Raw genomic sequence first — 71,667 nt, 5'->3', positions numbered from 1 at the left:
CTTTCTCAGACCCTCCACTTCTCCCAGCATGCTGTCCTTTTCCAAGGACTGATCCTTCCCAACAACATGTCCAAAGAATGTGAGATGAAGTTTCCCCAGCCTTGTCTCTAAGAAGCTCTGTGCTCGCACTTCCTCCAAGAGAGCCCTGATCTTTGCTCACTCACCCGAGTGGACACGTGGGCTGTGTTCTGTCTCATTCACCTCCTCTCCTTCATTGACAGACAAGCTTCAGAGCTTAACACCCCTTAGCCGTTGAGTGATTCTGAGACCTGTGACTGTTGTTATTGTTGTTGGTAGGTGTTGCAAGGTGTCATCAGGTCACCTCCCACTCATAGCAGTGCTGTGTACAGTCGCCCGGTCCTGAACCAGCTGCCTAATCTGTGTTGTACTTGGGTCCATTATCGCAATGACTGTCACTGCATCTCCTCGAGGGTCTTCCTCTTCTCAGTGACCCTCTACTTGACCCCGCAGGGGGCTTCCTCACGGGACTGGTCCCTTCTGATAACATGCCCGAAGCTTCTCATAGTCTCTGATCCTAAGAACTAGATGCACTTCTGCCAGCATACACACATCAGTCCTTCTACATCTGTCTGTCCTTCCACATGTGTCTGTCATGGTATGTTCCGTATTCGTCCTGATACCACAATTCGAAGGCATGGATTCTTCCGTTTTCCTTGTTCTTTGTAAGAAGGAGTTACCAATGACTAGCGTAATATCTCTAATCTTCACGTACTTCTGGTCTAAAAATCAAATACTTATTTCAAATGATGCCATATGAAGATGTTAAAGTGAAATCCTTTAACACAGCACCTGATCCACAATATGAACTTTCCTCGTCTTGGGTAGAAGGCTTGAAAATGCCAAGCTTGTCATCTTACAACTGTGTAACTTCTGGCAAGAACGTGAACCTCTCAGAATCTCGATTCTATCATCTGTGAAATGGGGAAACTGGCTTATTTAACAGAGTTGCTGTGAGTCATAACATACTAAGTAGCACATCCAGTGTGTGGACCTTCCTTTCTCTCCCCCTTTCCCTTCTCCAGTGTCATCTGCACTTCCTCCTCGACTCAGCAGATGGAGCAATTGACTCACACCTGAATCGTTCCCACCAAGAGACACTTCCCCTGGGCTGCTTCTGTCCAAGTGTGTGTCCCTTCTCACTCCAGTTAAAGAAAAGCAGCAGGAGCGTAGAAAGGGAAGGGTGGTAATAGCTGTGTCACTGAGGTGTCACTTAAACATTGACAGCCTCAGGAAGGGCTAGTGCTTGGGAAAAAGACTGAGAATAGTAGAGGGTCGGAGAACGAGAGGATGATCCTCAACCAAATGTATTGACATATTGATTGTAACGATGGTCACTAACCTGATAGAGACTATGAGAATGGCGTAGGGCCGGGGAAGCTGATGTTGTCCACAGGGCTGCTATGAGTCCTAGTCAACTGGATGATATTTGAAAGCTACAACTATTGGTGTGTCCTCGCTCCAGCTGCCGCTATGCTTGTATCAATAGCATAATCTTCTCTTGCTTCTAATAGATTAGCATCACCATTTATACTTTTTTAATTAATTTTAATGAACATTTACAGAGATTTTGGATTTCCATTCATTCATTGTTGCCTTTTTCTTCCTGCCCGCCCCTCCCCCACAGTTCACTCTTCTCTTTGAAAAGTAAAAGAAAAATTCTTTCTTTGGTATAGAATACCCCTCTTACCCCCAATACACTCTACTATGCAACCTTCATTCTGGACTCTTGTCATAACCATAATACCCAATCATATATCGCTTTTAAACAGTTCTCTCCCTCATCTGATTCAATGTAGTGTACATAATTTACCCAATCTTTCTCAGTCCCACCCCAACCCTGATGTCAGTCCCATTCTACAACAGTGGCACTATGCAGTATTTGTCCTTTTGTGACTGAGATACTTCACTCAGCATAATGTCCTCCAGGGTCACTCATTTTGAATAATATTGCATGAGTTCCTTGTTTTTCACGGCAGTATAATATTCCATTGTGTGAATATACTAGAGCTTCTCTATCCATTCCTTTGTTGATGGGCATTTAGGTTGTTTCCAACTCTTTGCTATTGTGAACAAAGCCACAATAAACATGGGTGTGCATCATTTATACATTTAAAAAAAATTAGACGGCCTATTATTCTCATTCAAGGCAGATAAGCCCCATACGTGCTGGTCTCCGCAGACTCTCAGGCACGTGTCAGAATCACTTCTTCAAGGGTCGTGTTCTTGTCAGAGTGATAATAATGTTCCGTCAGTAAGAACTTGCATAATTAATTACCTGGGTTACATTAGGATTTTACGGTTTGAGAATGAAAATTTCTTGGCATTCTCTCTCTCCCTCTTTGGAAAGCTGATGTTCTAGTTTTAATTTCACTGTCATTAAGCCACTCTGACTTTGTAAACGCTGTTAGGACATTGTAAAACTGCCCACCATGTTCCCTCACAAGGGGTTCCAACCACTGTCCCTGTGTTACCAGGATTCTGTAGCCTCTGCTCCACCACAGTTCTCTCTAGATTGGATCTAAGTCTGGGTCATGTTTCCTACCAATCCTCAGAGTTAGACGAGCTTTTATCCAGAATTTTCTAGAATCAATTCTCAAAAAAGCGTGACCTGGTCAGCCCTCGCTCGTCCAGGGCAGTGGAATTGTGAGGACTGCCCCATAAGGAGTTGTGCTACTAACTCAAAAGCGATTTGGTTTGCATCACCAGAGGCTCTGAGGAGGGAAACAGGAGGAATCTCCTCCTGTGAACTTGACAGCATCTGAACGCCTCCTGGTGGGTCAACTCAGTGGCAAAGAGAGGGAGAGCGGGAAGGCAGGGGGAGAGAGGAAGAAGGAGAGGAGGAGAGAGAGGAGAGGAGGAGAAAAGGAGGGGGAGAAGGAGGGAGGTGAGGGAGAAAGGGAGGAAGGAGGGAGAGAGGGAGGGAAGGGGAGGAGGAGAGGAGGAGAAGGAGGGAGAGGGAGAGGAGAGGGAAAGAGGGGTAGGGGAGAAAGGGTGGGGAGGGAGAAAGGGAGGAAGGAAAGAGGAAAGGAAGGGGAGGAGGAAAGGGGGAGAAGAAGGCAGAGGGGGAGGGAGGAGAAGAAGGAGGGGAAGGGAGAGGAGAGGGAAGGAGGAGAGGGGAGGGGAGGGGAGAAGGAGGGAGAGAAGGAGGGGAGGGAAGGGAGGGAGGGAAGGGGAAGAGGAGAGGAGAAGAAGGAAGGGAAGGAGAAAGGGGAAAAGGGAGAGGGAGAGGGAATATAAGTATAATCTTTCCCAATTCACATGTAATTACTGTATAATAAAACCATAAACAATAGTTTCTTTGAGTCCAACTTCTCCATCCTTGTGATTCCTCCGCTCCCTGCCACGCGTTTCCTAAACAACCTCTAGGAGGCAGTGTTGTCACAGTTGAGATCACTAGGGCACAAGACCAGGAATGGGGTGAAGCTTGGAGGGTGCAGGAGCTGTTTCCCAGAATTTGTTAAGCATCTGTCTCTCCAAGTGAAGACCTAACACTTTTTCCAACTGAGTTCCGAGACCTTTTCACGCGTTGTCCCAGATTTGATAACAACAGAGTAGATAGAGTGGCCCCAGTTTCCTGGATCAAGATGGAACCACACTGCAGTCTCCCGATTCATCCTGGGAAGCAGTGCAAAGAACAGCAGGAGGATTCCTGGAATTACCATCCACTGTTTCCCCCAAGTACCCAACCAAGGTAAGCCTGGGAGCAAGCTGATGCCCAGACCGCCAGGAGGTGAGTTCTACACCAGCCTCTCAGTTTATCTGGGAATTTGGGTGTCAGGCATCTAATTGAATATCTAGTTATATGATAGTTGGTTCACAATTCTTTTGGTTTTGATCCTCATTGTAAAACATCTCTAAAATGTGTTAAGTTCCATTTTCACCACAATAACAATAGTTTAGTTAGCTGACAAGATTGTTCTTACTCCTTCTCTTCTTTCTCCTTTCTTTCCTTTATTTTCTAATTTTCTATGGCAGTATTGTGATATTTTTTAAATCATAGAAAAATCTATTTTGAGGCAAGCCCTGGTGGCCTAGTGGCAAGAAGCTGTACTCCTGTACCAGTCAGATGTGATCTGACAGTAAACACACACACACACACACACACACAAATAATAAATAAAAAAAGAATAATCTATTTTGCAAACACAAGACATCTTCAACAGTCTTGGTACTTCTCCATTTCAGGCCAACCATCTTTCTCCATAAGAGATCATGGGTTTCATGGGGCCATCTGCTCTCTTGCCCAGCTTCCAGCTTTTCAAAGTATACAAGTTGTGGGCAGGAGGAAGGGGGGATCCTGCTGAGAGGGAGACCCCGTGTTCACTTTGTTGGGTGCTGTCTGACCTCTCCAGTGTCTGTTGTGTGGTTTCAAGGAAGGTCCTTACATTTGGCATTTGCAGAATGCTCCATTAGAGGCAAGGAAAGGAAGTTATTGGAAGGGATTGGAAAAGCATTCTAATCATTAGATTAATACCATACATGCCATAAACAGATAAAAAGAAAATCCAAGTACAGTTGTTGTTAGGTGCTATGGCAACGCTCTGTAACACAGAATGAAATGTCCCCAACGCTGCACCATCTTCACATCATTGCTGTGTTTGAGCCCATTGTTACAACCACTGTGTTGATCCGTCTCATTAACAAAGAACTATACAGAACACTTTATTCTAGGGCACAATTCAACATTACAGGCTGTTAACGTTTCTCTGTTCTCAACAGCCATTGTCTTCATCCAGTAAAATTACAACTCCAGACTCTAAACAGCCAAGCTTCTAGTTAAATAAACCCATGATTTCACTTAGGTTTCAGAAGAAATTGACCAGCAGTGAATTGTAGATTCAGGATGAGTTTCGAGTTTCATATTAAAAACAAACAAACAAACAAACATAAAAAACCAAACACAAATACAGAAATCTGGAGACTGATATCCATTTACAAAGAGAGACACTTGCAAGTCAATTATTATTTACAGTCCCCCCTCCCAATTTTCAGTGAGTCTTCAAGTATTAGGAAGTCAGCTGTTGTACTGTCCTGTCCTGTTCTATTCTGTCTTAGTCCCACATAAGTCCCTACAGTTAAAAAAAAATTGAACACTCAGCTACTAACTGAAATGTTGGCTGTTCAAATCCCCCCACAGGCACCTTCAAGAAAAGTTCTGGCAGCCTACATCCTAAAGGTATCAGCCACTGAAAATCCTACAGGTCATAATCAAACTCGTCAGTTTGACAGCAACTAGTTGTGGTAGCCCTGGTAACACAGTGAGGAACATGTCAGTCTGCTAACTAGAAAGTCAGCAGTTCAAATCCATAAGCTGCACTACAGAAGAAAGAGAGCAGTCTCTTCCTATACAAATTTACGGCCTCAAGAAATGAAAAAAGAGGTCACTATGAGTTGGAATCAACTCAAAGGCAGTGGGTTTGTCTGGGTTTTGTTTTGGGGTGTGGTTGTTTTGTCATCTCCAAAGAAAAGGAAAAGGTGACAGGGAATGCTTAGCTTCTTGCCCAGTCACTAGGTTTAAAAAAACAAAAACAGGGGGAGCTCTGGTGGCCTACTGGCAAGAAGCTGCACTGCAATCCCAGAGGTGCACTGTTTGAAACCACCAGATGCTCTGCCGAGGAAGGAGGAACAATCTCCTCCTGTACCAGTCAGATCTGATTTGGTGGTACACACACACAAAATAATAAAATTTTTTAAAAAACTGGATGGAGATTGGGATGCCTTGGTAGCATCAGATTAAAGCAAGGGGATGCTATCTCCACGTGAGAAAGATGTGACAAACTGTTTCTTTAGAGATTTACTGCCTTGAAAAAACTATGAGACAGAACTCAAAGGCAGGGTTTAGTTGGAAGCTGGCTGAAACCCCAGAGGAATTGGAGGGAGATGTGACCCTGTGGACGGATACCTGATGACCAGATGGGGTGATAGGCAAAACCCCAAAGATATGTTACCCTGAGTTGGGTTGGGGAAAGCTTTTTCTATGATAGAATATCTGGCTACTTTTGCGTGAAATTTGAATTCCCACTTGGAATCAGAACACAACTGTTTGCACACACAGCTTTCTGCACTAGAATAACAAGCCCTCCTCTGGGCAGCCTCCTACCTCCACTTTATGGAACAGAAAAACAGCCCTCTGTGGTCTTGTGGCCCTGCCCCCCCCTTGAGAAACTCCTTTCTCTCTGTCCCTGTTTTCCCTCCTTTATGTACATTTCGTTCCCACAGGCTTTCTTTATCAATATTTCAATTGGTCGCCGCTGACCTACACTTGAATCCAAATATTTGCGCTATTCAGTGTGAATTGTTCATTCAGCCAAGTGCTCGATTATGTCTGTGGTCCTTTGAGCAAACTGAATGGGCTACTTGACTAGGTAATGCCGATAGCGCCCGGTCATTAGTAGTGTTTGTTGGAACTGACCAGATACAGAAGGGGAGGAAGGAGAGAGAAAAGGCGTCTGTGTTCCATTTTTCTTTCCAGCACAGCCTTGGTGAAGAACGTGAAATCGTGTGCTTTCCACCACGTAATTAGAAGCTGGACCCCCTGGCTTAGTGGGAAGCAGAGGGGTCAGGAACGAAAGAGGATGGGTGTCCTTTGAGGACCCGTAGCTATCTTCTTGCCCAGCAAACTCTCTTGGCAGATTCTCATGGTGGTTTTTATCGTGCCTGGCCTCCTTTGCCCCATTGCTTAGATCAAGACATGAGAAATCCCATGGGATTCTGCACTTCGCTTACCCTCGATTAACAGGATTCCCTGCCCTGGAGTGCTACTGTCCATTTTCAAGCTGACCTTTCACTCACAGCATCCAGGGTCCCGTGACAGCACTGACAATAGAATGTGCGAAACCAGAATCCATTCATGATGATTATTCCTTGATGGCTACAAGGTTGTGCTCAAGAGAAACCCTGCATGGGGAAGAAGAGCCAAAATTCTTCACTCAACCGACAAAACCAGTATTGACTCCAAGGGTTTTGCTAGACATAAGTCAGAGCAGCTTTGAAGTAGAGATTAATTTGGCCAACATTCAAGGGCAGGAATTGAAGGGGGAGGGAGGAGAGAGGATAAAAGAAGGGAAGAGAAGAGAGAAAAAGGGGGAGGAGGGAGGGGGAGAGAGTCTCAGAGAGGTAGAACATATGAGAGAAGGCTGACCTGTACACTGTGGGAAAGGTAGAGATGAAAACATTCTGGTGGCATCATGTATAGCGTGTTATGTTGTTAACCAAAAGATTGGCAGTTCAAATCCACCAGCCTCATCTCAGAGAAAAGATGTGCAGTCTTCTGCCTTAAAGATTTTGAAATCCTGTGAAGCGTCACATTGGATCAGAATTGATTTCATGGCAGTGGGCTTAGTTCTCAACCTTCATGGAAGCATCTTGCTCCCTCAGAGCTGAGTCCAAACTGCTGATCTTTCAGTTTGATGTTGTTGTTATTGTTGTTGTTGTTAGGTGTCGCCAAGGCAAGCACAGCTCATAGTGACCCCGTGAACAAAAGATCTGAGCTCTGTTCTATCCTGCACCATTCTCACACTTCCTGATATGCAAGAGCCCATTGCAGCAGTCACCATATTAACCCGCCTGGTTGGGGGTCTTCCTTTCCTTCATCAACTCTCCACCCTCCCCAGCATCATGTCCCTCTCCAAGAAATAGCCCCTCCTAGCAACATGTCCAAAGTATGTAAGGCAAAGCCTCCTCATTCTTGCTTCCGAAGAGCACTCTGGCTGCACCCTCTCCAAGACATTATCTATTTGTTCTCTTGGTTGTCCATGGGTTTTTCAATGCCCTTTTCCAACACCGCAGCTCAAAGGCATCAATCCTTTTTCTGCCATCCTTATTCATTGTCCAGGTCTCGGATGCATAGCCAATAATCAGAAAGACTAGGTGCTAAATTAGATGTACCTTAGTCTTCAAACTGACATCACTACTCCTCAATAATTTGGAAAGGTTCTTAACTTCAATTTGATAATCATTTCTCAAGAGTCTAGCCTGGTATGGTGGGGAAGGTGACATTATTGATACTCTTGTGTTGGGTTGATATGTTTAGAACACAGTAAACATAGGTGCTGCACGCACAAGGCTCGTTAGATGCCGACGAGTTGAGTACAACCCATAGTGACCCTGTGAACAACAGTTCTGAGCCCTGTCCCACCCTGTGCCTCCGTCACCATCTCTAACACACGCAAGCCATTGCTGAAGTCACTGTGTCACTCCGCCTGGTTGAGAGTCTTCCTCTTTTTCACTCTCCCTCCACCTTTCCAACCACGAGAACCTCTAGCAAATAACCTCTCTAGTAGTAGCATAAAGTATGTGAGACGAAGCTTTATCATCCTTGCCTCTACAGAGCGCTCTACCTACTCCTCCTCTAAGACCTACCTGGTAATTTTTTTGGCTAGTTTGTATTCTCCTACACCACCACAGTTTAAAGATATCAAGCCTTCTTCAGCCATCCTTATTTGTTGTCCAGCTCTCAGATGCATAGCAAGTGATTGAAAAGACCATGGCCTGAATAAGTTGCACCTTAGTCCTCAAAGTGACAAGATTGCTCCTCAAAAATTTGGAGGAGTCCCTGGCTACAGAATTCCCCAGTGTAGTATGTCTTCAGATCCCCTCTGGTATCAAGGGTGTTGACTGTGGATCCAAGTAAAATGAAATCACTAACCGTCTCAATCTTTTTCTCCATTTATCTTGATGTTGTCTGTGGGTCCAGTGGTGAGGATTTTTGTTCTTTGGATGTTGCAGTGCAATCCAGATTGAATGCTGCAAGAGATTTGCAGCACAACTCCTTACCACTAGGTCACCAGAGCTCTTTGCCCAAGGTAGAGGTGGGATCTTTAAGCAGATCTTCATGATCCCCAAGTCTTGCTGAAACCAGGCTGAGGTTTAAAAATAAATCACATTTTGTCAGTCTTTTATATATGTTTCTATTTATGTTTCACTGATGAAAAAATTTTAGGAAAAAGTTAAATATTTGCAAATTATATGGTGGCATTCCATGAACTTGAGACATCAATATATGCCATTTAGCAATAGATTTATGTAAGGATAGGTGATAGGTAGATAAGTAGGTAGATGATAGATAGATAGATAGATAGATAGATAGATAGATAGATGATAGACAGATAGATAGATAGATAGATAGATAGATAGATAGATAGATATAAAAAATATTCTCTCTTCATTTTACACTCTTATTTCTTTCCTCTTCCTTTTTCCTCCTCTTTCTTACAGAAAGAATCCTGCTGTTGTAGTGTGTAATTTACCAGGCTGTTAATAAAAAAGCTAGTTATTCAAATTCATTAGTCATTTCTCCAGAGAAAGATGGACAGTCTCCCCCCATGCAATTTGCAGCTCTGGAGCACTGTGCAGGGTTGCTGGGAATCAGAATCTATTCCACAGCAATGGAGTTTCTCCTTTATCACCGGAGCTCAATGACTGAATATTATTTTGCAGCTCTGAGCACCTTTTCCGTCCACGCGTGGCTCACTGACACTTTATGAACCACATAAATGCATACATGTACATGAGTCTTTATTTCTGTCACCCATCTGTCAGTTTGCTATGCTGTGGTAGCTTATGCGTTTCTTTGGTACTGGAAGCTGTGCCTCTGATATTTAAAACACCAACAGGATCATCCATGGTGGAAAGGTTTCAGCCGAATTATCAGACTAAGCTAACTAGGAAGGGAAGCCCGGTGACCTTGCAAAACCTCATTCATTTCTCATTCTCATTGTCAGAACTGACTCATGGCTGACGCTCGAGTAGGTCTGCAATGCTGTGAATCACAAGGGAGGAGAAGGCCCCAAGCCGGTGGTAGAGAGTCACTGCCCTCAAGTTAACAGCAACATTCCCATCGATGGACATCTAATAGATCACAACAGAACATCCTACATAGTGCCGGAAGATGTCAACATCCCAGAGACTGTGAAGGTGCTGACACAGGACCAGGTAACATTGTATTCTGTTGACATAAGGTCGTTATCAACTGGAGCCTGTTGGATAGCAATTGTTGTTGTTGTTTATCATCAAGTTGGAACCAACTCATAGCAGCCCCTCCAGCTGGTTTTCAGAGGCAGTGAATGGCATAGGAGGAGATTGCCCATCTTACAAGAAGCATCTGATGGATTGGAACCATGTACCTTTGAGTTGATAGTGCAATTCCTTACATACACACACACACACACACACACATTCCAACTGAGATAGTGGACAGTTCTGTCTAGTAGTCTAGACTGCCTTCCTGAGTTGAAATGAGATTGTACCAAACACGCCTGACCCTCCAGACAAGAACGAAAGGGCAGAATCCATGAACATGAGTAGATTCTCACCCCGAGAGAGATCACAGAAGTACCTGCTCTGGAGGATTTTCTCGGCTGTCATTTACGGGTGGAGATCTGGGGGCCTGGTGTGTAGGGAGTTGCAGTGTTAACCCATATGTGACAGCCACCTCTCTGGCAGTTCAAATCCACTAGCAACACCAAGGGAGAAAGACAGGCCATTGCCTCTCGTGGGATTTCCAGCCTCAGATAACCCCCTGAAGGGTCAGCTTGGTTCTGACTCCCTGGCAGTGAGTTTGATATTTCTCATCTTTAAGGAGAAGAATGCCAGGCCTTTTATTTTCTGTGCCACCTGGGTAGGTTGGAACCACCAGGAGTCAGTAGTCCAGTGCAAGTGGCCTGCACTCTCTAGGGATCCTCTTGGTCTCCCAGGGGCTACAGTAAAAGCAGGCCTACCCTCAAAAGTAAAAAAATTGTTCTTGCTTGCTTTATAAAATTTTTTATTAATTTGCATATAATCAGTCATATATATCATGTTTTGTGCATACTTTTTTGCATAAAATCGTTTATATATATTTTATATAATTAATTACCATTTTGCTTTATGTCTATTATCACCCCATCTTTTCAAGCCCTCATTGAACCTTTCCCACTACTTCACCGTCTAACTAACCTCTGCCATCCAGCGACTTGACTTTCCCTCCTTCTCCTTTTTCTGTTTTCCTTCTCTCCTTTCCCTTTTGAACTTTTATTTAATTATCTTCCTATTTTAATAGTTTCCTTTCCCCCCAAAAAAAGGACAGCCCCAGACCCTATGGCTTTACAGGTGAGTTCTACCAAACATTCAGAACTGAACTATCACCTCATGCTGTGTGACTACCACACCACAGCACTTCTGATAGGTCAAGTCCAGAGGTATACTTTTATTTTTCAACTTGTGCTGCAGTGGCTTCCAGTCCTGCCTTGGCTGTGTGAGATCCCCTTGGCCCCTCTGCTCCTGGGAACACTTGGACTGACGTCTGACTTTCTAGACAGGTTCTATCAAAGGAGAAAAAGTGGTCTAGTCTACACTTAGCCCCTCCAAGTCCTGTAACCTTAAAAACTATCATTAACCATTTATCAGCTCCCCCAGAGTAACGGGGTGCAGTGTGTGGTCAGCTCCCCACATATCGGCCTGCGGACTCAATATTTCACCTTTCCTTCCAAACGTTCCGGGCAACCCAGGCGAGTCTCTTAGAAAGCGTGCATCAGGAATTATCAGGGAACAAAGACAGAGCTCCTTGCAAAGCGATCACTCTGTGGGTAAATACAGCTCCGTTGTGTGTTAAACAAAAATTAATCCCCATTTTCTTTTTTATCGTTAAGTTGCCATCAATTCAAACAGACCAAACGAGGCGCTGGACACAGTTAATAGTCGGCGGACCGGCTCGCCTCGCCTTTGAAAACATTTAAGCTGCCCTCAAAAGCTGCTTGTGCCCAATTATAACTCACTATTAGTCATCTTCATAATTTAAATCTGTCCGCCCCCAAGGGGGGCCCCAATTTTTGCTAATCAAAGCCATGAATGTACCTTTTTTTCCTTTTGACAGCATTAAATTAAAGCTAAATGGCTGAGTTTGAATGAGTTACTGTGAAGAATAAAGGCATTAATGAGGAAATTTCATTATGGAGAGTCATCCAGGCCCATGTGAAAACCAGGGAGTAAGTGAAGGAGAAAGCAGCTGAGGAAATTAGGGTTCCTTCCACCCTAATTAATGTTTGCGGGCATTTCGTACAGGCACCAAATTAACTGCTCCAGAGAACTCTCATTGAAGGGGGGGGAAAATACATTGTGGCCTAGCCTTGTAATTAGAAGACAGAGCGAGGATAACCCTCTGTAAGTGAAAAGCTAACTTCTCGCTGCCGAGAAACGTCATTAGGGCGACTGGGGTTTTAGGACAATATGGGATTGTTTAGGTCCTTGGGCTCTGCTTGCATAAACAGGTAGCCTCTGAATGAGGAATTATGAGACTCCCCCGCAGCCTGTCTTCCCAGCAAAACAGTCTTAAATGCATCTAAAAGAAAGAAAGGAAGGTGAATAGGCCGGGCTCTGTGAGCCGAGAACAGTCAATGCATGTCTTAAGTGATTACATGATGTTGGGTTTGCCCCCTCATTGAGTTATCTTTACCCTGCCTTTGTCTCCCCTAATTGGACTTGATGAGGTGCTAATTGGAGGTCTTTTTAAAAAGCACACTACTTTAATCATTGGGAAAGCCAGGGAGGCTGAAGGAGTGGAGTTAATGAGGGGAGGGAGGGCCCAGACAGGGAGAGGGAAACGCATCAAGTGTTTGGCAAGAAGAAAGCTTATCCGAATCCGTTAGCGGTGGGTTCCGATTCTGGCCGACCCCTGCACAACACCGCAAACCACTGCCTGAGCCTGTGTCATCTGTGCTCGAGGATGTGGCTGTGGCCACCATGTTTTGAGGGCCTTCCAACATCAGGGTCTTCCGGCACTCTGCTGGGTAATGCTGTTGTGAAGTAGCAACAAGTTGGAACCAACTATGGCTGACACTGCAGTGAGTTATCAGAAGCCGTGAGTCCGCCTGAGCCAGGAGTGGATTCAAACCTTGTGCCTTCCTGTTAGCAATGCAGCTCCTTCCACTGAGGAGCCTTCACTGAACCCATACATTTCCACCGGCTGATTTCAGTAGGAAGATGCCAGGCCTTTCTCCTTTGTCCACTCTAATTTGAATGTGCTGCTGACCCCTGTCCACCATGAGCAATCTGATGCCATACCCTCCAGGATCACAGCAGCACTCAAGACACCACAGAAAAAAACCCAAACAAACAAAAAACCCAAACCAACAGACAGGAAGGTGGTGGCGTGTATCTATCCCTCAGGGGCTGAAAGAAACGTGTTGAAGGGAGTGATGGAGATGGCTTCTATAAAAGCTTTTCAGAGAATTGTCACAAGTTGATTTGCAGCTTGCTGTGAGGTGCCAGCAAGTTGGTCCCAACTCCCCATGACCCTGAGACAACAGAATAGAACCTTGTCCAGTTCTGCAACCATCCTCACAACTGTCTGTGTTCGAGCCCCGGAGTGGCAGCCGCTGTGTCACCACGTGAACAGGCTTCCTCTTCTCCAATAAACCTTTACTCTACCAAGCACCATATCCTCCACAGACTCTCAAGACAACACGTCAAAAGTACATTTGGGGCGAGCTCTGGTGACCTAGTGGCAAGAAGCTGCACTGCAATCCCAAAAGTACACGGTTTGAATCCACCAGATGCTCTGCTGGAGAAGGAGGAACAATCTCCTCCTGTCCCAGTCAGATCCGGTTTGACGGTACACACAACACACACAATTTTTTTTTAAAAAAAGTACATTTGGTGATGTCTCGCCATTGTCACTTCTAAAGACATTCTGACAGCACTTCTTTCAAGACAGAGTTGTTTGTCGTTCTGGCAGTCTGTATTATTGTCAATGTTTTTCATCAACTCCAACACAACACATCTATTCCTCTCCTGTCTTCCTCATCCACTGTCCAGCTCTCCTATGCACTTGAGGTGATTGAAAAATGCCATAGCTTTGTCTGGCCATGCCTTAGTCCTCAAGGTGGCATCCTTGCTCAGTACCACTTTAAAGTGTTCCCTGGAAGCAGATTTGCCCCGTGCAATACGACCTTGGATTTCCTGACTGCCACGTCTGTGGACATGGATTGTGGATCCAAGTGAAATGAAATCCTTGACGATGCCAGTCTTTTCTCTATCATGTTGGTGCTTATTGATCTGGCTGTGAGGATTTTCATTTTGAATTCTCGGGCGAGGGCAGCAGGCTCTGCCCTGAAGCTTCTGTCATGGGTCTGGCTTCAGACTGAGAGGCCTTGGGTGTTCAGGCCTCTGGCTGCTCCTTAAGAAGCACGTGGCTCTGGCCCTCGCTCATGTCATTCTTCTGGAGCCCAAGGAGCATGGTTCTGTGTCTTCCATTCCTCTTGGCAGTACAAATGGTCTCCCATCTCCCTCTCCCTCTCTCTCACAGCTCTGATCTGCGACAATGACTCCGTCTGCAATGGGAGATGAGCTGGGCAAAGAACACAGAGCTGGCTTTCCAGAGCACTCACAGCCTCAAAGAGTTGGATTTATTTCTAATTTTGTTTGATCGTTTGTTTCTTCTTTATACTCGCTTAGAATGCTCTTTAAAATAAAAAGATAGTGAGACTTCATCTTAAATACCTTGGGCTTTCTTTCAGGAGGGGCCAGTTCCTTGAGGAAGACATCATGGTTGGTAAAATAGGGGGTTAGGGAAGGAGAGGAAGCCCCACAGGAAAGTGGTTGGCACAGGGCTTCCACAGTGGATTTGCACACAGCAGAGATTGTGAGGATGGCACAAGATCAGGCAGGTTTGGTTCTTCTGAGCGCAGGGACACTGTGACTTGATGGTACCAACAAAAGCAGGAGGCTGGACTTTATGAAGAAGAATGTGGCATTAGGATTGGAGGGAGACTCATCAACAACCTGCGTTACGGAGATGACACTATCTTACTTGCTGAAACTGAGGACCTAAAGTTTTTGCTGAAAAAGGTCAAGGACTATAGTCTTCAATATGGATTAAAGCTCAACATCAGGAAAACAAAGATTCTCACCAGTGGGCCAATTGGCATCATCATGATAGATGGAGAAAAGATTGAGATTAGTAACAATTCCAGCTTGCTCAGTTCCACAATCAAGACTCGTGGCGTCAGCAGTCAGGAAATTAAGATTTGTTGCATAGGGAAAGTCTGCTGTCAGGGACCTCTCCAAAGTGCTAAAGTGTAATGATGTCAGTCTAGGGACTAAGGTGCACCTGATCCAGGCCATGGTCTTCACAAATACTTGTTATGCATCACACAGCTGGACAATGACTAAGGATGACAAAAGAATTGATGCATTTGAGTTGTGGTACTGGAGTATTGAACACCATGCACTGCCAAGAGAACTAACAGGTCTATCCTAGAGAGGGTGAAGCCAGGTTGCTCTGTGGAGGCAAAGATTTTGAAGCTCCATCTTACATACTTTGGGTATGTTGTAAGGAGGACCCAGTCCTTGGAGAGGGACATCATGCTTGGGAGGGTGGAGGGACAGCGCAGGAGAGAAAGACCCTGGATAAGATAGATTGACTCAGTGACGGTGGTAATGGGGCAGGTGTGTTGAAGACAATGATACTGGCTCAGGATAGGGCAGGCTGTAGATCTACTGTTCATAAGGATGCTATGGGTTGTGGTCAACCCAACGGCACATAACAACAAAACCAACTGCAACACTTTTCAAAGCTTATAATAATGAATGTACATCACTTGTCTCAGCAGAAGGACACGTTGCCTGTGTTTTCATATGATTTAAAATATTGTGATAGACTTTCTGTTGCTTAGAGCAGTTTTAGGTTTACAGAAAAAATTGTGCAGAAGGTCTAGAGGATTCTCATCTACTTCATCCTCCCACCCCGGAGCCCTTGCACTATCATCCTGCGTTAGCGTGCTATGTTTGCTACTGCTGATAAACCACTACTGACACTGTGTCGTTCACTAAGGCCCATATCCACCAGGATCCTTCAATGAGTCTGAAAAACGCAGAATGGTGAGCGCCCATCATCACGCTGTCACAATTTCTGTCCTCTTACAGCGCCCTCTGTTTGGCAGTTTAATGGTTTGTTTTGGGTTTTTTTTTAAGTAGCATAGAAATCAGAATTGATCCAATATGAGTGAGTGGTTGGGAAGAGAAAGGACATGTGGACCCTGTGGCTTCCAGAGACCATCCTTTACGGACACTGTATGGACACTGTATCCACTTTCCAGCTCTCACTGTGTGTGTAATGGGCCTCCGGTGGAGGGTGAAAGGGCAGGAAAGAACCCCTGGCAGGGAAAATGCCTTAACTGGTAACACCAAGCCAACAGTTTACATGGGCTTCTCCCGGGCGCTCCCTTCCCCCGCAAGCTCCCTCCCCTGTGCCCCTCTCCCCTGCGCAACCCCTTCCCCACTCCCTCCCTCACCTGAGCACTTGCAGGCTGAGCAGGGCGACATAGGACTTAGCATTATATGTGTCACTCTCCTGAACACCTCTTGGAGGTTAACCTGCAGCCATGCACTGAGATGGGTGAGGACAACGGCCCTGCAGTTTCCAGTCCCTTCCATATGCATCCCAGTGCTCTGAAGTGCCAGTCAGGGATCCACTGCTCATCAAAGGAACATGTAACTGATATGACCCAGGTAGGTCTGGAAACACTAGCACTTAACGTGTGTGAAACCTTGTGGGATTGGCTTGGAACAGTGCCCAACACATGATGTTGCTGTTATTGTTGTTAGGTGCCATCAAGTTGTGTATGACTCACAGCAATCCAATAAACAACAGATCTAAACCCTATCCCATCCTGTGGGTTCTCCTTGTCCGTCAGTCTATTGCTGCAGTCGCTGTGTCAATCCATCTTGTTGAGGGTCTTCGTTTCTTTTTCTGACCTTTCCAGGCATGATGTCCCTCTCCAAGGAATAGCCTCCCCCTGTTTACCAAACACCAAACCCACCGAGGTCAAGTTCATTCTGATTCACAGCAACCCTGCTTCTTCAAGGAAAGAAACTACAGGACAACAGGCGACTTTAAGCCATTGGATTTTCTTTTAGTAGTTATGAACTTTATCCACTGTGCCACCAGGGCTTACTAATTATCTCGCCTGCCTCAGTTTGTCTCTTCTGACTGTTTAAAAGCAATCCTGGTATTCACCCATCCATAAACATTCAAGGAGTCCTGGCATGTTGCGTCAGCAACAAGGATCAGCAGTTCAAATCCACCAGCTGCTCCTCTGGAGAGAGCCGGGCAGTCTTCTTTTGTTAAAATATACACCCTCAGAAACCCAATGGAGGGTCGCTATGAATCTGGACTGACACAACTGCAGTGGGGTTGTTTGACCCACAGTTACTTATGTGGCTCCTAACCCAAAGGTTGATAGTTCAATGCTGCCAGTTGCTCTGCAGCAATTCTATATGGCAGTCTATTTTTATAAGGCTTCACAGCTTTAGAAATCCTGGGGACAATTTTATTCTGTAATGTCACTATGCCCTGGAATCAGTTCCACGGTAGTAGGGTCTGGGGTTTTTTTAATGAGTTAATGAGCAGCCTGAGGGTGGCAGGTGCGGGTAAGCAGTTTCGGGGAGGGGAGGGCAGGGCAGCCTCTGCAGATGCCCAGCAGGAGGCTGAGGGCACCTTTGCAGGCCACTGCAGCTTCTGAAAGAGCCGGCAGAGGGGGTCAAGCAAGGAGGCAACTATCAGTTAGTTCAGTGATCATATTTCTTAATGAAAGAACCAGAACACACAATCTCTCTTCTGTGGTTGCTGCTTCACGAATTAATTTGATCAAATAGTTTGCATACATACAAGAATTAAATTGAACTTAGTTGCTCAATTTTTCAATTGGCTTTCCTGGTGAAATTTCATTTTATGAGGTCTGGAGCACATAAGCCAAAAACTAACCCATTGCTGTTAGTCCACTCTGGCTCATGGTGTCCCTGCCAGAGAGCGTCACACCACCCCATCGGGGTCCCAAGGCTGTGGTCACTGTGGACGTAGGTGGTCACATCTTTCTCTTTGCAAATCTTTTAGTGGGCTCGAATCCCTGACCTTAAGTAACCAAGAGCTTTATCAACTTTGACTCCAAGGCTCCATCTGGGAGCATACAAAAGCTAGAAATGAAGAACCCAGCATGTTCTCTCGAAGGAAGAACTTGAATATTGCAGAGTCCATCCCTAACTTAATAAACAAGACACTTAGATCTAGAAAAGCAAAACAAACTTACAGCTTTGAATCAGTTCTGATGCACAGCAACCCTCCATAAGGTTTCTGAGGCTGTAAATCACCCAGAGAAGACGGCCCGCCTTCCTGTGGGCGGATCGGGATGCACAGCACTAGCAGCACAACATGCTGTGGATGAGATTGTAAAGCAAAAGTTAACAGTAAGCGCTTTAGTTGTTCCGCTGACCTCACATCGCTGGAAAGGCCTGTGTAACCTGTGCCTCTGTCTCTTCCTGCAAGTTCTCCACAATGAGCAAGCCCCAGCTTCTCCTCTCATTCAGTTTACTGCCTCTGAAAACCCACTAGAGGGTCAGCTATGAGTTGGTTCAGACTCGATGCCACATAACAAGCTTTCTTGCTTCTGAAAAATCCAAGTGAACTGAAAATCCGGTGTGTGCCCCTCTGGCTTTCCATTGCTTAGAGCCGATACAACCTTGTTTGCTTACCTGGCTGTTTGAGTGTTTGGTGAGCTTCCTGCTAACAGGGATGTTTTATTCCTCTGTGTAGCTTGAACACCTAGGACACAGCTGATTCTCAGTAAATGCCTCTTGCTGTGGGGTGCCATGGAGTGGAGATCCAGCTCCTGGTACACCATAGAACTGCCCCCGCGCCCCCCCCTGCCCTGCATCTCCCCGGCCGTAAATCTTTACAGAAGCAGATTGCCTCCTCTTGCTCCCGCTGAGCACCTGGTGGATTTGAACTGCCAACCTTTTGGTCAGTGCCAAAACTGAACCACAGGGCCACCAGAGCTCCTTAAAAAACTCACTGCCCCCATCAACAAGTGAATGGATAGAGCAGCTCTGGTATATTCACACAATAGAATGCTATGGGACCTACAGCGTCCCTTTACAGCAGGAAGTAGCTAAGAGAATACGCCATCCCCTTTTCCCTATGAATCAGGGTGAAGTCTCTCTCAAGGAGGGGTGATAGGGAATGGCAAAGGACACACTGACAAAGGAGATTAATCAGAACTGGCTTTGACAAGCACTGTGGCAATTGGACAATTAAAACAGACTTTCAAGGGGGGGGAAAGAAGAACGAACTGGGGAGGAGGGTAGAGAAAATAGTGCAATAATGAAGGAATGAAAACCAACTTTTCTACAAACTTGTGTTAAAATCACAGCTTTAAAAAAAAGAAAACCAAGGAACTCATGACTTTTTATGCAAAATAGATGACCCTGGAGGACATTATGCTGAGTGCAATATCTCAGTCACAAAAAGACAAATATTGCATAGGGCCTCTGTTGTAAAATGGGACTGACATCAGGGTTGAGGAAAGACAGAAGAGATGGGGAGGAATGATGTATATTGCATTGAAACAGATAAGGGAGAGAACTGTTTAAAAGGGACAGATTGGGTATTCTTGTCATTACAGAAGTCCAGAGTGAAGGCTGCATAGTGGAGTGGACTTGGGAGCAGGGACTGCATAACAATGAAAGAGTCTTTCTTTTTCTTTTTAATGAGAAGAGTGAATCGAGCAGAGTGGGTGGGTTGAGAGAAAAGTGCAACAGTGAATCACTGGAAACCCTAAGTCTTTGTAGACTTTTATTAAAATTCATTTTTTAAAAAAACGCTCATTGCCATGGAGTTGACTCCAAGTCGTAGTAACAGAGCAGAACTGCTCCCAGGCTTTCCACGCTGCCCATCGTCACAGAAGCAGCCAGCCCCATTGCTCTCCCAGCAGATGGCTGAAATTTGAAACTGACGACTCTCCAGTTAACAGCCACACTCTTGATCACTAGACCATCGTTGCTCCTCAGAGCCACCACCGCCACCGCCAACTGATTCTGATTCATGGCAATCCTCTGCTGGCTTCCCAAGGCTGTAAATCTTTATGCAGCTCTTTCTTCCAGGCAGCAACTAATGGATTCGAACTGCTGACCTCCCAATTAGGAGCACCACATATTACACACTTTGCCACCACAATATGAAGTACTGAATGAAAACAGCAGAATCTCTAACTGCGAGTCAAGAGAGGTAAACCGAGGCATGTTGTTGTTATGCCCATTGAGTCAGAACTGATTCACAGCTGGCCCTCTAGTGGGTTCTCAGAAGCAGTTAATCCCATGAGAGGAAATTGCCCATCTTTCTCCCACAGCACAGCTGGTGGATTTGAACTGTGTGCCTTTAGGTTGGCAGTGCAGTTCCTTGCCGAAGGAGCTCTCTAAACCAAAGCATGGCATGGAAAAGACTATTCACGGGCCTGAGAGAAGTCCAACAATTAAGTGTCAAATATGGTTCAGTGTTCCAAGCAGGACAGTGGCCAAGAGTTCCTACTGCTGAAGAAAACTTCATGGAGGATATGAGATCTGGACTTGGTAACTAAAGAAAGAGGAAGCATCGGGAAGACATGTGGGCACTTGAATTTTTCAGGATTTTTCAGGGTTCCTGCGGCGCTGCCTCGGCTTCTCACAGCAGCTGCCTCCTCAGATCATCCTTGATTCCACCTTTACCTGCCCACCTTACAACCCTCTCCTGCACTTATCTGCTTTCCAGCGCAACTTGTAGTATCAGAGGTCCTGAAGACAGTCCCACCTCAGTGTCCTCTCCCTTCCTTTTGGCCACTCTCCTGGCATGTGAGGTTACCGAAGCTGCTGCTCAGGAAAAACCAGGCTGTGTGGTAATTAGGTCATAGGAAGGCCTGAAATCGGAGATTCCACTGGAGATGAGGCTAAAATTCACAAGGAGGGACTGGGCTTTGCTCAAGAGCAGCTGCGGGGGACACTGGGGAGGTTGAACCCCCGCAGAACAGCGCTGGCACGGCCTTTTTTAAAATGTTTTGCCTCCACTGGGTTTTTGAAGCATTTGTTTTCTATCCTCGAATCCTTCAATAGCTGTCTAATTGTTGCTTCCATTTCCCGGGTTCTAAGGGGTTTCCAGCCAGTTCTTCCCAGCTCATTAACTGACTGGCCTTCGCATTAACAGCCCCTCCATTGGGGGTTGCCTTGGAGACAAAGCTTCCTGTAGGTAATCCAAGATTATCTAGCTCTTTATCCTGCATGTGACCCTTAATTACTTGCTACATTAGAATGGTTTTCTGAAAATCACAAGTGGAGGTTAATATGTTCTTCCAGAGCTGGTCAAGCTGAGATGACACCAAATTCACTGGGAATTCAAGTGACGTGATCCCTGAAGGCGTCTCTTTGAGGAAGAAGACGAACTCTCCCCTGGGAGGCGTACCCCTCCCCACAAAGACCTGTCACTCACTGCCCCTCCTCTGGCTTTTCGAGTTGTGGTTTAATCTTCTGGGGACAATTCACTGTGTCAATATTGAGCAGGTTCATTCTGGTACTGGGTCTGCCTCTCTTAGCGTTGGGTAACCAGTAGTGCTTTCAATTCATGACACACTCACATTATAATTGCCAATGTGTAATGCTTACTCTTTGCATTTACACGATGGTAAGACTTCATGAACCTATTGGGGACACGCAAGGACACTGGAGAGGAAAGATGATCAGGAAACAAATAAATAGTTTTGGGGAAAATATCGGGGCACTAGAGTGGCCTTCTAACATTTTTTTTTTGTGTGTGTGTGTGTACCATTGAGTCAGAACCGACCCACAGCTGAACCTTCAGCGAGTTTTCAGAGGCAGTTAATTGCATGGGAAGAGAATGCCCATCCTTCTCCCATGGAGCAGCTGGTGAATTTGAACCATGTTCCTGCAGGATAGCAGTGCAGCTTCTTGCCAATAGACCACAGGCCTTTAAAGGAGATCAGTAGAAAGGTGAGATACTTAGAATGCACCTAATGAGTTGCTGTTAGGAGCCATCAAGTGAGGATGACTCACAGAGATCCTCTGAACAACAGACCTGGACCTTGGCCTACCTTGTCCCATCCTCATCATCTATGACATTAGACTCCATTGCCTCAGACACTGTATAAATCCACCTCACAGAGGGTCTTATTCCTTTTCAGGGAAGCACCTCCAACAACATGCCTCTCAAATGCTTACTGGAAGTAATGCCTAAAAAGATGCAGGCATTAACTGAGAAGTATCTTGAAAGTGTGTATTTACCATCACTTTTATGTGGCCTTGAGCTTGTCCCAACTCAAAGGGGAACAATCTGCTCCAGCAAAGGTCACAGTCTAGGAGGCAGTCCAACTCTGTCCTGTTTGCTGTGAGTCACACTTTGCATTACAAGGTGTTTCTTCCTCTAGAGTAGAGCAAAGCAACCAAGTGAAGCTTCAGAAGTTAAAAAAAAACAACAACAACACACACACAACCTCAAAAAACTAGAGCTACCTTAAAATTTTCAGTTTTGTAAATTGTTCTTCAGTATGGATTGAGGCTCAATGTGAAGAAGACACAGATTCTCACCACTGGACCAATTGGCAGCATCAGGATGGAGGGTGAAGAGATTGAGATTGTTCACAGCTTTAATTTGCTTGGCTCCACAGTCAACACTCTTGGCACCAGCCAGGAAATAAAAAAAAAAACATATTGAGATGGGAAAGTCTGCTGTTAGGGACCTCTCCAAAGTGCTGAAGAGCAATGGTGTCTCTCTGGAGACTAAGGTGCGTCTGATACAGGCCATGGTCTTTGCAATCACTTGTTATGCATCAGAGAGTTGGACAATGACTAGGAAGGACAGAAGGAGAATTGATGCTTTTGAGCTGTGGTGCTGGAGAAGAGTATTGAATGTACCATGGACTGCCAAGAAAACAGATTCATCCTGGAGAGGGTTAAACCAGGCTGCTCCTTGGAGGCAAGGATTCTGAAGCACCATCTGACATACTTTGGACATGTTGCAAGGAGAGACCAGTCCTTGGAGAGGGACGTCATGCTTGGGAAGGTGGAGGGACACTGCAGGAGAGGAAGATCTTCAGTGATTTGGATTGATTCAATTACTGGGGTAATGGTGGTAGGTGTGTCAGAGACAATAAGATTGGCACAGGAGAGAGAAGGGTTTAGGGCTGTTGTACATAGGGTTGCTATGAGTCACAGGTGACTGACTCGAAGGCACATAACAACAACAACAACAACAATAACATTTATATTGTGGTATAATCTGCCAAATTTACACATGAGTATGGAGCTAGTATTTTCTCTGCCCATTTCTGTGCCTTTTGTCTGACTCTAATATACCCACTTGTACCTTAAAGTTGGCTGTTATTGATAATGTACGGTTGGGTATGCAATGGTCTAACAGTTGTGCAGCTCTCTGTGTCTTCCTTTTCTTTAGTAACATGACGCTCATCACCCCTTATTTTATGTAGCCTTTCCCATCACTCAAGTTTGCCTCTATTATCTAATTACTGATTTGACTTTCCTTCCTGTTCTCCACTCCCACCCTTAACAACCATCAAAGAATGTTTCATTCTGTTTGTATACTTTTCCTTGCTGTTACTACAAAGATTCTCACCACTGGACCAGTTGGCAGCATCAGGATGGATGGTGAAGAGATTGAGATTGTTCACAGCTTTAGTCTGCATAGCTCCACAGTCAACACTCTTGGCACCAGTAGCCAGGAAATTAAAAGGTGTATTGCAATGGGAAAGTCTGCTGTTAGGGACCTCTCCAAAGTGCTGAAGAGCAGTGGTGTCTCTCTGGAGACTAAGGTGCGTCTGATACAGGCCATGGTCTTTGCTATCACTTGTTATGCATCAGAGATTTGGACAATGGCTAAGGAGGATAGAAGGAGAATTGATGCCTTTGAGCTGTGGTGCTGGAGAGGAGTATTGAGGGTACCATGGACTGCTAGGAAAACAAACAGATTCATCCTGGAAAAGGTTAAACCAGGTGTCTCCTTGGAGGCAAGGATTCTGAGGCTCCGTCTAACATACTTTGGACATGTTGTAAGGAAAGACCGGTCCTTGGAGAAGGACATCATGCTTGGGAGGGTGGAGGGATAGCGCAGGAAGGGAAGGCCCTCTATGAGGTGGATTGATTCAGTGACTGGGGTAATTAGGATGGGAATGTTAGAGACAGTGCAATTGGCACAGGACAGAGCAGAGTTTAGGGCTGTTGCACATAGGGTCGCTATGAGTTGCAAGCGATTCGACGGCACATAACAACAACAACAATATCAGGATTGGAAGAAGACTGCTCTATGCAGATGACACAACTTTGCTTGCTGAAAGTGAAGAGAACTTGAAGGGTTTGCTGCAGAAGTTTAAGGATTACAGTCTTTATAATGGATTATATCTCAACATCAAGAACCCAAAAATGCACACCACTAGGTTAATAGGCAACATCGTAATAGATGGAGAGAAGACAGAAGTTGTCATCTAATTCATGTTGCTTATATCCATAAAAACACCCTTGGCACCAGCAGTCAAGAAATCAAAAGAGGTATTCTTGTTGTTATATGCCATCAAGCCACCTGCAACTTATAGCAACCACTATGTACAATATAGCTGTAAGCCCTGTCCTATCCTAAGCCAATCTCATTGTCTCTGACACACCTACCCCAATTACTTCAGTTACTGTGTCAGTCCATCTCATCTGGGGTTTTCCTTTCCTGTGCTGTCCCTCCACCCTTCCAAGCATGATATCCTGCTTCAAGGACTGGTCCCTCCTGGCAACATGCCCCAAAGTAGGTGAGACAGAGTTTCAAACTCCTTGCCCCCAGGGAGTAGCATGGTTTCACCCTCTCCGGAACAGACCTGTTTGTTTTCTTGGCAGTCCATGGTATGTTCAATCCTGTTTTTGAGCTCCATAACTCAAAGGCATTAATTCATCTTCTGTGATCCTTAGTCATTGTCCAGCTCTCTGCTGCATAGCAAGTAATTGCAAAGACCATGACCTGGATCCGAATGGTTGGAACCCACTAAAGCCTCCAAAGGAGAAAACAGGCAGCCTCCTCCCCATGTGATGTCCATCCTTGGAAACCCACCAGAGAGGGTCAGCTATGAGTTGATTTAGACCTGATTGGGCGCCGGTGGGGTGGAGGGGAGGGGAGAGAAGAGAGGGAAGAGAGAGAGAGATGGAGAGAGAGAAATTTCTGTTTCCAACTTTTTCAGGCGGTGCTATTTTTCCACAGTGGTTGCACCATTTTACAGTCCCCCCAGCAGTGTGTGCCACCCTTACCTTCTCTGAAACACTCAAGCCCATTGCTGAATTCACTGCGTCAACTCATCTCATTTGGGTCTCCCTCTTCTCCACTGACTACCCCCTGATATTTCCAAGAATGTGTCCCTTTCCAATGTAGCCTCACCTAGCTACATGTCCAAAGTATGAAAGATGAAGCTTTGCCATCTTTGTCTCCAAGGAGAACTCTGGTTGCATCCTCCCCAAGACATATTTATTTGTTCTGTTGGCAATCCATGGACTATTCAGTCCTCTTCTCCAGCACCACAACTCAGAGGCATCTCTGCTTCTTCTTCTTCTGTCATCCTTACTCATTGTACAGCTCTCCTATTGGTAGCAGGTGACTGAGAAGACCATGACCTGAATTAGGTGCATCTTAGTCTTCAAACTGATATCATTGCTCTTCAGTACTCTGGCTCATGGAGAACCATAAATCCATTTTCAACTTGAAGAATGGTCTGGACCCTGAAAAGACATTTAGCAGGACAGGCAGGAAGCTGGGAAATCAATGCAAAATAAGAGAAAATTATGTAGGCATGCACCCCCAAGGGAAGTGCTTACTCAGAGCCCAAGTCACAGAATGAAATGAAGAACAAAGTCTAAAACGAATTCGAGTCATAGTGCTTAATATTTTCAGATTAAAAAAAACACATTTGTGGAGATCATGAAGACTTTACATGTATTATATATTAATACATATTTAATCTTTTTCTAAGTGAGGGGAAAAGTGCCTCTTTAAAAAGGAAAATCAGTATGCAGTAATCATTACATTCCAGACTGATCCTAGGAACGCCTAAGGCCTACTGGTCTCTGTTCAGAGCACATAAAGCTTTCAACCAAAACTAAACAGAAAACAGGCCTACTTCCAGGAACTATTGCCAGGAGTTCAAAACTTCTATTAGAAAATTCCTGGCATTGTTGTTTGAGGGAGGTGAAGGTTGGTTGACAAATCCGTAGTCATTTCTAATCTACAACAGTCTCGAATGTTCAAAATCCCTAGCTCTAAAAAAGATGCAAATCGAAACAACTATGAGATATCATCTCACCGAGTAAGAATAGCAAAATTTAACAGAACAGCAAACATCAAATGCTGGTGAGGTTGTGGAGAAACTGGAACCCTTATTAACTGTTGGTGGGAGTGTAAAATGGTGCAACCACTATGGAAGGCTGTACGGTGCTTTCTCGAAAAGTTACAAATAAAATATCATTTAACCCAACAATTCCACTACTAGGAATATACCCTACAGAACCACCCAAGCAGATACATGCACACTCATGTTTATTGTGGCTTTGTTCACAATAGCAAAGAGTTGGAAACAACCCAAGTGCCCATCAACAAACGAATGGATAGAGAAGCTCTGGTACAGTCACACAATGGAATACTATGAATACTATGCTGTACTGAAAAATAAAGAACTCATGAAAGAGTATACAAAATGAGTGACCGTGGAGGACAGGCTGAGTGAAATATCTCAGTCACAAAAGGACAAATATTGAGTAATGCCACTGTTGTAAAACAGGACTGACATCAGGGTTGTGAGAAACTGAGAGGGGATAAACATACACTGCATTGAAACAGATGAGGGAGAGAACTGCTTAAAAGAAATATATGTTTGGGTATTATCTGCATGACAAGAGTCCAGAATAAGAGCTGCATAGTAAAGTGGACAGGTGGTGGATTATAACAGTGAAAGAATTTTTCTTTTACTTTACAAAGAGAAGAGCGAATTGGGGCAGGGTGGGGAGAAGGGGTGGGCAAGGAGAAAAGTGCAATAATGAATGAAAGAAAATCCTAAGTCTGTAAATTTTCATTAAAATTATTTATTTATTAAAAAGGAAGCTAAACAAGATCTAAAAAAAAAAAAAAAAGAGTCATCTGTGACTGGTTGGAATCCCCCTAACACAGACAGGATGGTGGCGCTTGGAGGGCTGAGACCATTACCCGATTGATTACCATACTTTTGTAAAAAGTTAACAATTCAAGTTCAACGTTAACAAGTCACCAAATGAAAACTAGCTACTGAAGGATCTTTGTCACAGTTTTATTTAAAGATAGGCCTTTTGAAACCAAAAGACCAATATTAATAGTTGACCCAATGAAAACTAGCTACTGAATGATCTTTGTCACAGTCATATCTCTTTTTTTAACCCCTCAGCTTCTCAGCGCCAGAAAGGTGGGCAGTCTTCTACCATCATGATTTACAGCCTCAGAAAGCTCAGTGGAGGAAGGGTTGGTATGAGTCTGAATCGACTTGACTACCTTTACTCCAATTAATATCAATTTATTCCTTCCAATTAACACCAGTTCAGCACAGCCAGTTTGAGCAGATGGACGTTCGCCTGCCCCACCTGCACCCGCGTCACGTGGAGAGGATGCTGACGCCCCTTTCCAGGAGGGGAGCCAGGACTCCAGTCCCCGCCCGCGGCCTGTAGCCCCGCCCATAGGCTGCTGGTCCCGCCCACCTCGCGGCCCCGCCCACCGGCGCTCACTCCCCGCGGCGGCGGAATCGCGGAGGCCGGGGGCGGGACTCACCCCACGCCCTCGGGGGTCTCCCGGGCTCGACCAATCAGCGAGCGCCCTGTTGGCCGTCCGCGTCGCCCGCGCCCCTCCCCCTCCCGCCGGCCTGCGCGTGCCACAGTCCAAGATGGCGGTCTGCAGGCGGACAGGCGCCCCGGGCCGCGTTCGTCCGCTGCTCTGCGCTCTGCTGCTGTCCGTCAGCCGCTTCGCCGGCGCGGGAGGGGACGCCGGGGCCGCGGGCACGGCCTCCCCGCTGCCGCATCGCCGCTTCGAGTACAAGTTCAGCTTCAAGGGGCCGCACCTGGTGCAGAGCGACGGGACCGTGCCCTTCTGGGCCCACGCGGGGAGTAAGCCGGGCGCGGGCCGGGGCCCCTCTCCGCCGCCTCCCCGCCGCCGCGCGCCACGTGCCCGGGGGTCCCGCTTCGCACCCCGTCTTCCCGGCCCCCCGATGGCGCCCCACCCGACCCCGGCCTCCCTCTGACCCCGTGGGATCTGGAGGGCTTGTGTCACTTCTCCCCTTCTGTGCTCGCCCACGCCGCCCTGGGCATCATCACCTTTCACCCCGATGCCACGTCCCCAGGGGACCCGGCCGCCACCCCCGCCGCGCGCCTGCAGCCAGCGCGAGCAGCCCCTGGTCCCCGATCCCCCTGCCCTCGGTCTCCCTGCCCCCGGTCCCCGTACCCTCGGCCCCGATCCCCCCTACTCCCTTACCCCCTGCCCCCTGTTCCTCTACCCCCTTACCCCCTGCCCCCGGTCCGCCTGCCCCCCTTGCCCCCTACCCGGCTGCTGGCGCCCTGGGGTGCCCCCTGCCCCTGCTACCAACCATCTTGGGGTGTCCCCTGCCAGCCCCGTCAGTAACATATGTTGGGGGTCATTTTAATATCCCACCTGCTTCCTTCTAACCTTTTGGGACCTGGGCCTAAATCTGCCCTTTGGTGACTTGGTGCACACTTTGATCTCTTACAGTAACTCATCAGGTGACATTATGGTCATGTTCACCCCATTGTCAGGGAGAGGACTGTGTTGGTTTTGAGTTTGTTGTTTCCTGAACACTCAGGCCAAGACTGGCATTGACACCTACACACACACACACACACTCACACTCTTTAAAGAAAGTGACATAAGCTGTGCTCCAGGCTGTTACTCTTCTGCGTGCTGGGCCCATATGTAGTTAAGAGATTTGGGGGAACACGGTAAAGCAAATCCCTGTAGTGTGCAGTGCTGATGTGTTAATGCTGACTAAGGGTTCAGCCACAAACACTTGGCATGTTATAACCTGTGTTCTGTGACCTTTGGGACAAGTGGCAAATGCCTTCAGGTTGTTCCTCATTGCCATTGAATTCATTCCAAGGCATGGCAGACAACTCCCCCCACCCCCCATTCTTTATGGGGACTCTTGTAAGTCCATCTACATTGCACATCGTTGTAGATTGCCCTGTCTGTGAACCAGACTGCTCTCTTTCAAGGAATGGCCCTGTTGGGAAAGGCTGTTTCACTGAAATTAGCATGTAATTAAAAGGTACAAATTCTCTTTGAACTTAATAACCAGGTCATTAAGTATTTGAAGTGGGGTGCAACTGTTTCATAACTGAGCAGACACTAGTGTGTGCCTGCTTGCTGGAAGAATATTTGAAGGCATTTGTTACCAAGTAACAATGCTCCTCATACACAGAAGATGATGTTGATTCTAAATGCAAGTTTGTGGTTTTATTGTTTTCACAGAGGCTGATGAATTTGTTTATGCCTTTTCCCTTCTGCACCTCTCCATTGCCAAGGAAGTCTTAACTCAGCTACTTGAATCAGTTAACCTTGGTTTTCCTGACAGAACCTATAACAAACCAAGCTGGTCTTATGCAGAAACATTAGGACAGCTTGCACTGGTGATACAAAATTTCAAGGCTAGAGAGAATTGTGAACTAAGGGATTAATATGACAGTGGTATTGAGTTGTAAGCTTCTTCCCTCTATCCTGGAGAGACCTGAGTTCAGTTCCTGGCAGTGATGCTGGTTTGTTGCTGTGATGCTAAACAGATTTTAGTGGAACTTCCAGGCTAAGACAAACTGGGAAGAAAGGGCTGGCAGCCTTTCTGAAAATCAGCCAGAAAGATCTTCACTTCAAGTCTGATCTTGTACAGTGTGGAGTTGCTGTGTGTCAGGGGTCAGCTTGATGGCGGCTAGCAAATCATTTTAGCTGAATTCACGTGTCTCCTTTTATTGTCACCATACATTTTTCAGTCTTATGATTATCTTTATTGATCATTTTTCCCTTTTCATTTTGACCTAATACCTACTACTAAAAAAGTTGAGAAATGGAATGATGCTTATCTACTTTAAACATCACACTCTACCCTCTATTTTTGTCTCAAATTAAGACCAAATCTATGATGTTTCTTAGCTCATTTAATGCTCATTAATACATTTGGTATTGTCAGTATAGGTCCTTAGGTCCATAAGGGCAAAAATGATAACAATATATCATCCTTGATAGCTTTCAGAGTTCTTTGACCTTTAATACCTTATTTGCTCTTAACTACGCAAGTCCTGGTGGTTCATCGATCATGAGTTGGGCTACTGCAGAAAGGTCGGTGATTCAAAGTCACCAGCTGTTTTGGTGAAAGATGAGGCCATCCCCTTCCAAAGAGATTTAGAGACTTGGAAAGGACACCCACCTTGTTTCTGTGGAGTTGGGACTGGCTCATAGCTGGCCCCTCCACCGGGTCCTGAGGCTGTAAATTGCAGGAGAGGATTGCTCACTTTGGCCCGGTTGGGGGGGGGGGAACGGGGACACGGACGACTCACACTGGCAGTGAGCATGGCCTTCAGTAGTCAGGTTAGCTGCACACGTCCTTGGGGACTAGGCTACCATGTCCCCTTGGTAAACTTTGAAGCAGTTCTAATCTGTCCTATTGGACCATTGTGATTTCAGATCCACTTGATTGTAGTGAGAAGCAAGTTATCTTTTTTTAGGTTGAAAACTGATGTTCAAAAGGAAAACTTAAGGTTCTTGGAGAAGGTGTGTTGTCAGGTGTCATCTAGTCTGTTCTGACACGTGGGAACCTCTTGACTGAGAATGTGCTGATAGTCGCGTCAGTAGATTAGAACTTGGATCTGGGACGCTCTGTCCTTGACGCACTGCTGTCTCTTTCCATCAGTGAAAATGATCACAGACAGTGGCTAATTTGACTACAGTGTCTCGACTTTTCTTTTTTGGGTCAGTTTTCCTACCTGTAAACAGATACTGTTATTTTTTTTGTTTGGTACCATCAAGTCAGTTCCAACTCAGAGCAACCTTTTGTATAACTTAACAGAACAGTGCGGATCCTCACCAGCTGCCCTGTCCTGTGCTGTCGTCTTGGCTGTTGTTACCCATTGTTAAGCCGCTCTGTCAGTCCATCTCACTGGAGGTTTTCTTTTTGCAAACCCCTCACCAAGCTTGAGGTCCTTTTCCAGGGACGGGCCCTTCCTGGTAATGTACCCTAAATGCATGAGGCTAAGTCTCTTCATCCTCACTTCTGAGGTGCATTCGGGCTGTAATTCTTCCAAGACTAATTTGCTCATCCTTCTGAAAGCCCATAGTGTACTTAATATGCTCTGTCAACACCATAATTCAAAAGTACTCTTCCTTTGCCATTTATTTTGAGGCAATTAGAGTATCTTGGCTTAAATTAGACACACTTTAGTCCTCACAGAGGCATCTTTGCCTTTTAACACTTCAAAGAGGCACATTGCTACAGATCTGCTTAATGCAGTACATCTTTCCTTAACTGCTTTTTCTATGAATGTTGGTAGTAGATCCATGTAAAGTGAGATCTTTGACGTCCACCTTTGTATCATGATCCCGCTTGTTGATCCATCTATGTGAATAGTCATTTTCTTCATGTTGATGTGTAATCGTAGTGAATGAAGGCTGTAGTCTTTGATTTTCATTAGGAAATGTTTCAAGTTTTCTTAGCTTTCAGCAAGAAAAGTTGTATCATCTGCATGTCCCAGGTTATTAGGAGTCTTCCTGCATTCCTTGATAACGCAGTTGTTTATTTCTCAGCCTTGATACTGTTACTGTTGTTTGCTATCAGCAGTTTTCAGAGGTAGTAAATTGCGTGTGAAGAGATTTTTCCATCCTTCTGCAGAACAGTTGGTAGATTCAAAACTTGTGCCTTTGGCATTGCAGTGTAGCTTCTTATCACCAGGCTACGTGAGCTCCCTAGTGTTGATACAAGAGCTGGTTAATATCTGAGAGAACGTGCTAGAACTACTCACATTTTTTAGGAATGATAAATATTTTAATGATGGCATATATAGTGCATTAATAGGAAGAAACATTTATGTGTACTTTTCTTGTCTGGATTCAGATATAACTGTGATTGTGAAGATGATATAGAACTGAGTTATGCTTTATTCTACTTTACGTAGGATCGCTGTAAGTCAGGCCCTATTGGATAATACCTAACAATACAGCGTGTTACTGTTGTGTGCACCATCAGAAAACGCCCCATAGCTGACCCTCCTGGGGTTTTCAGAGGCAGTATATTGCACGGAAGGATCCTCATGCCTTTGAGATTACAGAACACTTCTTACCACTGGGTCACAGAGTTCCCTAACAACAACACAGTGACACTTAAGTGCTTGTGAGCTTGGTAGGAGGCTTAGAGAAATGAACTAGCTGGTCTAACATCACACAGCTAGTAAGTAGTGGAGCTGAGACTGGAGCCTAAACTGGATAGAAAACCTCCCCTTTGGGTGTGTGTGTGTGTGTGTGTGTGTGTGTGTGTGTGTTGGGGGGGGGGGAGGTTATCACTATTTAATAATTTCCGGAATCAGAAGAAATGCTTGAGATTCAGTAGACCCTCCTGTTATTGTTCTTGTTGATGTGCCGTCAAGTTTCTTACAACTCATAACAGCCCCATGATCAGTAGCTCTACACGCCGCCCTATCCTGGGCCTTCTTCACCAGCTCTTGAGCCCGTTGTTACAGACACGGCGCCCTTCCATCTTGTTCAGGGACTTCCTCTCCCACACTGACCTTTCTAAGCATGATGTCCTGCAAGGACTGGCTCCTCCTTAGAACATGCCCAAAGTATGTCAAGTGGAATTTCTCCATCCTTGCTTTCAAGGTACACGCTTTTCATTTTGTCCAGGACAGATGTGTACTCTTGGCTGTCGAGGAGATAGTCATTACTCTTCTGCAACACCACAACTCAAAGGCATCGATTCTTCCTCTTACCATTCTTAGTCATTGTCCAACTTTCAGATGCATAGCAATCAATTGAAAAGACAGTAGCTTGGTTCAGGCACACCTCAGTCTTTAAACTCACATCATTGCTCTTTAGTATTCAGGAGAGGTACTGGACAGCAGATTGTCCAGTGCAACCTGTATTTTACTTTTTTGACTGTTAGTATCAAGGGTGTTAATTGTAGATCCAAGTAAGAGAAAATCATTGACATCTTCAGTCCGTTTTCTCTCTGTCATGATATTTGGCCCAATGGTGAGGACTTTTGGTCATTTTGATGCTGAGATACAATCCATACTGAAAATTGTAGTCCTTGGTCTCCTGGAGCAAACGCTACAAGTCCTGTTCTCTTTCAGTGACCAAGGTTGTGTCATCTGCATAACACAGGTTATTGGTGCATCTTCTTCTGATCCTTCTTGAAAAATGTAGATAGGTGCAAAAATTTAGACACAGTGCTGGTGCTTGTGGAGTGCTGGAACTTAGGACATTGTTTTCATAGGTGAATTATTTGCTCTGAGTCCCATACTTTAACTGAGACTAACAGATTGGGATTGTTAGCTTTCCTTTTAAGTCATAATTCCCTGCAGCTCACCCCTCCACTTTTCCATCCCTTAGCAAAGATACTTTGTTGTTCAAAGAATGAGGTCAATGCAGGAGGAGAGTGAATCTCAAAAACTTAACTGCTGGAGGTGACTCATAGCTGACTTGGCATGGGGTTTGCGAACCTGTAAACTGCACAGGATGGGATTGCCTCTTTTTCTCCCACGGGGGCAACGGTGGATTTGAACTGCCAGAGGCACAGCCTTTGAGTTAGCACAGCTCCCTGTGGACGGTCCCTCCAGAGCCTTTTCCCTAATGCAGTAGTGAGCAGATGACTGGCTTAATGCTCAATATCTGCAGATGTACTTGGCAGTTTGATGACGCTTTGTTAAATTTCACCTTTTAAAGCTTTTTTTCTCTGATGTTTGTTCTAGATGCTATTCCCAGTTCAGATCAGATTCGAGTAGCACCATCTTTAAAAAGCCAAAAAGGATCAGTGTGGACAAAAACAAGAGCGGCCTTTGAGAACTGGGAGGTGGAAGTGACGTTCCGAGTGACCGGGCGAGGTCGAATTGGAGCTGACGGCCTGGTATGCTGACGTCCCTCACTCAGGAGACGGCTGTGATGCCTCCGCTGCGGGTGCTGATTGTTTTTGTTGTGTCTTTACAGGCAATCTGGTACACAGAGAACCAGGGCTTGGAGGGGCCTGTGTTTGGATCAGCCGACATGTGGAATGGTGTTGGAATATTTTTTGATTCATTTGACAATGATGGAAAGGTATTACTGGTTGTTACAATTATTTTTTGTTTTAATCAGTTGAACTCTGAGAAATATAACTTACTTAGCATTGTCAAGTAAAGAAGCCCCCAAACCCAAACTATATTTTTTAAAAGATGCTTAGTGTTTCTATAACCAAGACTTTTCAGTTTAAAGATGTGAGTTCAGAAGTTGTCATACACACACTTGAGGTCACAATGGATGTCGTTATGACCATTATGGAGGTCATAATGCTAACTCTGAGCGCTTTGCAGTGACCCCTCCGCCCGCCTCTCTCTGTGTGCCTAGGGATTTCCACAGTTACATGTGAATCCTTTAGAGAAGGACAAACCAACAGAGTTTGGAAGACTGTTGCAGTTTGCTTTCATGAGAAAATGAATAGCTCACATGTTGTTGTTGTTGTCTGGTGCCATGGAGTTGAGTCTGATTCCTAGTAACCCTATAAACAACAGACGTGAACCCTGTCCTAGCCTGTGCTGTCCTCAGGATTTCTGACATACGTGAGAGCCCGTGGTACAGTCACTGTGTCAGACCATCTGGTTGAGGGTCTTCCTCTCTCTCATCATCTCTCCACCATTCCACGCATGATGTCCCATTCCAAGGACGTCTCTCCTAGCCATATACCCAAAGTATATGAGATGAAGCATTAACCTTCTTTACCTCCAGGGGAGCTCTGGCTGTACCTTCCCCAAGACATATCTATTTGGGTTATTTTGGGCAGTCCATGGTTTATTCAGCACTCATCTCCAGCACCACAGTTCAAAGACACAATTCTTTCTGTTATCCTTATTCATTGTCCAAGTCTCTGATGCATTGCAAGTGATTGAAAAGACCATGGCCTGAATCAGATGTACCTTAGTCCTCACATTAACGTTGTTCCTCAAATACTAGTATCTTTTTGGATCAGGTCAGCCACTTTCCCTGATGCTCTCTCCTCAGACGATTAAGATACAAGGTGTATGTACTACCATATTGGAAACATCCAATGACTTGAGCTTTGGCAGCCCTAAGATTAGTGAGCTTTACATCCTTTCTGCTTCTCAGAGGTGGTTTTTAGTGGTTTAGAGGGGAACTTAATTAGTAACTTCTAGAAAGCCAGGCACTGTGGCCCACCTGTTAGTAAGCTCTGATAAATCCCACAGCTGTCATTGGCTCACGGGCTGCCCTTCACTGTGTACTGTTGTTTATTCAAGAACAAGTTCATTTTGATTGAGATATTGAGTGACTGTTCTCAGATGACTGCTTATGTATTTTATAAATAGAAATCTCTCCTGTTGGTATTCATTATTTTAAAATTTTAAGTCTTAGAATTTTTAGAGAGATAAGAACTTTATAGAACATCCAGAATGATCCAGAATTCTTGACCTAAGGACTTTAAAACAAAACATTCTCTTTATTTTTAGAAAAATAATCCTGCTATAGTAATTATAGGCAACAATGGACAAATCCATTATGATCATCAAAAGTAAGTGTGTGTTTTTACCTTATTCCTGCTTTCACCTTCTCTTTGGAAGCCTTATGCATATATTTCTTAAATCTGAACACTTTCCAAATGAAATAAGAGTCTCCTTTTTCTTCAGATATATTTTATAATTTGGTGAAAAAATTACTGTTATTTGGTTCTGTTTTAAAGTTCTTTCTGTAGGTCTTGTCAGATTTCAAACAAAATGTATTATTCTATTTTAAGTAAAAAACTACAGTAATTTTTTTTTATTTGCTGTAAAAATAACATCTGACAGCGTTGGCTAGTTCACCATTTTTTGGGTGCACCATGTAGTGATCTTCCTTACGTTAGCCATGCTGTGTGAACATTGCCCATAAGTGTTGGCAGATTTTCTGTACCCCCCCCAAAACCATGGCTCCACATGCCTTTAACTCCCACCCTCCTTTGGTAACATCTCGTAAATTTTGTTCTCAATCATTTGCTATTGTTATTTCATATATATGAAATGAAAGTCTGTAATTATTATAAAGTACTTGACTGTAAAAGTCAAGTTGTTACTATAAAGCACTAAAAGTCTGTAATTATCATAAATGTTTATAATGTACTTGACTCTTCAACGTTGCCACAAGTCATATGCTTTTGCATCTTTATCAAAATGGGTTTGTCAAAACTAAAGTTCACAGCTTTGGCCAAACTGAGGAGTTAGCAGTTTATGCTGCCTGTCGTTGTTGTCATTAAATGCCATTGAGTCTGCACCGCCTCCTAGTGACCACAGATGTGGCCCCTGGTCCTGTCCCTTCTTCAGGGTCAGCCTTAGCATTTTTTACTTTGCTTGGTTAATGACTAAGCAAGTGATAAAGCAGTTCAGGTATGAGTGGAGCACTCTTTTTTCTTTTTCTGTTAAGGAGAGAATCAGTGAATTGTAAAAGCTATTCAGGTTCCCCATACTATCTAACAGTATAGTGTTTGTGTGAAACCTTTTGTAAGCAGAAAGGGCTTGAGATAAATCCTTGAGCCCTCCCAGACTACATCCTGATCTCTATCCAAGAGTGCCACCCTCTCTTTGTCCCAGCAGTACATGGGAACCCAAGGCTGCGGGAGGAAGGAAAGGATATTGTGTATCAGCTTCGTGTCTTCTGAGTAACTGTTAGAACTGCTCTAGACTGTTACAGCTTGATACTGTGTGAATGTTCCTGAACAGTAATAGTTGAAGCAGTGAGTTTTAACTCCTGTTAAAATTGCTCCCTGAAGTGTGTCCTTGTCTGTCCCTGTACTGCAGCGATGGTGCTGAACAAGCTCTGGCGAGTTGCCAGAGGGACTTCCGTAATAAACCCTATCCTGTTCGAGTCAAGATTGTATATTACCAGAAAACATTGATGGTAAGTAACGTGTGCTTCCTGATAGCCAGTGGATAATTTTTGTTGTGTTGTCATTGTGTACCACCGAGTCAAAACGGACCCATAGCTGAACCTCCAGCAGCTTTTCAGAGGTTGTTAATCACGTGGAAGAAGATTACCTCACCTTCTCCCATGGAGCAGCTGGTGGATTTGAACTGCATGCCTTCAGGATTCCAGCACAGCTTCTTACCAATGGCTACCAGAGCTCCCTGAGTAGTATTTTAGGGTATTTTTCATTCTTTACAGACATTAAATGCCCTTAAATTTGATTATTGGTCATGTACTTCTCAGCATTAATACAAGAGAACACATGGCCTCAAAGGCTAGTGTGAGTGGTCACCCGGGTCTAAACCTTGTCACCAGGTTTGGATTTAGTCAGTAAATGCTGAAGCACCCGATCGCATGCCAGATCTTACCGACCTGTCCCTGCCAGCAGGGACACAGACATGTACCAGGTGGGCATGGAGTAGGTCAGGAACCATTTCTCAGAGATGGATTGTATTTTGAAGGGGACTAGAGCCTTCCTAGATAAGAGGACCTGTTCTTCTCAGATGAAGCAAGCCCCAAGGCTGGAGAGAAGTCGGAATGTTTGGGAAAGGCATGTAGTTTGGTGTGGCTGGAGAGTTGAAAATCCAAAAGGAGGGAAGAGGAAAGTTGGCAATAATAGGTTTTGAATTGCAGAGTGTAGATTATCTATAAGAAGCCACGTTAAGACTTCCAGTCAGGAACTTGGAATTGTCTGACTGACAGTTTAAGAAGATGGTCTCAGCAGCCGTGTTCTCAGCCTGGTATTTATGAAAAGTGAAGTAACTTAGGTTCCTGAGTATGTGGCATTCCATGGAGTTTCTCCTTTAAACTTCTTTGCAGCCCTGTGAGGCAGGCATCTCCGTTTTAGCCGTGTGGAAGCTGACTCCCACAGTCAGCTCGGATTGTGTCAGCATCTCATTTGAACCAGCCTGTCTTAACTTCAAGGCCTCAGCTGTTGTCTGACCTAAGGTATTAGAGATGGAGAAGTGATCTGGGGTTAGAAACTACAGGATGTAGTACTACGTAGCTGAAGGGTGAATGGAGAGAGGAGGGTGAGGACAATTGAGTCAAGGACAGTTCCTGACTGACTGGCTAGTTGGGTGGCTGGTAGTATTAACTGATTGAAAGGACCCTAGCAAAGAAGCGCGCGCGCGCCTGCGCGTGTGTGTGTGTGTGTGTGTGTGTGTGTGTGTGTGTGTATGGAGCTGCAAAGCAGGGAGTTGATTTAATTATAATCAGGTTGAGTTTAGGATAATATTTAGGTGAATTTATCTGGTTGGCAGTTATAATAAGATCATGCAGTGCATAATTTGTTTTTCAAAGACACCATAAGTCCCTGGTGAGAAAGTGCTAACAGTCTTTTCCCTTAATCATAAGCTTTTTCCCTTACAGATAAAATACATTTTATGAATCTTTCCTCTTAATCAAGTCTTGAACTTTTATGTGTAAAATTCTAAAAAACATCTTGGGAAAAACTTGGCATGTTGCCTCACTCTTAAATCCCAAGCCCATGTCAAGATCCTAGTACCTCCTGCACTGTCGTTAAGGTCCTCATCAGTAAGTCACTCCTAACCTGACATGGCCCGGGCTCCAGGCATGGCCTCCGGATCCACACTTGCACCCACAGGGCAGTCACCAGGCAGTGAGGCTGCCTTCCTGCTGCACCACAGTGAGCCCTGGAGCACGTCTCAGCCTGGATCCTTGCATGCGGCACCATAGAGAGAGGTCCCTACCCAGAGGAGAACGGAACCCTGCACGGGGCACCATAGAGATGGGTCTTTACCCAGAAAAGAGTGGAACCCTGCACGGGGCACCGTAGAGAGAGGTCCCTACTCAGAGGAGAACGGAATCCTGCACGGGGCACCATAGAGATGGGTCTTTACCCAGAAAAGAGTGGAACCCTGCATGGGGCACCGTAGAGAGAGGTCCCTACTCAGAGGAGAACGGAATCCTGCACGGGGCACCACAGAGATGGGTTTTTACCCAGAAAAGACCAGAGCCCTGCACGGGGCACCGTAGAGAGAGGTCCCTACCCAGAGAAGACTGGAATCCTGCATGGGGCACCATAGAGACTAGTGTCCCTGCGCACACAGGTTTATCAGATTTGGGGCGACTTGCTGTAGAGAACCCCTCCTTTAGCCTCGTGTGTTTCTTGACTTATGTGTCCGGGGGATTCTTTTTCTTCCCCCATCTGTGAATGTCCTGGCAGAGCTCATGTTGCAGGCACAGCACACATCGTTTCTCACCTTCGCACACTGGGTCCGCGTTGACTTTTCCTAGGTCACTCTCCACCTGGAAGGGGCCATTCTCTTTCATTTCCTGAACTTCAGTGCGTTAGGGTTTCTTTTCTGTTGTTTATTTGACCGTTATGTTGTCTCAGATCCTAGTTAACTGTATGAGTGTTTTTTCATCAGTATGATTGCAAATTTCTTTACGGGCGGTACACCTTGTCTGTTTCACTTCAAAGCCCATTGCCATGAAATCAGTTGTGATTCAGAGTAACTGAGAACTACTCCATAGGGTTTCCAAGGCTGTGAGTTCAGGAAGCTGACTGCCACATCTTTGTCCCTCAGAGCGGCAGCTGGGTTTGAACCACTCACTTTTCAATTCAGCAGTGGAACTCTTAACCACTAAGCCATTCAGGCTCCTGTATGCCCTGCAGTCCCTAAGATTGCATATGTGTTTGGTCCTCGGAAAATGCTTGTCAAGTAAGCATTAACACCTTGGCTTGTCCTGGTTTCCACATCGGGGAGGAATCGAAGTCCGGATATGGCAACCCAGAGCTTTCCTGTAAACCTGTACCTGTGGCCTGTCTTCCAGGTGATGATCAATAATGGCTTTACACCAGATAAAAACGATTATGAGTTTTGTGCAAAAGTGGAAAACATGATTATCCCTGCACAGGGGTATTTTGGAATATCTGCTGCAACAGGAGGTCTTGCAGGTAAATCTTGTTTTTAGTATTGAAAGTTTGTAAATTGGGTTTAATTGGAAAGAGTGTACTTGGCGGATGCAGAGACTTCTTTTTAATCTTGAGAAACTAGTTGGGCCTTCCCAGGGTCCGAGGTGCCAGTCTCTCCGTCTGTTGAAACTGTCAGTCTTCTTACCTGTTTTGTGGGCGCCCAGCTGGGTGGGCTCCATTCATTTACATAAACTCAGCCTCGGGTGGGCTGTTCTGTGTGGGAGTGGACGCACTTAACATCAAGGCTGTAGAAGTGAATGGCCAAGTGTTTCAGGATACTGAGAATTGTCACATGAAACAAAAATGCACTTGGAAGCCTGAGGAAATATTATTTAGGGACATACTTTCTAAAACTTTATCATTTTTTCATAGGTGATGATAACATTTGATTTTAATACCTCTTGTGTTAATAGGATAGCTTGTAATTTGAATATGTTGTAGAAATAGATTTTCTTGTAGAAAAATCTTTTGAAACAGATATATAGTTTTTAAAGCCCTCAAGGAGAGAAGATAGATGTATTTTTCCTACTCTTGGGTGAGCTTTCATGTCTTGGAAATGGTTTTGTGAAAATCGTTGCAGGAACTTTCTTAACAGTCTAGCTTTCTGACTCCTGGCCCAGAGCTCTGCACACTGCCCTACTCTCCTCAGAGTCGCTGAAGCACAGCGCATTCTCATTGCTCTTTAAGCACCACCCGTCAGACTTCTCCAGAGTAGTGGCCCGGAGCATGCAGATTGCTGCACAGCAGAAACGACTCTCTGGCTGTCACTGGCTGGAACTGGAATTTTAGTTCCGTGATAATGGGCCTTGTTCCACTGGGTCTCTATTTTCAGCCTGAGAAGATTAAAATTGTTCTTTTAATATGAATTTCAAGAAATGATGTGTGATAGAAACAAATAAGAATGATTTATAGTGAAATTAACCACCTCCTCTAACTAACCCAGGGTGCTTTGAACATATGTTGTAAGAGGACAGCAGTGTCTGACTTTGGACGTCCCAGCAAAGCAGGGTGGAGAATTGGCCTCATCACAAGTGTAAAATGGGGCACAAGGGCTAAGGTGTCATAAGAAAGGCTCAGCAGAGATGGGGACGGGGAGGGGGGTGGGGTGGGGGGACACCCCCATTGAGAACGGCTGTGGTCTCATTTACCTCAGATATCATCCATGAAGAAGAGTTTAGAAAATAGAGGAGGGCTTTGGTGTCAGCATTAGGAATGTAGGCTTGTTTAGCTGTTGATGTGTTCCTGTTCTGAAAACACTGGGGCAGAGTTCACATCCATTGTTCATAGGCTTGCTCAGAGCCAGAGTTGACTCAGTGGCTCTTAACAACAACAGTGTGCTAAACAGTTGCTAAATAGGTACAACTCGTAATGACCCTGCGGGCTGTACAACTGTTCCTGGGTCCCCAGGTTGTATATCTTTAGGGCAACAGTGGGTTGTCACAGCTTTTTCCTACAGAGCACCTGGCAGGTTTGAACCACCGACCAAGGATTTCACAAAGTGCATTGTACTTTCTTTTAATGGAAATTGCTAAGCTGAATATTATTAATACCAGTTCATTTTTCTTTTCTTACTTTATAAAGCAGTGGATAACCAGAGTACACTATTACAAAAGTAATCTGTTAGGAAGTTATTACCTTGTGCTTTTTTTCCCTAGACTTTTTCTTTTCACTTTCTTTTTTTTTTTTTTAAATTATTAAATTTTATTAGTATTAATGAACATTTACAGGGATCTTGGGTTTTCATTCCTTCATTGCTGTACCATTCTTTCTACCCTCTTCCCCAGTTTGTTGTTCTTCCCCCGCCCTCTGAATGTCTGTTTTAATTGTCCAATTGCCACAGTGCTTGTCAAAGCCAGTTCTGTTTAATCTCCTTTGTCAGTGTGTCCTTTGCCATTCCCTATCACTCCTCCCTGAGAGAGACTCCACCCTGATTCATAAGGGAAAGGAGATGGTGTATTCTCTTAGCTACTTCCTGCTGAAAAGGGACGCTGTGGGTTTCAGGGTGAAGATCTTCTCTCCCTACTCTAAAGGGCCCCTTTGGCAGTAGGAAACACATCGACTATTATGGAGATTGATTTTGGAATTTAGATGCACTGTTATTAATTGTGCTTAGCCGTACATGTTCATATCCTTGAAGATGTATCATGGGGGTGTTGCAGCCTAGAAGATACAAATTTAACTAACAAGTTATAAGTACATGAGTCAAAAATTATGGAAAAGTAAAAGAAAAGATTCTTTCATTGTTTTACAAACCCTCCCCCAGGTCCCCTCCACCATGTAGCCCTCGCTCTAGACTCCTGTGATGACAGAAATACCTAGTCACAGATCTCTTTTAAACAGTTTTCTCCCTCCTCTGCTTCGGTGCAGTATACATTATTGAACCCATCTTACTCAGTCTCTCCCCAACCCCGAGGTTAGTCCCATTCTACAACAGCAGCATCATGTGCTATTTGTCCTTTTGTGACTGGGATATTTCACTCAGCATAATGTTCTCCAGAGTCAACCATTTTGAATAATATTGCATGAGTTCCTTGTTTTTCAATGCAGCATAGTATTCCATTGTGCGAATATACCACAGCTTCTCTAGCCATTCGTTTGTTGATGGGCACTTAGGTTGTTTCCAACTCCTTGCTATTGTGAACAAAGCTGCAGTAAACATGGGTGTGCATCTTTTCACTTTCTAGATGACCATGATGTTCTTTCTTTTCTGACCTTCCAACTGACTGAGCCTGGAAAAGAACCAGTAAGTACACACACTTTTCCCCCCAGAGTTCCTTTTCTGTTGCATGATATTGCCTGTGTCTGAGGCTCGGGATGTCTGGCTGAGTTTGAATATTATCTCTGCAGTTACTGCTTCAGGGTTTTGTGCAGGTCACTTACACCCTGTAACCTCCAGGAGCAAAGCCAGGGTGTTGGTCTTGGCGGCGGTGGGGCGCTGCAAGGGTTGAAGGAAGCTGCGCTCAGAGCAGGCAGGCTGCTCGGTGGTGGTTATTTGCTGTTAAGGTGTGTTGTAAGAATTGGTTTATAATGAGAAATAACAGTCTTGTTAGTAGAGCAGTTGAAGTGAATTTTTTAAAGAAAATGTTTCATTTTGAGGTACTCATTGATTTCTGTATGATTTTTCTTTTTTTTTGGTAATAATTCTTAAACTCCAAAACAGCCTACACCAGATAAAGAAATTTCAGAAAAAGAGAAAGAAAAATATCAGGAAGAATTTGAGCATTTTCAGCAAGAATTGGATAAGAAAAAGGAGGAGTTCCAGAAGGACCACCCTGACATTCAGGGGCAGCCGGGTGAGTTATGGGGTCTCTGCCGTGGACACTGCAGCGAGGGGAGGCTGAGCGGTGGGCATTGCGTCAGGAGCCTGGCCTGGGGCCTGTGTTCATCCCATCCCAACCCCCCACCCCCCAGCTAGCATATCGCACAGTTTGTGAATAAATCATTGGTTTTTAAAGAGTCTGGAGGTGGACGTTTCATTACGGGTTAGAGTGTGACTGTTGACGTGTGAGAAAAGCAGTAACGTGTGTGGGTGGAAAATGTCAGCCCCGTGAGGACAGGCTTGTGTTCATTGTGTGCACCACCATTGCCCCCAAACTCAAAACTCTCTTCTGGCCTAGTCCCATAGTTGAGCTCAGTAATATCTGCTGGGTGGACCGGTCCAATGTGGGGTCTTTTCTTTCCTGTCTCTGAGAATTATACAATTCCTCCATGTCCTGTGGAGTAGTACTTAGAACTTACCAAAAGGGTTGAGCGGAGAGAGCCTGCAGCTCTCCTCTTATCAGTAGATTTCTGGACTTAATCTGGTAAGGTGGGAATTTTAAATATTCCTCTAAACTGGTATAGTCAAGAATGTAAGTCTGCTGATACAAAAAGTAAAGCATTGTGAATAAAGCCAGCTAGAGTCACGTTTCCCTAACCTCGCTCTTCTGTCTGGGTGGTTCCCCATCAGCATAGACACCAGCCTGTGATGGATATGCACTGTCGTAGAGGGCACTTGGTGGCACGTTCAGCCGAGACCACGATCACGTTAGTCTCAGGAAGTAGAAATGTGTGTGTTGGCGTGGGGCGGTGTGGTAAAGGGGTGTAGATGTGCAGAGGAGGAGGCAGAGGCAGGGGTCGTTACGGCTGGATTGAAGCCGGGGGCCAGGATGAGCTGAGCTGAGAGGTGAGGGTGGTGGGAGTGCTGTGCTGCGCCCGTGGTGGGCAGGGAGAAAACGTCACTTGGTGGTGGGTGAGGGACGAGGACCGGCAGGAAAGAGAGGCCCTTCCTCCTTGCATTTGTTGAAGCTGTCATGTGGGATTTGTGAGTCAGTTCTGTGAATGAAGGCATCACCTCCTTCAGCATGTACAGCTAGAAACAGAAGAGCAGCTGTTCTCTTCAACTCTAAACTCTGTTTCTTAATCTTCTGCATAAGTAAAATGTGCATACTTGAAGAGGCTACTGTAATTTAAAAAGGGTCCAAGCATCAGCGATGTCAGAACCACACGGTAATGGAGTTGACTGGAGGGTAGACCACTGGACAGGGCACCTTCTCGTTTCCCTCGCCGCAGCACTCAGTGGGCCTGTGTCTTTGAGAAGCCCTCTGTGTAGGCTGTTCTGATGGTTTTCATTTGGAATGTCGTTCCCAGCCGAGGAGATCTTTGAGACTGTTGGAGATCGTGAGCTGAGGCAGATCTTTGAAGGACAGAACCGCATTCATCTGGAAATCAAGCAGCTCAACCGCCAGTTAGATATGATCCTTGATGAGCAGAGAAGGTACGTCTCCTCCCTGACGGAGGAGCTCTCCAAACGTGGAGCCACGGTCCCGGGGCAGCCCGGACAGGTGAGCCTTCCCGGGGGCACGAGGGCCCTTGGTGCAGGGGATGTATCAGAGGAAGGTGGTGGGCTGCAGGTGTGGTTCCTGAGCTGCCAACCCGTCTTTCTTCTCTTTTTCTGCCCAGATCTCTCAACAAGAAGTGGACACTGTGGTGAGAACTCAGCATGAGATTCTGAGACAAGTGAACGAAGTGAAGTAAGTGTGTGGTCGGAGTCTTGTCTGCCTTGTGCTGTCTTCATCCTCATTTCCTGCCTCTAGGGAGCTGGGTGGCCTACAAGGTGGAGTTACGCTGCTCTCACAGGTGGCACCTCTCCTCAGTGCCAGGCCCCCAGCAGCTTCTCTGGAGAAGGATGGGCTGTCCCCTCTGTGTGCTTACGCCTGGAGGATCAGCTGTGAGTCACTTCCTTCTTGGTGGCAGTGACCTTGAATTTCTGGGTTTTCATGACTTCTCTAGGAGCCCAGGCCCCTTCAGATTCCTGCCTGAGGACAGTCGCACATGCATTAGTTTAACCATATGGGAAGGGACTGTAAAGACATAGATTCTTGGGAACTGCAAGCACGTCTGAATGTTTAAACTAGTCTTGCCAAAAAAAGTAAAATGAGCCTTCGTCTCTTAAAATAGTAAGTTTGTCCCAACTCTGGACAGTCAGGTATAAAATGTAAAAGGAATGAGGGTAACACTTTAGGACTAGGGCAGTAGGCCTGCGTGTGCAGTAGGACTCAGATACAAGCATGGTTGACGCAGGCACGTCTTTCTAAAGGAAGAGAATGCTTTTGTCTTTTGAGCAAAAAAAAGGTAGATTGGTTGGTTTGTTTTTTTTCCCCAGAACCTTTTTCAGGTAAATACGTCATAATGCAATTGCCTCTTTTTTATTCTTATTTTGTGTTATGGTACAGACTAGAGAAAGATGGCACAGAACAGTGGTAAATGGGTGGTAGTTAAGAAAAAGAATGATCAGTGATGTAGATCATGTGTGGTTTTCAGTGCCTAGGGCAAGGAAAGCCATGTGGCTGTCTCCACAAGCACCGCTTCAGCGATTGTACCCACTGACAAACGAGAATATCAGGTGACTTCTTCCCAGCTGCAGAGTTAAATAGTGTGGTAACTTCTGACCACAGTCCTGTAGAGAACAGCCTGGAGTGCTCCGTGGGCACACGCGTTCCTTAGCTCCACACAGCGTGGGCCAGCAGTGGGGCCTGGTGGTCAGGAGAGCCCGTGTGTTCTGCGTACTTGTTAGTCGTCCTGCCACCATTCCTCAGAAACTCTTCTCTAGAGATCTCTGCAGTCCTGTTTTCACTTAATCAGTCTCCTAATCATCTTCCCACCACAGTTCCAGAGTTCCAACCGAAGATTAATTCCTCAGCTCTGGGTTCCAGCTGGCTAGAGCTGTAGATGTCCTGTCTCATTGCCCTCTTGCCGGACGACATGGGCCAGAGTTTCCAGCATAGTCTATATCCCTAAAAAATGCCAGCCGCCTCCCCAGCCTGCAAAAAAGAGAATAGCAGTCCTTTTGCATAGCGTTGATTCTGCCTTGTTGACCCTGAAGGACAGGGTGGACTCGCCGCACGGTTTCCAAAGCTGTCGCATCTGTGAAAGCTGACTGCAGCTTCTCCCAAAGAGCAGCCAGTGTGGTTGAACCACAGCCTGTCACTTAGTTTTCGAGCACTGTACCCCCAGGGCTCTGTTGTCTCGTTCTGCTGTGCTGTGGAGCCAGTTCTGACTCAGCGAGTCTGCAGCTCAGAACTGTCCTGTGCTACGCCGTTCTCCACCCGCCCCGCTGCCAGTCTCTCCTGTTGCTCATCACTGTTGGTCCATCTCATCGAGGGTCTTCCTCTCCTTTGCTGACCCTCCACCTTTAATAGCAGGATGTCTTATCAAGGACTGGCCCTTCTCGGCAGCATGCCCAAAGTAGTGAGATGGAGTTTCACCATCCTTGTCTTTAAGGAGCACCCTGATTCCACTTTTTCCAAGACAGAGTTCTGTCGGCAGTCCATGAGCTGTTCACCATGAGTCACATTGTCAGCATCAGCTCTGGTGTGGCCAGGCCTCAGCTGCACAGACTCCCTCAGCGGGTGGGAGATTGCAGGGGCTGAGAGCTTATCTCCGAGCTCGTCAGGCCCAGCGCTGAGGACCTTTGGAATGAGCAGGGCTGGGACAGCCCAGAACAGCTGAGTTAACCATTTACTCGGCATTGACCGACTGATGGAGGACAGATTTATTTATTCACTACTTAGAGTGAAAGTTTACAAATCACATTGTTTTTTCATTCAGCCATTCATAGACACTTTGCTTGATGACATTAATTAATAAACAGTTTTTTATGACATTAATTGCAGGTCACTAATATACTTACTACTATGTCTGATCAGCCTCTGTTTTGTATATTGCCGTTCCCATCGCTGAGCTTACATGCTTATTAACTTCTATTCCCTTCTTCTCCCTTGGGGAAGGTTTTCTCACATGGCCACAAAGAGCAGTTCCTGATTATTAGAGCCCTGGTGGCACAGTGCAGTGCTGGGGTGGGGATGAGGTGTGTGTCTGTCCCTGTCTGTTTGGGAGTCTTGGAAACCCTGCAGAGCAGCTCAGTGTCAGTTTTAACACAAGTTAGTGACATTCTCTACATTTGCATGGCTCTTAGTAAAAGATAAAGACTTAATATTTAATTGTTTTTTTGTACATACTCCTTGTTTTGAAGACTTTAAATTTTTTTTTCCTTAAGAGCCACTATATTGATCTTAAGAGTTTATCTAACCATTAGAAAGCTGTAATGAAAAGAAAAGCCTTTATTGTGAGTCCACTGTCTGAGGAAGTTTTCTCTTCCAGGAATTCCATGAGTGAGACCATCAGACTAGTCAGCGGCATACAGCATCCTGGGTCTGCAGGCGGCGTTTACGAGTCCACGCAGCACTTCAACGACATCAAAGAGCATCTGCATGTGGTGAAGAGGGACATAGACAACCTCGTGCAGAGAAACATGGTACCGCCCCTTGCCTCCCTCAGTCACCGAGGTCCCATCAGTGCACTGAAACTGCTGGACCCTTTGACGTGTATTAATGCTCATGTTAATGTTCAGGGTGAAATCGGAGCACATCAGACTTCCACATCCTGTGGAACAGAATTTTTACAAATAAATACATTACTCCCAGTTAGAGCAGCCATCCAGTCCCAGAACCGTTTCTTTTTCTAGAGTTTAACATACAAACCTGTTTTTATAAGTAAGGGGGCTCTTGTTTTATCAGTAATCCCTCTGAACATCTTGGAAAGTGTCTCTTCACCGACTCCTTTTCTTTCATAGACAAACCAGAGCTGAGTGATTGACTTTATTTCTCTCTGCATGGGCTGGTGGGAGGCTCATGTCTAAAACTGGATGGACAAGGCCAGCTTTGCTTAGATAGGTTTCCTTTGTTACTTCTGTCATATTTTTAAAGTTCTTTTGTTTTACTTTACTAGATCTTACATTTTTTTGACCCCCATTTACATTATAAAGACTGTAAACATGTATAGATATTTGCAGAAATCTCTGTATGGTACAAACGGTTAACCCCTCAGCTACTCACCAAAAGGTTGGTGGTTCAGACCCACCCAGAGGCACCTTGGCAGTCAGGCCTGGTGCTCTGCTTCCGAAAGTCAGAGCCCAGAAGACCCTGTGGAGCAGTGCTCTGCCCGTGTATGAGGGTGAGTCAGACGAGACTCCCCAGTGACCGATGACCACGGCTCTCAGTCAGCGAGCGTCCCTGCCAGGGAGTGTGTGTCAGCGTCTGAGGCAGAGAAGATGGGTCATCTCTGCAGTCAACTCCCCTAGACAATCAGCACTGCGTTGCTTCCAACTCGAGGGGAATGAGGGTGTGAAAAGTCAGTGACTGAGTGGAGAGAAAAGGTAGAACCTGCCAGAGTTAAGAAGTAGAAGCTGGTTAGAGACTGAATATGGGAAAACTCAGAAGGAAGTCACAAGTTTTCTGTTTTTTCTCAGTCACTTCTTTTACCAAAATATAGAATTGACTAATACGAAGTTCTTTGCCGTTTAGCCACATGAAAAACAGAAATGCCCAGAACTCCCGCCATTTCCGTCCTGTTTATCGACCATGCACTTCGTCATATTTGTTGTGGTGCAAACAGTGTTATTCATCGGCTACATCATGTATCGGTAAGTCTCTGGAAAATGTCATCGAATTATTTTTCTATCACTGCTTTTTGCGAAACACTCAGTAGAGTCATCTGTGCAAAATTATAGAACCTTTAAGATCGGTAAAATTAGCTGGATGCTGATTTGATGAAGAGTCTGTTCTAGGCCGTAGCCGTTGACACGGGCATCCGTGCGTAGACCCTGGGCTTCCTCGATGCATCTTCTCATTTAGAAAGGCACTCGGCTCTCTGTCTTGAGCAGCCTTCGTCTTTCTCAGCGTGATGTACCTGGGACTCGTTTCATTATCTCTCTCTGTCTTCCCTCCCCTTCTCACGTTAGGACTCAGCAAGAAGCAGCAGCCAAGAAGTTCTTTTGACCATCGTGTTGATGATGTATGTGTGTCACGTATGTACGGACAAAAGCTTGTCTTTTTGAGGGAATTTAAGTATTTAAATTGCTTCATAGTCTAAATTATTAAATTTTGTATAAAATAACTGTTGAAACATCAATTTGCAGTAAGAATAAACCTTAAAACAAAGATGACTACATGTAAAGTTGTGCGTGGGACAAAAGTCTGTGTAAATGGCAGTGCATTTCAGGTCAGTCAAATGCAGCTGAGCAGAAAGGTGGGGGGGGGGTCAGCGACAGGAAGCAGGGGCAACCAGGACACAGCAGGCACCCCAGGGCTCTGATGGTGGGGTTTCTGTTTAATGTAAACACATTTTACCTCCTTGTCCCATGAAATACGACACCCGCTCACTTAAGAGAGAAGGCTCCAGCCTCCGCGTATGCATTCGATAACCAAAGGTTTTCAGAGTCAGATTCCTTGGAAGACTCAGCCCTCCACCTGTTGATGTTCGTACAACTCCCTTTAAAATCGAAGAATGTTTCGTCCGTAACCTTTACAGCTTATGTAGTAGATTTAGAATGTTTCTTGAAATCTTTTTCCCTCTGACCATTGATGGTATAATTCACTTTTCCAGCAAAATTTGGAGTAAAATGAATAGCTGCTATTTGCCCAGAAAGCCATTTAGATGGAGACATACTTCTGATAATGGATTCGAGCACTTTGCTGGGTACTGTGATCGCCCATGTGCTGAAGGCTTCGTTCTCAGTTTTCAGTTCAGTATTATGACAGTGATTTTTTATTCACATTTATTTGTAAGTGAAGGGACTCGTTCTCCGGTTTGGCGCTTACATTGTGTGGTCAGAGGAGATTGTAAATCCACAAACCCGCCAGTGTGTTCTCCCTTACCTTTCTTAACCCTGTCTGCTCGACTCTTACTTGCATACTGTTAAGTTAGTGAGACTAGCAGAGCGATCACAGGACTTTTAAAGGAGATTTTGAGGACTAGAGTCCTACATTCTGTGTTCTTCTTTTCTCCCAGAGCCAGAACTGCAGATTTTTAAAGCAGTCTTCACCTTGAAGTGTCAGGCTGGATGAGCTTTTCTCGGCCATTAGCAGAGTTCTGGGTGTTACAAAAACATTCTAAAAAGGACGTTTTAAAATGCTGTTTTCACAGTTGACAGACTTTTCCTCGCTTCAGAAAGCTCTGCCTCTTCAACTAGTGGACTGACTCTCCATTTGTCATAAAATCCAAAATGACACTACTTTATGAAACAGCACTATTTGTGTCTTCAAGTCTCCGTCAGTTTACTCTACAACTTCATTTACAGATTGGACCAGTGGCACAAAATTCATAGGAATTTTTTTAAGAAAGTCTGTATTCTGTTTTTAATTAGTTGTCAACACGTAGGTTCTGATTCATAGCAACCCTGTGTCCAAGGAGCCCCTCCCAGCCCTGTGCCGTCCCCGGTCGCTGCGGCGCTTGGCCCCTTCAGTTACTCCACACCTGATGCCTGCCGCGTGTGCACACCGCCTTCACTGGCTTCACGTTGCTCTCCACCTTAGCGTTTACTCTGGAATGCCACACGAGACGGCTCTGCAGAGTCCTCTGCATCCTTCCCCACCACGTAGAGTGTCCTCTAGTGCTGCTGCTTAGTGGTGGGGACATTCTGAAATGCATGTTTCAGAGACATCATCACAGGACACTCTCACCCCATGAAAAGAACATAGTACCTTCAGAAGAATAAAGTTATAGACTCTGAAATGTGGGAAATCCTCTTGAGATTACAAAGTCCACGTCCCATGAGCCTGAACATCCAAGAAACCCCGGCCCTGTGCAGCACACGCCAGTCAGACCACAGCTCACGGGCACCATCCTGACCATTCCTGACGCGGTGAACGTGGTGGTCAGGGCAGCCACGAGCGAGAGCCGTCTCTGAATTAGCACTCTGTCCTGCTCCCAGCCTCTCAGAAAAGCAGGTCACCCCTGGATGGTATAGAAGTTTGATTTCTCCTCCTCAAAATCACTGACTTTAGCTCATGTCTGAAGAAAACGATTTGCTTTGTGAGAAAATCACTTCCGGCTAGGACTCCTTCATTCCTGTACTGTTTTGTATGATTGGATTTGCTCACTTTCTCACACCAGCAAGTACTCTACCTGTGCCTTGAATTAAAACAAGCTTGGTTTCAAATGTCAGTGTATGTCACTGCTTATGACACTGCCTTCAGAAAGATGCAGCTGCACCTGCTCCTCTCCTTCGCCAGTGTACTGTCTGCTGCTTGGTGGGATGTTGTATGCAGCTAGAAATGTCACGGAGCCACAAACGATGTCATTTATTGGTGAGACGGCATTGCTTCTCACAGGGCAGCCTGCGGGCTATCTGGGTCAGGCATGCTTGTTAGAACTCCAGACCCCAGGGCTCAGAATCAGGTGGGACTTGGCAGGAGCCACAGACGACTGAGAACCACTGTGGCGAGGGAGGGTCTCTGAGTGGCACAGTCGAGGGCCCAAGTAAGAGCAGAGCTCGGTGGTTTGAACCTACCCAGAGGCACTTGCAGGTCAGGCCCAGCACTCGGCTTCAGTTCTCTGCACAGTTGGGGTCGTTGTAAGTCAAAATCGACTTTGTGCAAACTAGCAGTGAAAGGAATGTTAGGAAGTTGCTTTAGTGTCTGTTCTGTGTACGTCCGAGCCGTAACGTGCACGGCTCGTTGTGATGGCATATACGTGCGGATTCCTTTGTACTGGCATGTAGGGCTCTTTTTACTAAACTCTTGGCACATAAACAACCACAGACTCAACCCACAGTTGCCTAGAGCTCTTGGCAGTTTGGTGATGGCTTCATGTCCTGGTTCAGCCATGGAATCCCCTTTACAGAGCCTGCCTGCTAAAGCCTGTGTTTTTCTCATTGTAAATGTCGCGGCATTTCATCTCAGACAGTTGTGATTTTTGAAAACTTGGGGAAAACAGCAATTACTTGAATAAGGATTGTCCTTCCCACTGCTCTGCTGAGAGATAATCTTTGTAAAGAACATAAATAGATAGCAGTGGGAATAGTCAAATGTGATTCTCTTCCCCTGTCTGTCACAGGGAAATATTATATAAATGAGAGTATTGGGCATTTTTTAATTTAAACAATTTAATGAAAACCCATGGTTGCAACTTTTTAGATCTGTGTGTTGCCTGTTTAATATATTTCTTTTGTGGATATTAAAGTTTAAAAGGTTTTTCTATCTAGTGTCAATTTAAATTTTATGACATTTTGTCACATTTTCTCTTCTGATTGTTACTTGATGCTAGCTGGCATTCAAAACATGGCATTGACCTTGTTCAAATAAAGAAATATTTTAGTAAATTTTCTTTTTCCTTTATTGACTTCAATACTAAGTACCATCTGTTTGCCAGGTAGGCCCCTGGTTTCTGAGGCCCTGCTTTCAGTGCATATATCCTTCTCAGTGGTCCCTTGTCACATTTTGGTCATTATCACAGTATTTCCAACATTTTCATAACACTATCACACATTTAATGAGGGTTCTATCCACTCATGTTTGCCTAGAGTCTGTGTATGACTTTATGTGCCCTGGGAAACAAACAGAATGGTGCAGCTCGCTTTATAGTAATAGCTGCTTTATTGGAGTGGTCTGGAAGCAAACATACTATCAAGCTGAGGCCTGGAGTGATTGGGTACAACTGAAGGCTGCAGGGGGAAGTGACCGTGGGTGTGACACAGCAGCTTCTGAAAGGAGCCTGGGCTTCACCCCAAGGGCCGTGGGAGGCTGCAGGGTTAAGCAGAGGGAACGTCTGCATTTAGAACCTGTTCCCCAGATGCCGCCTGATGGACCCTGCCCAGCCACACGGCTCTGGGTGGAGAATGAGCCAGAGGACAGCACAGTCGGTGGGAACAGAAGAGTAGAAAATTGATTGAAATGGAAGAAATGGAGCTAATAGCAGCTTATGATATTGTGACGTGGAGATTAATCAACGGAACATCTTTTGGCTCAGAGAACTGGGTGGGAGATGATTTTATTCCCTAAAAAGAACACAAGAAAAGTGAGAGGGACGGGGTAGAGGGAAGGACAGCTTACGTTTGAGACTTCACTCTCCATGTGAAGATGGAGAGTAGGCTTAATGTCAGGCTAGATCTAGACCCCTATTTTCTCTGTAAAATGAGATAATTTTAGAAAGCCGCCCAAATCCCCCAGAGCAGGGAGCATGCACTTGGGAAATGTTAGCTGCTGTCACAAAAATCAAAGCACACCCACTGCCCTTGAGCCGAGTCCAGCACCTGGTCCTGCAGCAAGTTTCCAAGACTGAATCTCCACCCAAGAGAGCACTGCCTCAGCTTGTCTCCTGTGGGGCTGCTGGTGGATTCAAACTGCTCACTGCAGTTAGCAGCACAGCATGAAACACCGCACCACCAGGTGTTACAGTTGTTGCCGTCACACGTGGGTCTGCGATCCTGGAAGGGGACACTTGCAGCTTGAACTGTTTGGTTCATCCTGTACCTGTTTGTGAGCTGTTAAAAGGCGGGGAAGCCCCACGTTTTGTGGAGCCTCCACGAATCCCAGGTATGTCCAGCTGCCTCGTCAGCTACCAAGTAGCTTCTGCCCTTCGTTTTCCTCTGAACCGCTTTGATTGGTGTCGGGTTCTGCCACCCTCAGGGGCCTCCCCGTTTGTCAGCATTCTGCTCGTTCTCTTCGCTTCTGCCGCACCGGCCCAGCAGCGACACCATTTCTGCCACGTTCCGTGCAGGGCACGAACCAGCACCCAGAGCTGCTGGGCGTGGTTATACACCTCCAGACGCCGGGGCCTTTGTGTCGCCTGAGTCAACCTCCTTCACAGCCAGTGCTGCACACTGAAACGGTGGCGACGTCCAGGCACCCAGCCGAGGGGTGGTTTGTGGCCAGCTGGAGGAGAGGGCTCTCCGTTGCTTTCTTCTACGGTTAGAGCTGGGAGGCCTGGGCCTTGTGGGTTTGCAGAACAGTAGGGAATGTTTAGCTGTAGGGTCGTCTCCACAGGGGACAGTTAGGATGCATTCCCAGGCCTTGAGCAGGGGGAGCTGATGCACATCACCGTTTTCAGACTGCCAGGCCCGAGAATGAGGGCGTCGGAACGGTTTTCTCTGAAAAGACCCTTTACAGCTTAGGTGGAATGTTGGTTTTGTTTTTAGGTGCCATCGAGTGGACAGCAACCCTATGAACAATGACTCTCAGCCTTGCCCTGTCCTGAGCCAACCTGACCATTAAGACAATAGGGAGATGTGGTGGCCTAGTGGCAAGAAGCTGCACTACAATCCAAGAGGTGTGCTGTTTGAATCCACCAGATGTTCTGCTGGAGAAGGAGGAGCAATCTTCCTGTACCTGTCAGATCCAATTTGACGGTACACCCACAAGAAATAATAAATTTTTTAAAAATCACAAAAGTGTCAACAAAAGATTAATAGTCTAGGAATCGTGACGCTGTTTCAGATTCACCATCCCTGAACATCACTGGGAAGTGGGGAGGGCGTGTGTGGCCTGGGGCCCCTAAAAGGGCTGCTCGTGGAGGAAAACATTTCATGTCCCAAGAATCCGACTCCAAAACAGCCTCAGTCTCCGCCAAGAACACTCTAGAGGCAGCGGACTGTACAATGGCTCAAGACCTCACTGAAGACGCCATCGCCCTGGTTGGGGGATCTCCACGCAGCTGGTACATAACGTCAGGATTGTGCACAGAGACTGACGGACAGAAAGGAGGCAGGCCCTTCGGCTCTGAGTACAGCTCGTTGGAAATTGTCATCTTGACACAGGACGAGGCTGCAGGTGGTGCAGGTATCCTAGGAGTAAGAGGACCGTGGAAGCACCATCCTCCCAGAAACTACTTGATGGACAGTCCTGGTGAGCCACTTAGAATAATCAGTGGGAACCCTCCGGCTCACTTTTCTGCTCCAACACACCTGGGTCCCCACGAAGCTCTAACACCTGGTTTTAAATGGGCTTTTAAAGTCTCTGCTGTCGAATGATTCCGCCTCATGGGAACACTCCACCATTGCTCTAAGCTGTAAATCTTTATGAGACTGCCCATCTTTCTCCCTTGGACCAGCTAGTGGACTCAAACCACTGACCTTTCAGCCAGCAGCCACCAGGGCTCCCTCTGACAGGGCTGGTTCTCACCAGCAGCACTGAGCGCAGGCCACAGCCAGCCCGCGTCTCTCCTTCCCTGCCCTGCGAGTCTCTGAGTACTGGATTTCAGCAAGGTGCTCCCCTTAATTAGGGTCTCGGCCCTTATCATTCCCTCCATCAACCTGAAGAACGCCCCAGCCACTGAGAGACTGCTCTGTTAAAAACTGTCACCCAGAGTTCTGCCTGGGACACCCAAAGCTACTGTCAAGTCCATTCCAACTTGCAGCAACCCCACAGAACCGACTAGAACTGCCTCGTTAGGGATTCCAAGGCTGTAAAACTTTACAGAAACAGCTGCCACATCTCCCTCAGAGCTGAGGGTGGGTTCAAACCCCTGACCTCTCAGCAGTCTAACTCACCAGAGAGCGTCAAGATAGAACCCAATCGACGCTCCATTACATACCAAGGGCTCAGGGATGTTCTTATCTGCATCAGAGAGGATCAAGAGTGAAGTGGAGGGGGGAGGTCTGGTGGCCTAGTGGTAAGGAGCTGCCAACTACAATCCCAGAGGCGCACGGTTCAAATCCACCAGATGCTCTGCCGGGGAAGGAGGGACAATCTCCTCCTGTACCAGTCAGATCTGATTTGACGCTACACTAACACACACACACACACACACACACACACACACAAAATAATAAAAAATTTTAAAAAAATTAAAAAAAAAAAAGAGTGAAGTGGATGGTTTCCAAACATCTCCCTGTTGGAGAAGCCGAACCTTCCTGCTCTCATCTAAAACCCCACAGCCCTGTCCTCCAGACTCACCCCAATCTTGCATTTCTATACAGGACACAGTGCCCACTGGAGCCACACGAAATGCCACCACACATCACATCCTCGCCCAGTGCTCAGAGCCGATGAGCTAAAACGGTGACTGGGAAGAACTATTCTCATTTAACGAAGTATTCTGGATTTTGAGCCTCACCAGCTTTTGATTTCAACAGGAAGTGGTGGTCAAGGAAAAAAGAATTGGGAAACGCCAGGAGAGCTCTGCAATCGGTCAGCTGTGATTTAACCCAAGCAGGGATCTTCACTAAAACCTGCTCTGCTGTGCTTATAATTAAAAATGAGAAACGGATGTGAGAGAGAGCAGTGGATAAATGCAAGAGATTTTTTTCCTTCCAAAATTAGCTTAGTGTATTAATTCAGACAGTCGTCGGTGCATCTGATTGTGTGTTGCAGTAATCTGAGCCATCTGCCCTGGACACTAAGGAGTCCAGCGTTTAATCCAGCTTAGGGCCCCAGTCCGCTCCTCCCCACGGCCTGTCCTTGAACAGCTGACACCGAGTGGAGAGGCCTCCGCTGTTAGCTGCCGCTCAGGGCCAAAGCCCTCAGTCCTTTCGGGGTTTGGTTTTGCTTTGCAGGTTCAGTCTGAGTTGAGAATTTGATTTTTTTTCTGGGGCAGGAGCAATGGCTTTCTTTGTGAAAAGTATGATCAGTAACCAGGTGAAGAACTTGGGACTTGGTGGTGGGTCCGAGGAAAAAAGTGAAGAAGGCAAACCGTCCGACCCGGCGGCTGTTCACGGCATGACCAGAGAGGAGTACGAGGAGTACCAGAAGCAGATGATAGAGGAGAAGTGAGTACAGGGCCTCGTTTTGCTTTAGGAGCAAAAGGCATTCAGCCAGCAGTTTCCCATAATCCCCCACTGTGTGTATCCCAGGTAGATGATGCCTTTTCTCTTGCTCTCTCTTAACATTGCTTTCTATGAAGTGAACCATCTCCCAGCCTCAGTAGCTGCTGTGTGCTCCCTGTATGAACAAAGGTGGTAAATGGAAAAAAGATTCACAGTGTCCTTCTCAAGGCAGCTGGCCACTTCCTGGTCTGGGCCTACATTGATCACGGCTGTTTTAGTTCATATGAAACACTGGGAGTCTTTACCTCTCTTTATAGTCTTCCTGGCAAGTAGAAAGCTTTCAAAATAGAAGAATTAGGACTTCACAAGCTGAAGACAGCCTTTAAGGTCAGATGCGGGTACAGGCAAGGAAGACTGACCTTGGAGGGGCCAGCAAGCTTGTTACTGGTCGTAGAAACACTAGATAATGTTTAGTTGGATGGCATGGTGAAGGCAATTACAATGTTGCTGTTGTTTTAAAAAGTAAAAGCAGAATTGTTTTATGTTGTAAACACTATCTTTGAAAGAGGAGACCACTTTGTTTGGGGGGTGGAATAAAAGGAACAAATAATACAACTTCCTAATTTTGAGTATGAGGTAACTTGTGGTTGCTGTGATGCTAAACACTGTGACCCTGATGTGCCAAATGTGTTAATGGTTACCCATGGTGGACAGTGTTTGGTGGCACTCCCCAATTAAAACAAGCTTGGAAACAGGAGTGGCATCCATTTCCATAATAGCTTGTCTCTGGAAACCCTATGAACTTGGAGAAATGAAGAAAGTTATACAAGTGTTCAGGTCTTTCATTCATAGGGCTGCTGTGAGTCGTCTATGACTCGATGGCACTTAACAACAACAGCAACAACAACAATTTTGAGTATGTAAAGAAAATTCAGAAAAATACAACAGGACAAGTATGTCCTAAGATTCAGCTTCCCAAAGCCTGTGAATGATTGTGAGGCCTGCTTTGGACCAAAATTCTAAATATACACAAAAGTACTTATATATGTCTATACACAATGTGTCCTTTGTAATATGTAAAATTGACAGTTAACATGTTTCTGTATTTGCTGATGAGCAAGTAAGTAGATTTAAAAGCCAACTCAAACTCATTGCCATCAAGTTGGAGCCGACTCATAGCTGATCCTCTGGTGGTTTTCACAGGCTGTAAATCATGTGAGGTTGTCCAAGCAGCTGACAGATAGATGCCTACATATACAGGTAACTACTTTTCAGTGCATCTCAGGCGTTATTAGACTCCACTCCTAAACATTGCAGCCATTACTTCCAAAAAATAAGGACATTCTCGTGGCTACATAAGATGTAATAAGCATGCTCAACAATTTATGTTGGTATTGTGAATGTGCATATTCCAAACAATATTTCACTGCTGAAGATTGAGCCTTAAAAGAAGGTAATCAAGAAGTAAGTTTTAACGGCTTAAGGTCAAGTGAATGAAAGAGTCGTAATAGTCAACTGAGAATTGAAGTTTGCTTCTGGAGGGTAAACGTCTGTCATCTATTACAAATGAAAAGTATTCCTTTTTTGCCACCAACACCTTTTTTTTTTGCCTTTTCATTAGTTTATTTACAAAATTCTAATACAAATTTGAACAAATTCTTTCAATCTTTCTCACCACCGCCCATCAAATTTTACAACCCAATGATTAATCCCCTCTTCCTCCTGCACATCCATATCCCTCTGCTTCCAGCCTCTCCCACCCCTCCTGGATCCTTATACTCATTCTTACAGTAACGGTCTCCACCAACACCTTTTGCTCATGATCAATTACATAACAGTTGCTTAAATCCTGTGTAAGATGATTATAGGTGGAAAGGTTAAGGACTTGGGAGGAACTAAAAAAGCTCAGACCTGCATTTAATGGAAAGTGCGCTGTGTGTCTGAACGAAGGTTTCTGTGTCCGTGTTGTGGTTTATACGCTGCCTTTAATATTTTCTGCTGGGAAGAGACACACAGTCCCCACATACATGAAACTGCTAAGATAAGACTCCAGGCAGAAGCAGCAGCACATCTTGAATACTAGCTTGTTCAGCCTATGGCATGAGAGTTCACGCCATGCCTGTAAGCCGTACAGGAAGAAGAGGGATCATGAATAAGCTCGAACAATTGCACCAAATGCTCCAAGTTTAAATGGACTAAAGAAAATGTTCAGAAATTTAGTCTACCCCTCGATCAGGTAAAACATCCTTTACTCCACCTAGGCAATAACGATGATTGCAGAGAGGGCATCTGTTTGATTACCGAATGCCCTAGTTTTCCTTCATTTTGTATCTGGAGAGATCACAGCTCAAAATGGTCAAATGCTGTGGTCAATCAGTGGATTGGGTTATTTGCCAACTAATCGGCTTTTTATGCATGTAAAGATATTCTTAATCTCTGTGGTCACCCAATTTGAAAACTTAGGGCAAAACCATGGGTTCAACTTGTTTCCTCATGGCTACAGAGGGGCAGTGCTCCCAGCGTGTTGCCTGAGTTGTCAAAGGAGTCATCATCTATAACGAACATATAAAAGTAGCCCGCAAAAATGGTTCGTCACATCTCACATGTACAGAAAGGCTACATGGTATTTTTTTTCTATGTCATTAAGTTGAACATGACTCATAGTGACCCCGTGAACAACAAATCGGAACCCTGTGCTCACTATACCATTCTCACCATCTCCAGCACACCTGGGCCCATTGCTGCAGTCACTGTGTCAATCCGTCAAGCTTCCTCTCCTTCACTGACCCTCCACCTTTCCAAGTATGATGTCCCTTTCCAAGGACTAGCCGCTCCTGACAACACACCCAAAGCATGTGAGATGAAGCTTCACTGTCCTTGCCTCTAAAGAACACTCTAGCTGCACTTTTACCAAGACAAAGCTATTTGTCGTTTTGTCAGTCCATGGGATAGTCAGTTCTCTTCCCCAAGACCCCAACTCAGATCCATCAATTCTTCTGTCATCCTTATTAATTACCCAATTCTCACATGCATAGCAGGGGATTGGAAAGATTATTGCTTGAATCAGGTGCACCTTAGTCTTTAAACTGACATCATTGCTCCTAAGGACTTTGGTGAGATCCCATGGTGGCAGACTTATCTAAAGCTTATGTAATTATTCCAAGGAACTTTAACCATCTCTCTGGCTGAATTTCAGCCAAACAATAAATAGGGCTCTAGAGTGAACAGTAACATGAGAGAGGTATCCATGACAGGAGTCAGCCATACAAAATCAAAGGGGCAGCAGGAATAAAGCTCAGGGGGCAGAAAAGGGTAGGGTAGAAGGATGAATGGAAGCAAGAATCACAGGGAGGAAGGAGGAGGAATGTGGTTGCATTGTGGGTGTCATAATGTTATAAAACAAAGTGTATGAAGGGGGGGAGTGTGAAGCCAAAGTTTAGGTTTTGTAAAACTGGGTGGTTTTTTTTAAAGGTATTTTTTTTAAATAAAAGGATAATTTTTGCAAATGAAAGCTGCCTAAATTCATCTCTGTTACTTGAGAAAGCTGTAAGAGTGACTCAAATTGGTGAGCTCTGATGGCCTAGTGGTGAGAAGCTGCACTGCAATCCCAGAGGTACACAGTTCAAATCCACCGGATCCTCTGCTGGAGGAGGAACAATCTTTTCCTGTACCAATCAGATCCGATTTGATGGTACACACTCAAAAATAATAATAAAAAGAACAATTTAAAAAAGCCTGACTGATTCAAATTATAAACCAAAAATGCGTGCCCAGCTGGACATGCTGCTGCACACTTTACTCCACATCTGGATTTAGATTTTAAAAAATCACTACTGGTAACATTAGTGCTGAAAGAGATCTATATCAGAACAGAACACTTAGGAAGGTATAAACTGAATGACAGTCTAGCCTCTATTTTTCTGTTACATTGAGCAGTCCCTTTATCTAAGTTAAGGGGCACTGATTGCTATGGGAACATTTTTCACTGACTCTGAACTTTGTTTATTTGGCGGTATTTTTGGACCTCTACTGGGTGTTAGAGGAGAAAATGCTACGGAGCAGTTCTGCTCTGACACATGGGTGTTATATGTTGGAATCGGTTCAGTGACAGCAGCATGAAGTGCTGGCACAGTGAGTGATATCCTGAAATGGAAGATAGGATAGTCTTGTCTGCAGGATTTACATTCTGCTTGGGAAAACTAGTAGTTTGTAAACTGGCTCACCAGTATTTTCTAAAACAAAAGTTTCAAAAATACTTTGAGCCAATGGCACCATCTTTGTGTATGTATATTCTCTCCTTGAAGAATATTTTTTTATATACTCTGGCATCTTGGTTTCAAAATAACCAATGCAAAATGAAAATTTAGTGGTTTGACTTCACCAGCTGCTCTGAAAGGAGCTGCACTACTTCCAAAAATATTGAAAGCTTTAGAAACCCAATGGGGTAGTTGTACTCTTTCCTTCATGGCCAGAATTGACTCCGTGTAGTGAATGGAGTTGGATATGAACTCTAGAATGCTACTTCTGACACATCAAAATATGTAAAAATCCTGCAGACCAATAGGTAAATCAGGACCTAAAAGAGCTGAGCCTGTACTTAGTACATCTGAATTGAATTAACAAATGGAACAATTCAGTTTATACAGTTATTTAGTCAAAGGTACCAAAATAATCCAACAGTAAAAAGAAAAGTCCTTTCGACTAATGGTTTTGAAACAAATAGAAAACACTGACGTTGGACCCCTACCTCACACCCTATACATTCATTTGTATCAATTACAGACCTAAACATACAACTAATATTAAAAGGCTTCTAGAAAATAACCAGATGATTCCTCTGTAACTTCCAAAGTGGAGAAAAAAATTTTAAATAAGACCCAGAAAACAGTAACAATATATTTTTATGATATATTGTGGTTGTTGTTGGGTGCTGTCAAGTTGGCTATGATTTAGAGGGACCCTCTGGACAACAGATCTGAATCTGGCCTTCTCCTGTGCCATCCTCAGTTCTCTGCCATGCTCAAGCTCACAGTCAAACCATCTAGATGAGGGTACCCTATCTTTTGTTGACCCCATACCTTTCCCACCCTGATGCCTTTTTCCAGGGACTGGCCCTCCTGACAACATGCCCCCGAAATAGGTGAGATGAAGTCTCACCGTCCTTGCCTCTAAGGAGTACTCTGGTTACACTTCCTCCAAGACAGATTTCTTGATTCTTTTGAAGTCCATGGTATAGTCAAAACTCTTCGCCAACACCACAGGTGAAAGAATAATGATAAATTAGACTCCATCAAACTTAGAACTGCATGCTTATTAAAAAACACCATAAAAAATGAACAGGTAAGCCACAGACTGAGAGCAATGATGTGTGAAATGTTTCTCTGAAGAAGGACAGGAATCTAGTTTAGATAAAGAACACACAATAAAATGTACACACAAAAATGGGTCTAAGAGGGGAGCTCTGGTGGCCTAGTGGCAAGGAGCTGCAACTACAATCCCAGAGGCGCAAGGTTCAAATCCACCAGATGCTCTGCCGGGAAAGGAGGGACAATCTCCTCCTGTACCAGTCAGATCTGATTTGATGGTACACACACACACACTCACACACACACACACACACACACACACACACACACGGGTCTAAGAATTGAGCAAACACTTCACAACAGTATACAAGTGACCAATTGTTACTACTGGTGTTAGGTGGCCTTAAGTCAACTACAACTCATAGCAATCCTGTAAACATAAATGGAAACCTTGTCCTATCTGAGTCATCCTCACAATTTTTTCCAAGTAAAATGAAATCATTGATCGTTTCTGTATTTTGCCTGTTAGTCCAGTGTGGAGAACTTCTGTTTTCGTAATGCTGAGCTGTGTAATTCATATTGAAGGCTATAGTCTTTGATCTTCAGAAAGTGCTTCAAGTCTTCACTTTCTGTAAAGGAAGATTGTGTCATCTGCATACACAGGTAGCTGATGAATCTTCCTCCAATCCCGAGGCCACGTTCTTCTTCATGTAGTCCAGCTTCTCAAACTATTTATGCAGCATCCAGATTGAATAGGTGCACACCTATCCTGATTTTAAACCATGCAGTGTTCCCTTGCTTTGTTTGAACAACTCTATAGGCTTTGCATGAGCACCATTAACTGTTCTGAAGTTCTCATTCTTCTCAATGTTATGTTGTTGTTGTGTGATGTCATGTCACCTGTAACTCTAGCGATCCTAGGTACATGACTCTGAACCCTGCTCTATCCTGAGCCAACCTTCTTGTCTCTGACACACCTACACCCATTACCCCGGTCACTGAGTCAATCCATCTCATCCAGGGTTTTACTCTCTTTTGCTGTCTGTCTGCCTACCCTCCCAAGCATGACATCCCTCTCCAAGGACTTGTCTCTCCTTGCAACATGCCCAAAGAACATCAGACGTAGCTTCAGAATCCTTGCCTCCATAGAAGAGCCTGGTTTCAACCTCTCCAGGATGAACCTGTTTGTTCTCCTAATGGTCCATGATATATTCAATATTTTTCTCCAACACCACAGCTCAAAGGCATTAATTCCTCTGTTGTCTTTATTCACAAACTAATTCTCAGATGTATAGCAAGTGATTGCAAATACCACGGCCTGAATCAGGTGCACCTCAATCTTCAAACTGACATCATTACTCTTCAGTAATTTAGAGAGGTCCCTGACAGCTGACTTCCCTAAAGCTGCACATATTTTAATTTTCTCAACCAAGGGTGTTGATTGTGGATCTGAATAAGATGAAATAATGGACAATTTTATGTTTTCTCCATCTATCATGATGTTGCATAATGGCCCAGTGGTGGCCATTTTTTTCCTTGATATTGAAGTGTAATCCATACTGAAGAATGTAGACTTTGATCTTTCACAGCAGGTACTTAAGCCCCCCTGACTTTCAGCAAGCAAGGTTGTACCATCTGTGTAATGCAGATTGTTGATGAACTTTCCTCTGATCCTGATGTCACATTCTTCTTCATAAACTCCAGTTTCTTGAATTATTTGTTCAGTCTAGAGATTAAACAGGTGTGGAGAGATAATACAGCCCTGATACACGCCTTTCTTTATTTTAACGGTGATGCAATAGAATGCAGAAATTGTTGAACAGTATCATTAATAGCAAATACAAGTGAAATCTTGCTGAAGATTATTAATAAACAGAGAGAAAAAAATCAATAACTCCAAGCAGCTAGAACAGTACATCAACAGAGAACTGCCTAAGATGCATCCTGGATTTAGAGGAGGCCATGGCACCAGGGATATCATTGCTGATGTCAGATGGATCTTGGCTGAAAGGAAGGAGTCTCAGAAAGACACCTACTTGTGATTTATTGATTGTGCAAAGGCATTTGACTGAGTGGACCATAACAGATTGTGACTAACATTCAGAAGAATGGGAATCCCACAACACTTAATTGTGCTCATGCAAAACCTAGACCAGGAAACTAGTGTCCAAACAGAGCAAAGGAACACTGCGTGGTTAAAATTATTAGGTTAGTAATAATTCACTAACAGCTTAACAGTGGTGAAACACTGTTGTTTGGCTGCTGAGCTAAAGGTCAACAGTTTGAATTCCCCCAGCCACTCTATAGGAGAAAGATGTCACAATATGTTTCCATAATTATTTCAGCCTTGAAAACCTCACGGGTCAGCCAGACTCTGTCCTGGGGGGTCACTGTGAGGTGATCTTTTGATTCATCCAGTACAAACCATTTGTGCTACCACATGTTAGAAATTAATGAATCCACCTGAAATGGAAAATGAAACTTCTTGTAAGGATACAGGATGCTTCCCCTAACCCATGAGTAGAAAGCCCACTGGGCTGCGGGTAAAGGGGCATCTAAGCCAGGTGCCAGGAGGCTGTTGGGAAGGACACCCTCTTTTCCTATCACTTCCCATAACCCCCATCTCTGCTTGGCTGCCTCTCTTCCTTAGCCACCAGCTCCATCTCTCTGTCACCCAGACCACAGGCAGGACAGGTGGAGAGGAAGCCTTGCTTCCCATTCAACCTGTACCACTTACAGCCATGCTGTCCATTTCTGTCTTTCTCCCAGGGCCAAATTTCCAAAGACTAAATGGCAGTGTGGATTGACACCTTGACTCTAGTGTGTCAGGAAGTGTGAGGATGGCACAGGATAGGACAGGGTTCAGGTCTGTTATTCATAGGGTCTCTATGGGTCATACTGGACAACACTTAACAACAACAAAACAGAGGGCAGTGCCTAGCCTGGTCCAGTCCTACACAACCAGCAGGAAGGGCCATGGCCATCAATTTAGCTGTGGGCAGTTGCGAGGTGTTGGGGAAAACTTACTGAAAACAGAATCTACCCCAACCCAGAAACTGCTTTCATAAAAACAGAAGTGACGTTTTCTTGTTCAATAAGCTTTCAGTCACAGTCTGATATACAGCAACACCTCTGCTGAGAAGACTGCAAAGACGGAAAGACGTGACTCCTTAGAGCTGGGTACAGCCTTCAGACGGTGTTCCTGGATAAAACTGCATGATAGTCTTTGGCAGGAAATGGGGAGGTTCGCTTGTCTCCTCCCACGAGGCAGGGCTGAGGTCTTCCCTGAGGATCACATCTGAGATGGGGTGGCGCCTGGGTCCTTGAGGAAACATTCTTTTTAAAGCAAAAAAGAATTTACAATACATTTTCTACGGTGATAGAACAAGTGAGGAGGGAAACGTGCCTCCAAGCAGAAGAATGGAAACGTGATTTTCAATTTGCAGTGATCAGATGTTGAGTGAGGGCTAGGTTCAAGGGGGCATAAGCACTCAGCTGCCCTGGGAAGTGTCATCCGGGTGTCCTGCATGGAGGAGGCACTGTGATGTCCTGAGTGCTACCTCCTTATGAGAGCCTTTAACTTGTCTTCCTTAACTTTCAGGATGGAAAGAGACGCTGCATTTACACAAAAAAAGGCAGAGAGGGCATGCCTGAGAGTTCATCTGCGAGAGAAATACAGACTTCCAAAGGTAAGAGGCGCTTAACACAGAGCAACAATGGTGTCCTGATGGATATGAGCTGAGCGGAGAGGAGCTGACCGTCGGCAAAGAGCCACCTTCATGAATGTGTGTGTGCATATGCCGGAGCCACATCCACTTCCTAACCAATAGGCCTCCAGAAACTCCGTCAACTTTGGTAAATGTCAACAGCTGTAGAGGGGCCTTTTGTTCATAGTGTCGCTATGAGTCATGCTCGACTTGAAGACAATCAACAGTAACGCAGAGGAACGATGGTTGGTGTCCTAATCAATAGGAATAAGGAGGAGCTGACCATCAGCAAAGGGTTACAGTGACGAACGTGTGTGTGCACGTATTTATAGATGTGTAGTAAGTGTGTATGTATGTACTGTGTCAGATGACGAGGTTACACAGGATAGGGCAGGGGTCAGGCTGTTCATAGGGTCATTACGAGCTGTGCTTGATGGCTCCTAACAACAACAAAAATAACAACATACATGTATATAATAAATAAATACATATGGATCTCTGGTGGCCTAATGGTAAGAAAGCTGCACTGCAATCCCAAAGGTGTGTGGTTTGAATCCACAAGCTGCTCTTGGGAGAAGAATGGACAATGTCCTCCTGTGCAATTTACTGCTTCTGAAAACCCACTGGAGGGTCAGCTGTGGATTGGTTCCAACTCTACAGCTACCTACAACTGCATACATATAATAATAATTAATAATAATAATTATAATTATAATTATAATATATACATGTGCATGTGTATATTATATATACAACTATAGAATAAATATCTGATGGCCTAGTGGCAAGAAGCTGCACTGTAATCCCAAAGGCACAGGGTTTGAGGCCACCAGCTGCTCCACAGGAGAAAGATGGGCAATCTCCTTCTATGTGATTAACTGCTTCTGGAAAACCACCAGAGGGTCAGCTATGGGTCAGTTCCCACTCTACGGTACACAACAACAATATAACAAACACAGATTTTATATATATATATATACTAGCACATATTTTGGTCTGATTTTTAATTGAGCTCTCTGATATATGCAGCAAGTATTGAACTGAGAGTTCGTACAGACCCAATCCTAGTCTTCAACCTCTATGCATTTCCATTTCTTCTCTCAGCCGTTATTGTCTTCTCTAACAGAGGTCCCACATACAGATTAAAAAGGTATGAAGATAGGCTGTATCCCTGGCGTACACCTTTCTTGATTTTGAAACATGCAGTGTTTCCCTGCTCTGTTCTGATGACTGCCTCTTTCCAAGCGTAGGTTTTATATGAACATGATTAAGTGTTCCAGGATTCCCATTCTTCTCAAGGTCAGCCACAATTTGTTGTGATCCATATAGATAAATGCTTCTGCATAGTCAACAACACAGAGATAGACATTCCTCTGGTATCTCTGCTTTCAGCTAAGATCCATCCAGCATTGACCAGAATATCCCTAATACCACGGCCTCTTCTAAACCCAGCCTGCTCATCTGGCGGTTCTCTGTTGAAGGGCTACTGCAGGCGCTTTTGGATAAGCTTCAGCAGAATCTCACTTGTGTGTGATAGTAATGATATTGTTATATAATTTTCACGCTCTGTCAGATCCCCTTTTTGGGGGGAATAGATATGGATCTCTTCCCGTCATTTGGCCAGGTGGTTATCCTCCAGTGCAACCCTCTAGTGACTAAGCCGCTGAGCTCCCTCGTCTCAGTCATTGGAAGATGCTGTAACAGAAACGCCACACGTCAAGGGCAGTAACAAATAGAAATGCATTTTCTCACAGGTTAGAAGGCTGGAAGTCTGAATTCAGAGTGCGGGCTTCAGGGATGGCTTTCTCTCCTACAGGGAAAGGTCTTTATCTCTTTTCAGCTTCTGTTTCTTGGTTCCTCATGTGATGGGGCATCTTCCTTCTCTTATCATGTTCCCTAACCCTAATCCTAACCCCCTCCCCTACTTGCTTAATTGGCTCTTTTATATCTCAGAAGAAACTGGCTTAAGGCACAGTGTACACTCATTGCAATTCTGCCTCAATAGCATAAAAAGGATGTCCTTTCTCCAAATGAAGAAGACCAGGGAAGTCTGGCTCCTAACCAGTAGGTCAGCAGTTCAAAACCACCAGCCTTGGAGACCCCATGAAAGGTCTCTGTGAATTTAGGCCTGGCTTGATAGCGGTGGATAGTGGGTATTCTCCTATGTATAGTAGGACTTACAGAACATACGTAGGGGCAAGGGACACAATTCAACCCATGTTTTTGTTAGGAGTTGACTACAATTCATTTCAAGCCCATGAAAAATGAGATCTGAACCTGGCCCTCGCCAGCACCATTCTCACCCTCTGACACGCTCAAGCTCAGTCCTTGGGTCAATCTGGCGGAGGGTCTTCCTCTCCTTCACTAACCCTTCAACCTTTCCAAGCATGATGTCATTTTCCAAGGACTAGCCCCTCCTGACAAAACACCCAAAGTTCGTGAGATGAAGTTTCAGCCTCCTTGCCTCTGAGGAGAACCCCGGCTATACTTCCTTCAAGTCAAATCTGTTCTGCACGCGGTTTGTGGGCCACTCAGTTCTCTTCGCCAACACCACAACTCAAAGGCATCAGTTCTTCTTCAGTCGTCCTTATCAGTTGTCCAACTTTCAGATGCATACGAAGCACTTAAAAATGTTTAGGCATTATACATACGACAACGGCCCAGGATAAGAGGCATACTACAAAGAGGACTAGAGATGGGAGAGGTAATTGTGCAACAATGAGTGGGTATTTAAAAGAAAAAGTGAGCTGGGGAGAGGTGGGACAGGTAAAATGTGCAATAGTGTATAAATGAAAATCTAACTTTTCTGTAAACTTTCATTAAAATAAAAATTAAAATGAAAAAAAATTATTTGAAAAAGAATGGCATGGCTTGGGTTGGGCATTCTTTAGTTATAAATATAAACTGATTCAATCCATAACCAACACAGCAGGTCTCCTGATCAGGAAGTACCTGAGGGCCCCCACCTTTTGTTATTTTGGAGATGAAGCGGTGGTGTGGTCACTACCCCACACAGTCTTACCTGCCGAGCTGCCTTTGAGGGTGAACACCTGGAGTCTTGGGTTGTGTCCACAGTTCATGAGAAGAGGCTGTATGTAAAGTGACCCAGGATAACCTGCTTCAATGCTGTATGTGGTGGTGACAAGACCTACACCTTGTCCCTGTGGTCCACCTTCTCTGTCTCCACCCCACACACACACCTGGAGATCACCTTGTCATCAGGTGTTCACTTCCCATTCCCAAAGTGCATCCTTCCTTTGAGAACATCCCCTACTTGTAGAAGACAAAGACCCTCTGTGTCCCTAACCTTTCCCAGGTGTGGACACCATTTCCAGTCGGGCTAGATGGTTTAGAAAGCTGCATCAGGTTCCCTCAAGAGCTGATTCCCGAAGCTCCAGGCACTAGGCGAAGGGAGAGGACCTGTGTCATCCAGAGGCCACTGTAAAATCACCTAAATTTAGGGGAAGTCAAGTACAGAGACATCAAGACACCTAAGTTCTGCTCTCAGTACAGACCAAGTCTTACTCGAGCTTAAATTAATTTCATTTGCAATCAGGAAATTCTGCAAAGAATGCCCTGGCTTTCTGCCCCATCCGCTTTTTCAGGTTTAATGCTCCCCCTCTCCCGCTGTGCTTGCTTTGTGGAGGGTGACATTTCCAAACACTGTCCTCTGACTCTCCCTGTCTGCTGAGTTTCCTGCCCCGCCAGCATGACCCTGGCTGGCTGAGGTCCTCGTGCAGGAAGCTGGCTCAGACTCCACTCCTAAACCCCACTCCTGCCCCTGCCCCTCAGATCCAGTCTGGAATGAAGCAGAAATGAAACCTACATGCTGACCAACAGCTTGGCAACAGAGCGATGTTTGAGGCTTTCTTTTTGAGAACTTTGAGAAATGTTATTCATTGTTTCAGTGTCATTTCTTGGAGATGTAGAAAGGGTTTCAATGCTGGCTCTACCATTCTGATGATGTAATCCTAAGGGCCTTTCTGCATAATTTGTTTCTCTGAATATCCTTGTTATATTATTCTGGTTACACTGTCAGTCCAGAGGCAGGCAGCTTGAATCCCCCAGCTGCTTTGAGGGGACAGATGGACAGTCTCCTCCCAGCTGAAGGACAGTCTCTAGGACACTCACTGGAGAGTGAGCTGTGAGTCAAGTGCAAGTCGATGACAATGAGCAAATTCTTTCTACAATAAAAGTCACTGCTGTTGGGTCAGTTCTGACCCACTGAAACCCCCACTGATTTTCCAAAACTGTAAATCCTTACAGTAGAAGATTTCCCATCTTTCTCCCATGGAGCAGCTGGTGGATTTGAACTTCCTGCCTCTAAATATCACACACTACACAAGGGCTCCCTGTCTTATATATTTTTGTGGTTGTTGTGTGCTGTTGAGTCAGAACCAACCCATAGCTGACTGACCCTCCAGTGAGTTTTCAGAGGCATAAATTGCATGAAAGGAGATTGCCCATACTTCTCACTCAGAGCAGCTGGTGGACTTGAACCACATACCTTTATGTTTGAATATAGACGTCACTATATATTACTTTGAGTTGTGGTGCAGGCGAAGAGTATCGAACATACCATGGACCACCAGGAGAACAAACAGGTCTGTCTTGGAGAAGATGAAAACAATTTCTCCCTAGAGGCAAGGATTTTGAAGCTCCATCTCACATACTTTGGGTACTTGGCCAGGAGGGACCAGTCCTTGAACATCATGCTTGGATGGGTGGAGGGACAGAGCAGGAGAGGAAGACCTTGGATGAGACGGATTGATGACCAGTGATTGAGGCTAAGGGATTAGGTGTGTCAGAGTCAGTGAGGCTTGGCTCAGGATAGGGCAGGCTTCAGAGCTGTTATACATAGGATCGCTAAGAGTCACAGGCGACTCAATGGCATATAACAACATATATTAGTACATAGTGGTTGTCATTTGCTGTCAATTCAGTACTGACTTATGGGGATCTATTGAGTGTGTAGTAGAACTGTCCCCTAAGATTTCCTAGCTTGCAATGTTTATGAAAACCTTGTGGGCGGCCAACCAGAAGAGCATCCTCCCACCAATCCTAGGGAAACCATGAGACAGTCTGCTCCGGTTAAGATTCACAGACTCGGATACCTGATGGGCAGTCCCTCTGGGAGTCAGGGTCGACCCACCAGCTGTGGGTAATCTCTGGGGTGGCGGATATCTGATCTTTTCTCCCACAGAGCAACTGGGGTCTAACTGCTGCCTGGGAGGCTTTCACATTATGGTCACAACATTGTAAAAATGGATTCATAAAGTTCCTATAAATTCCCAAATCATGATGAAACATAATGTTTCAAGAATTTGCCCATTGTGGGAGAAAAAGCAATTGCCTGCTTTTTGTAAAACAATGACAGTGTAGTCCCCTGAGCACAATGCTGTGGGTGTCTGGTGTCTTAGTCTGTAGGGTGTTTGGGGGCCAACCCTAAGACCACACCCCTCTGGAGGTTCAAATCTACCAACTGCTTAGTGGAGAAAGAAGGACCATTTCCTCCCTTGCGATTTACAGACTTGGAAAGCCGCTAGAGGGTCAGCTGTCAATCTGTTCGACTTTAGGCAATGACTTTGACTTTGTGCACAACCCTTAGGGGCCATCATTCCTAGAAATCAGAG

The 71,667-nt window shown here is 45.2% G+C and overlaps 2 protein-coding genes across 2 annotated transcripts in view; both read left to right on the top strand.

The window, feature by feature from the left end:
- Nucleotides 1-27,744: 27,744 nt before the first annotated feature.
- On the top strand, nucleotides 27,745-49,318 carry LMAN1 (lectin, mannose-binding, 1). The gene is made up of 13 exons (XM_006892722.1): nucleotides 27,745-27,975; nucleotides 33,829-33,983; nucleotides 34,064-34,171; nucleotides 35,575-35,636; nucleotides 36,895-36,994; nucleotides 39,860-39,983; nucleotides 42,686-42,744; nucleotides 43,162-43,294; nucleotides 44,631-44,824; nucleotides 44,943-45,013; nucleotides 47,643-47,796; nucleotides 48,845-48,963; nucleotides 49,282-49,318. The coding sequence occupies exons 1-13, from the start codon at nucleotides 27,756-27,758 to the stop codon at nucleotides 49,316-49,318; spliced, it is 1,536 nt and encodes a 511-aa protein (XP_006892784.1). The 5' UTR covers nucleotides 27,745-27,755.
- A 7,539-nt stretch (nucleotides 49,319-56,857) lies between these two features.
- CPLX4 (complexin 4) overlaps nucleotides 56,858-71,667 on the top strand; it is a 35,597-nt gene continuing 20,787 nt past the window's right edge. The window contains exons 1-2 of the mRNA XM_006892721.1: nucleotides 56,858-57,024; nucleotides 65,929-66,016. Coding sequence (XP_006892783.1) covers nucleotides 56,858-57,024; nucleotides 65,929-66,016 — 255 coding nt within the window. The remainder of the gene's footprint in view (nucleotides 57,025-65,928; nucleotides 66,017-71,667) is intronic.

Source organism: Elephantulus edwardii, unplaced genomic scaffold (genome assembly GCF_000299155.1).
Source record: "Elephantulus edwardii isolate Elephantulus edwardi_28Jun2011 unplaced genomic scaffold, EleEdw1.0 scaffold00118, whole genome shotgun sequence".
NCBI lineage: Eukaryota > Metazoa > Chordata > Mammalia > Macroscelidea > Macroscelididae > Elephantulus > Elephantulus edwardii.
The sequence above is the reverse complement of the archived record's forward strand: the minus strand, read 5'-3'. Positions and strand labels throughout refer to the sequence as shown.

What these genes read in the sequence shown, in the direction of transcription:
- LMAN1 (XM_006892722.1), top strand. Translation starts at nt 27,756, where the DNA reads ATGGCGGTCTGCAGGCGGACAGGCGCCCCGGGCCGCGTTCGTCCGCTG. An exon ending in CATTTGACAATGATGGAAAG is followed by an intron (nt 34,172 to 35,574) that starts GTATTACTGGTT and finishes CTTTATTTTTAG; the next exon opens with AAAAATAATCCTGCTATAGT. An exon ending in ATCCATTATGATCATCAAAA is followed by an intron (nt 35,637 to 36,894) that starts GTAAGTGTGTGT and finishes CCTGTACTGCAG; the next exon opens with CGATGGTGCTGAACAAGCTC.